We start from the raw sequence: 72,089 nt of genomic DNA on the forward strand, positions 1-72,089 counted from the left end.
CTTTCTATCCTGTTCCATTGATCTATCTTTCTGTTTATGTGCCAGTACTATACTGTATTGATTACTGTAGCTTTGTAGGATAGTCTGAATTCAGGGAGCCTGATTCCTCCAGCTCTATTTTTCATTCTCTAGATTGCTTTGGCTATTCAGGGTCTTTTGTGTTTCCATACAAATTGTGAAATTTTTTTGAGAAAAATGCCAGTTGTAGTTTAATTGGGATAGCATTGAATCTGCAGATTTCGTTGGGTAGTAGATTCATTTTCACAATGTATGATCTTTAATTTCTTTCATCAGTTCTTATAATTTTCTGCATACACTATTTATTCCTGGTTCAGTCTTCGCAGGTTGTGCATTTCTAGGAATTTGTCCATTTCTTCCAGGATGTACATTTTATTGACATAAAGTTGCTTGTAGTAATCTCTCATGATCCTTTGTATATCTGCAGTGTCCATTGTTATTTCTCCTTTTTCATTTCTAATTCTATTGATTTGAGTTTCCTCCCTTATTTTCTTGATGAGTCTGGATAATGGTTTATCAATTTTGTTTATCTTCTCAAAGAACCAGCTTTTAGTTTTATTGATCTTTTCTATCATTCCCTTCATTTCTTTTTCATTTATATCTGATCTGATCTTTATGATTTCTTTCCTTCTGCTACTTTGGGTTTTTTTTCCTCTTATTTCTCTAATTGCGTTAGGTACAAGATTAGGTTGCTTATTCGAGATGTGTCCTGTTTCTTAAGGTAGGATTATTCTTAAATTTACCAGTGCTTGATTTATGACCCAAGATATGATATATACTGGAGCATGTTCCATGAGCACTTGAGAAAAATATGTATTCTGTTGTTTTTGGATGGAATGTCCTATAAATATCAATTAAGTCCATCTTGTTTAATGTATCATTTAAAGCTTGTGTTTCCTTATTTATTTACATTTTGGATGATCTGTCCATTGGTGAAAGTGGGGTGTTAATGTCCCCTACTATGAATGTGTTACTGTTGATTTCCCCTTTTATGGGTGTTAGTATTTGCCTTATGTATTAATGTGCTCCCATGTTGGGTACATAAATATTTACATTTGTTATATCTTCTTCTTGGATCGATCCTTTGATCATTACGTAGTGTCCTTCTTTGTCTCTTCTAATATTCTTTATTTTAAAGTCTATTTTGTCTGATATGAGAATTGCTACTCCAGCTTTCTTTTGGTTTCCATTTGTATGGAGTATCTTTTTCCATGCCCTTACTTTCAGTCTGTATGTGTCTCTAGGTCTGAAGTGGGTCTCTTGTAGACAGCAAATATATGGGTCTTGTTTTTGTATCCATTCAGCCAATCTGTGTCTTTTGGTGGGAGCATTTAGTCCATTTACATTTAAGGTAATTATCGATATGTATGTTCCTATTCCCATTTTCTTAATTGTTTTGGGTTCGTTATTGTAGGTCTTTTCCTTCTCTTGTGTTTCTTGCCTAGAGAAGTTCCTTTAGCATTTGTTGTAAAGCTGCTTTGGTGGTGCTGAACTCTCTCAGCTTTTACTTGTCCGTAAAGGTTTTGATTTCTCCATCAAATCTGAATGAGTTCCTTCCTGGGTAGAGTAATCTTGGCTGTAGGTTTTTCTCCTTCATCACTTTAAATACGTCCTGCCAGTCCCTTCTTGCTTGCGGAGTTTCTGCTGAGAGATCAGCTGTTAACCTTATGGGGATTCCCTTGTGTGTTATTTGTTGTTTTTCCCTTGCTGCTTTTAATATGTTTTCTTTGTATTTAATTTTTGACAGTTTGATTATGTGTCTTGGCATGTTTCTCCTTGGATTATCCTGTATGGGACTCTCTGTGCTTCCTAGAATTGATTAACTATTTCGTTTCCCATATTAAGGAAGTTTTCAACTATAACCTCTTCAAGTATTTTCTCAGTCCGTTTCTTTTTCTCTTCCTGTTCTGGAACCCATATACTTTGAATGTTGGTGCGTTTAATGTTGTCCCAGAGGTCTCTGAGGCTGTCCTCAGTTCTTTTCATTCTTTTTTCTTTATTCTGCTCTGCAGTAGTTATTTCCAATATTTTATCGTCCAGGTCACTTATCCATTCTTTTGCCTCAGTTATTCTGATCTTGGTCCCATCTAGAGTATTTTTAATTTCATTTATTGTGTTGTTCATTGTTGCTTGTTTCATCTTTAGTTCTTCTAGGTCTTTATTAAATCTTTCTGCATTTTGTCCATTCTATTTCCAAGATTTTGGATCATTTTTACTATCATTACCCTGAATTCTTTTTCAGGTAGACTGCCTATTTCCTCTTCATTTGTTAGGTCTAGTGGGTGTTTATCTTGCTCCTCCATCTTCTGTGTGTTTTTCTGTTTTCTCATTTTGCTTATTTTATTGTGTTTGGAGTGTCCTTTTTGCAGGCTGCAAGTTCATAGTTCCCATTGTTTTTGATGTCTGTGCCCAGTGGCTGAAGTTGTTTCAGTGGGTTGTGTAGGCTTCCTGATGGAGGAGACTAGTGCCTGTGTTCTGGTGGATGAGGCCTGGATCTTGCCTTTCTGGTGGGCAGGTCCACGTCTGGTGGTGTGTTTTGAGCTGTCTGTGGACTTATTATGATTATAGGAAGCCTCTCTGCTAATGGGTGGGATTGTGTTCCTGTCTTGCTAGTTGTTTGGCATAGGGTGCCCAGCACTGTAGCTTGCTGGTCTTTGAGTGAAGCTGGAGATCTCTGGGAGTTTTTTGCCATTTGATGTTATGTGGAGCTGGGAGGTCTCTTGTGGACCAGTGTCCTGAAGTTGACTCTCCCACGTCAGAGACACAGCACTGACTCCTGGCTGCAGCACCAAAAGCCTTTCATCCACATGGCTCAGAATAAAAGGGGGAAAAATTAGAAAGAAAGAAAGAGAGAAAGAAAAAGGATAACATAAAATAAAATAAAGATAAATTAAAATAAAGTTATTAAAATAAAAAATAATTATTAGGAAAAAATATTAAAAAAAAAAAATACAGATAGAACCCTAGGACAAATGGTGAAAGTGATACTATACAGACAAAATCTCACACAGAAGTATACACATACACACTCACAAAAAGAAGAAAAGGGGAAAAAATAATAAATCTTGCTCTCAAAGTCCACCTCCTCAATTTGGGATGATTCGTTGTCTATTCAGGAATTCCACAGATGCAGGGTACAAGGGAGAGATTTCCCTTTCTCTTCTTTGTTCGCACAGCTCCCGGGGCTCAGCTTTGGATTTGGCCCCACCTTTGCATGTAGGTCGCTGGAGGGCATCTGTTCTTCGCTCAGCCAGGACGGGTTAAAGGAGCAGCTGACTTGGAGGCTCTGGTTCACTCAGGCCAGGGGGAGGGAGGGGTGCAGATGCTGGGTGAGCCTGTGGCGGCAGAGGCTGACGGGTCATTGTACCAGCCTGAGGCATGCTGTGCATTCTCCTGGGGAAGTTGTCCCTGGATCCCGGGACTCTGGCAGTGACAGGCTGCACAGGCCCCCCAGAAGGGAGGTGTGGATAGTGACCTGTGCTCACACACAGGCTTCTTGGTGGCGACAGCAACAGCCTTAGCATCTCATGCCCATCTCTGGGGTCCGCCCTGTTAGCTGCAGCTTGCGCCCGTCTCTGGAGCTCCTTTAACTGCACTCTTAATCCTCTCTCCTCACGCACCAGGAAACAAAGAGGGAAGAAAAAGTCTCTTGCCTCTTTGGCAGGTCCAGACTTTTTCCCTGACTCCCTCCCGGCTATCCGAGGTGCACTAACCCCCTTCAGGCTGTGTTCACGCCGCCAACCCCAGTCCTCTCCCTGGGCTCTGACCGAAGCCTGAGCCTCAGCTCCCAGCCCCGCCAATCCTGGCAGGTGAGCAGACAAGCCTCTTGGGCTGGTGAGTGCAGGTCTGCACCAATCCTCTGTGCAGGAATGTCTCCACGTTGCCCTCCTCACCCCTGTTGCTGTGCTCTCCTCCGTGGCTCTGAAGCTTCCCCCCTCCGCCACCCGCAGTCTCTGCCCGTGAAGGGGCTTCCTAGTGTGTGGAAACCTTTCCTCCCTCACAGCTCCCTCCCACTGGTGCAGGTCCTGTCCCTATCCCTTTGTCTCTGTTTATTCTTTTGCCCTACCTCGGTATGTGGGTATTTTCTTGCCTTTTGGGAAGTCTGAGGTCTTCTGCCAGCATTCAGTAGGTGTTCTGTAGGAGTTGTTCCACATGTAGATGTATTTCTCGTGTATCTGTGGGGAGGAAGGTGATCTCCACTTCTTACTCTTCCACCATCTTCCTCCTCTCCTCCCCCATAGATTTTTGATCATTGTTTTCATTTTCATTTGTGTCCAGGTATTTTTTTTCTCTTTGCTACTCAATGTCCCATTTGTTGTTTAGTAGCATACTGTTTAACCTCCATTTTTTGTAGTTTTATTGCAGTTTTTGTCTTGCAGTTGATTTCTAGTCTTATAGTGCTGTTGTTTCAATCTTCTCAAATTTATTGAGACTTGTTTTGTGGTCTAGCATGTGTTCTATGCTGGAGAATGTTCCATGTCCTTTTGAAAATAATGTGTATTCTGTTGCTTTTGGATGAAATATTCTCTATGCATCTGTTAAGTCCAAATGATCTTGTGTGTTGTTTAAGGCCAGTGTTTTCTTAATGTTTTTTTTGTTTGTTTATTTGTTTTGTTTTTGTTTTGTTTTGTTCTTAGTCTAGATGATCTGTCCATTGATGTAACTGGGGTGTTAACAATACTTACTATTATTGTGTTACTGTCAATTTCTCCCTTTATGTTTGTTAATATTTGCTCTATGTATTTAGGTACTCCTAAGTTGGGTGAATATTTTGTCTGATACAAGTACTGTAACCCCACACTTTCTTTTCATTTTCAATTGCATGGAATAGCTTTTTCCATCCTATTACTTTCAGTCTGTGTGTGTCTTTAAATCTAAAGTCTCTTTTAGGTAGCATACAGATATCTCTGAATAAATCATTTTCAAACTTTGTATTTTTTATATTTAAAATATATTTTAAGTGAAGTATCACAATTCTGGTTGGACTGAGGCACTTTAAAGTAGATGTCATTGTCTGAGCATGTGAGAACTTGGTCATGTTGTCAATAATGTTCTTACTACAGTTAATTAATGAGTTTGATTGACACCTTACACATTTGGTTTAATTACATTTAAAATATCTTGATTATACTATTAAGTCATATTTATTTTTAAATGATTGTGTATGCAAAAACACATAAAAGCAACAGCAGTGCATAAATGTTTTATTAGTGAATTTAATATTCATCATTGAAGAAATGACTACAGGCACCAACATGTGATGAATGGGTATCAGTGGTTTGGAAAAGTATATCTGAGACTAAAACGTACTCCATCAATTACTCTCTCTCAATTAGCCCAGAGAATCAAGAATACTGATAAGTCTGAGAAAAAAAGTGATTCACAAAGGATTTAGGTATTCCTTAGTCAATTTATTTCACTTATATTTTTCTTTTTATGTTCATTAGTGAAATATGACAAAAATGAATTTGTAAGTATATCTAAAGGAGCTTGTTTACTAAATATAAAATTTTCTAAGTGAAAGGAAAGCATCATCTGTGTAATTGGTGCCCCTTTTTAGGTGATACATGCAATAATGTTGCAACTTGCATGTATGGCATCTTAAACTGATGAAATCTGAAAATCTGAAATGTCTTTAGCACTCCTATATTTTTAGGTCCTTGTAATTTTGATTGAGATTCAGATTCCAAAGAGGGCACTGAGGAGCCTTACCTAAACCATATGATAATCCCTTGTCCTTGGGGAGGGTGATTGGTAATTCCAACAAGATTTAATCCAATGAAGATGAGTTGGATTCCCAAAGGAATATCAGAATTTTATTACAAAAAAAGAAAGGGTGCATAGGTATTGAGTAATCAAGACAATTGGGTAAAAAAATGTTCATTATTATTACTTATAACTAGGATATTCCTAGGATTTAAAAAGCTAAAACAATTTAAATTAATCAACAGATACGAGAATATTAATATCCCAGAATCTTCATCAACACTTGATATTACCACTTTTTTTCTCAATCTGATGGGAGAATAAGATATTTCACAGTTGCATTAATTTGCATTTCCTTGCTTCCTTTTTAAGGCAAGCATCCTTTATTTGTATTTTCTCTTTTGCAAATGGTTTGTTCAAAATTTTGCCTATTTTTCTGCTGTGTTTTTGTCTTTTCTTATAAACATTATGGAATATTCTGGCTATTTATTTTCTGTTATATGTTGTTGCATACTTTTTTTCAGTCAATGATTTTACTTTTAACTTTGTTTACATGGTGATTTTTCATACAGATAATTGTTATTTTTTTATTGTCAGACATATAGATCTCCTAACTCACAGAGCAAAGGCAGTTAAGCTCAGCAGAAATCAGTTAGTATAAATGGGTTCAGTGCAGCTAGAGAATGGAGGCAGAGTCTCCAATATGCTGAGGAGATATCTAACTGGGCAATCCAAAATAGCTACGGGTCAGGGACTTCACTCAGAGCTTCAACAGAGAGGTAGGTCCCACATAAGTCACTGGTCTTCAGCACCTACTTCCCTTCTGCCATGTTGCAAATAGCAAGATACAGAAGACATCTTTCACTGGGTCAGTCTTGATCCTTGAGGATCCCCAGATTCCAGGAATGTGTGAATTCTACCAAGCCTCTTGTATTAGGTTAAAGAATCCATGTGCACTCCCAACACACTTGTCCAACACTGACTTTATTCCATTATTTCCATGACCTCTTTGGAAAGAGAAGATCACAAGCATGTGGAACTTTAACCTTTAAGACATGAAGACTTTTTTTCTGTCTGGGCTAACTTCTACTTCAGCAGTAAAGTGATAATTATGTAAATGTAGTATTTACCCCAAGTAGTATTTACTGAGTATTCAAAAATGCTCAAGATGGAAAATGTGTATATAAAATTTTGCAATTTAGAAAATAAGACCAATAATCAATCAACCAAATATTTTGAGTAGATTTTTTTAATACACCCTGATTTTATTTTTTTGTGTTTTGTAATTGGTTTGTTTGTTTTACTCTATAAACAATACTAAGACAGATAAGAAAATTCTTAACTCCTGAAATATAACTAGGAAGACTATATTTTCAATTATACAACATAAAAATTAAATTGTGTCTTCAACTTTCATGCAACAAGATGGGAATTTGTTTGCAAGCACATATTTGGAAACACAAACTTGGAAAATGTGAAACCAAATACCTGAAATAATGCAGAAGAGGGAATCTTTCTGTGCTAAAATGTACAAAGCATAGCTGCTTGCAACATCAATCTCATCACAAGTTCTTGGAACATTTACAGAAAGCAATTCCAAGTTCACAGAAAAATGTGTTTTAAATGCTGATGAATAATGATATGTGTGTAGTACTGGAAACCACAAACACTATTATTTTTGAAAAGCAATTAATATAAATTATTGATATTTAATGGGTGTCAACAGAGTAACTCATTAATATAAATGCTTTTCCCAAGTTATAGGGAGAGGTGTTGATTATTTTTAGGCAGAGGAAATTAAGTAAATGCTAATATCTAAGGCCTTGACATTTTGCTTAGTAAGCAAGAGATATTTTAAACTAATCTATGAAATTGGGTGGCTGACTGCCATTATTAGCTCAGATCCTGAGTTGTTAAAGAACAAAGTCATCTTCCAAAGTAATGTACTGGATGTACTGGATTCAGTCACTATTTAAATTCCCAGAAATAGAAAAATTATGCCAATACATCTAAGAATGAACTTTTGATGTGTTCAATAAATATTTTTATAAGCTTTATAAAATGCCCAAAAACAAACCAAAAGTAATGAAAAATTTTTTGCATTTATTCTGAATTATAACTTTCATGATCCTTTGTTGTTAGATTAACCCTATATGCAACTCTATGGCTAATATTTTTATATTCAGATTTGAAGATTTTTTCAGATCCTTGTTAACCCTGGGATCAGAGCTCTTTCTACAGTGACATCATCAGTTGAAAGTCAACTTTAACGCCTACTTACAAGAAGTTATTTTTCATATTTTGTTCCAAATTCTTACAATAGTTAAATCACTGGATAATGCATAACATACCTTGATTATTTTGCAAAGGCAATTTTAAAAAAGTGATCTAGAGAAATAAAAGAGAGATAACACATTTTAGAGAAGCATTTTAAAAAGCTTTCTTCATGGGACAAAGCACTGTCCTTTAGAACATTCTGAGATAATGAAAATTTTCTGTATCTTCAAGGTTCAAAATGGTACCCACTAGCCATTGACCACTTGGAATGTGCCAATATAAGGAGAAACCGAATTTTAGGTTTTATTTAATTTTAACAAATTTAAACTTAAATACCCTCATGAGTAGTGACTACTATGTTGGACATGGCAGCTATAGGCTGTAGACTACCTACTCAACCAAAGGAATGATAACTATTTTTAATTATAAGAAAAGAGAAACAGTGAAACTAATTGAAGCAACTCAGCTCCTCTGGGTAGGAATGGATAGACAATGGATTAAGTCATCCCAAAATGGATAAACCAATTGATTGCTTTACTCTTACCTCTGAATGTTGTTTGGTGTCAACCATTCTGCCAGTGAATAATCAGGACTCATTATTTAATGTGATAAACTACTGATCCACAAAAGTGATTATATTCACTTAGTTTTGCAAACAAAATAATACATTATTCACCTTAGATAACAGGTGTTCGTTTATAAGTTTACCACCATCGATGTGGTAAATATGGACACACCTAGGCATGAGTCTGGCTTGGAGATGGGCTTCCCAGAAGTACTGTCAGACATTTTGCTTAATATTTTGCAAATTTTAAAAATATGAAATAAAAAAATTTGTATAATCTGTACTTTGTTATTACCCTTAAATATAGAAACGCCTGTACGTTTATTTAAAGATAAAATTTGCATGTTTAAAAAGTATCCAAGCTATTCAGTGTAAAAAAAAAAAACAAGTTTAAAAAAACAACAAACTATTCCATCACCTAGATATAATCATTGTTAAATTTAAGTGACCATAATCCAGACATTTGTCTATTCCTACATAAACATAGATACAGATATCTAGATTGAGAGACCAAAATAATGTTATTAAAATGGAACTGTACTTGCTTCTTTTATTTTAAAAATTATCAATGTCATTTTATTTTATTTATTTATTTATTTTAAATTTATTTATTTTATTTATTTATTTTTGGTTGCGTTGGGTCTTCGTTGCTGCGTGTGGGCTTTCTCTAGTTGCAGTGAGCGGGGGCTACTCTTCATTGCGGTGCGCGGGCTTCTCATTGCAGTGGTTTCTCTTGTTGTGGAGCACGGGCTCTAGGCGCGTGGGCTTCAGTAGTTGCAGCATGTGAGCTCAGTAGTTGTGGCTCACAGGCTTAGTTGCTCCAGGGCATGTGGGATCTTCCTGGACCAGGACTCGAACCCATATCCCCTGCATTGGCAGGCGGATTCTTAACCACTGTGCCACCAGGGAAGCCCAATGTCATTTTATTTTAATTTAAAAGAAAAAAGATGAATTGAAAATAAAAGAATTATTGAAGTTTGGGTAATTGTTTCTTCACCAAAAAAGATAGCATATCCTAAAATATCTTTCCAAATTAAATTTTAAATGTTCATGAAAACCTAAAGATGTTATATTATTTTTTGAACTAAATATCTCAGGTTCAGAGAGTAGTAACTGACTGCCTATTATGAAGATGAAGAAATGAACATTCAAATTCATCCTGCTACCACCTACCTCCTGTTCTTCCACATAGCTAAACATTTGTTATACTGTCTATGCTTCTTGTTTGTTTAGATAGTGTTTTGTTTTTTATTACATTATGAAGGTATTATATCACTTACACCCTATTCTGTGACTATTCGGCCTCCTAATAAGCCTTTCAAACTTTATTATGCCCAACACCCAGCTCGCCAGGAGCGTAAAACCTATTCTTCCACAGTCTTGTCCATCTTGGTTATCGACAGCTCTAGTCTTCTGGTTGCTCAGTACATGAAACCTGGGGTTGTTCTTGAGCCTCTTCTTCTTTCTTACCCCACATCCAGACCGTAAATAAATCCTGCCTGGCTCTACCTTCTAAGTATATTCAGAATCTGCCCATCTTCTCAGCACTTTCACCCCCACCACCCAGGTAAAAGACACCATCAATCTCACCAGGGTCTTTGCAACAGCGTCCTACCTGGTCTTCCTGCTTTGCCCTTGTGCCCCCTCAGTCACTTCTCAACACAGAGCGAGAATGATCCTTTTATAAAAACAATACAGTTATGTTAACCCTTTGAGGGAAACTCTTCAAAGTCTTAACAATGGCCAGCATGGCCCTGCACAATCTCACCCTGTTCCTCATTTCACTTCATCTCCTACAACCTCACTCCAGCCACACTGGCTTCCTCAAATATGCCAGGTAGCTGTGGACACTATTGGACATGGTCCTTGCTACATATTTCACACGTTTTTGTTGGATACATACTTAGGGATAGAATGAGTCATATGATATGTCTATGCTCAACTTCATCGACAATGCCAAATGGTTTTCCAGTGTGGTTTTACCAATTTACGCTTTCACCCATGATGTAGGAGAATTGCTCTCACTCCACATATTTGCCAAAAATTCCAATTGCCAGTCTTTTTATTTCTAGCCACCTGGTGGTTGTGTAGTAAACCCATTTGCAGGCTTACTCCTATATCTCCAATTACCAGTGAGGTTGGACATTGTTCTGATTTATCTGTTCTCAACTTGGCATCACTACCAAGATGTTCTCTTTGTTACAGAGGAGAAGCCAGAGATTGCATTTCCAAGAACTTCCTGTCTGATTCTGGATTAAAGTCTGACGTTGAGAGAATTTTAAGAAGGGAAGGAAAGGTCATATTTCCTAGAGAAGGTTGTAGTCAGACTGACAGACAGATATGAGATCTCAGCAGCTTCTGATGAGCTCTTGAGCACAGCTCACATTACTGATGCTGAGGAAGAGAAATGGGAGCTTCCCTGAGCTTTATTCCTCAGACTCTTTAAATGTCTATTTAAGCTTCTAATTTGCGATAATAAAACACTTCATACCCCAAATACATAATGTGGCTTCTGTTTTCCTATCCAGAGCTCTGATGGTATCAATACCCTTTCGCATATGTATTGGCTCTTGAGAGTTTTTTTGTGAAGGGCTTGTTCAAGCCTCCTGCCTTTTTTCCATGCTGAGTTGTCTTTTTCTTATTGATTGGTAGGAATATTTTATATTACTTTGGGGTTCAGTTATAGATGATGTAAATACTTCTCAAACTCTATAATCTGCTTTTTCACTCTCAAATGGTATATATATATATTTGTTTGTTTGTTTGTTTTTGTTTATTTGCGGTACGCGGGCCTCTCACTGTTGTGGCCTCTCCCGTTGTGGAGCACAGGCTCCAGACGCGCAGGCTCAGTGGCCATGGCTCACGGGCCCAGCTGCTCTGCGGCATGTGGGATCTTCCCGGACTGGGGCACGAACCCGTGTCCCCTGCATCGGCAGGCAGACTCTCAACCACTGCGCCACCAGGGAAGACCTCAAATGGTATATTTTGATAAGATTTGCTTAATTTTGAAGTAGTCAGTTTAAGAAACACATGAATGATGCTTTTTTGTTTTATTTTAAAAAACGATTTCCTACCAATGGTCATGAAGATATTCTCCTATTTTATTTTGTTTGTTTGTTTTCTTTTTAATTTTTGGCCACACCATGTGCCATGTGGGATCTTAGTGCCCCAACCAGGGATCAAACCCATGCCCCCTGAAATGGAAGTGCAATATCTTAACCACTGGACCGCAAGGGAAGTCCTTTTCCTATGTTATCTTTATTTTTCCTTTCACATCTTTAAAATCTAAAATCTATCTGGAAATAATTTTTTCAGTAAGACATGAGGAAGAGGTCATTTTTTCTCCCCACATAGCTATCCAATTGACTCAACACTTTATCAAGTAGACCATTTTTCTCCCATTTCTTGGAAGTGCTAACTTTTGCATAGATAAAATGTCTATATCTAATGTGGATTTCTTTCTGGGTTATTTAATCTGTCGCATTGGCTTATTTGTCTATTCTTCAGCCACACTCTCTGTATTACCTTTATAACAAACATCGATATGCATTAAAGCAAGCCTTTCTACCCTTTCTTTGCCTTCAAGATTATCTCAATTATTCTTGTTTTTTTTTGTATTTCTAAATAAATTTTAGAATAAGGTTGTCAATTTCCATTTTGAAAAACTGTGAATCTATTTGCTTTATTTGTTCTATTTTGGTTTGATTTAGTTTGGGGAGGGAAGGGGTGCAGTATTAAACCTATAGTCCCTGCCACCAGGGCTATCTGACACACAAATATATCACCCTTTCAATTTTAATTCCTAAAGTTACACTCCCTCTAGATAAAATCTATAATACTTAGATTATTAGACTATTATGCAAGACTTATTTTTTACTTCATTTCCAGCCACAACATATGCCAAGAATAAAGCTTGGGAACTACATGCTAGATTCATCCTCTTCCTTTAGGTATTAGCCTTGTTGTCATGTTTTTCCAGAAGACTCCTGAGTTCCTCAAACGAGGCTAAGGTTTCTCTTCTCTGGGTTATAGATAATTGTACAAACCTCTATGCTTACTGCCTGTATATTACTCTGTAGTCTTAAAATTATTTAGGCATTATCCAAATTGCCCTAATAAGAAGACAGAGATCCAATATAATCATCTTGAACACAAATACTTAGGGCAAATACCTCTACTTTAGAAATATAAATAGATGAATACACAGACAGATATTTAGAGATAGAGAGTTGGCATTTTAGTCTGGTATCATATTAGTTTACACTATTTTTCTATAAGTCACTTCTATATAATATTTCTGATGGTTATAAATACACAAGGACACAAAGCAGCATTAAAAATAGACTGGGGATTCTATAAGGAAATGGCTCCGCCATGGTGCCCTAGTGATTTTGCCTCCACATAATCCATGTGGCCAACTGTGACCATAGTCTAACCCAAGTTTTGATCCAGAGTCCCGTGATTCCTTTTGGAGCAACCAGAGGTAAGCCTTGTGAGAAACTGCCACAAGGTATTTTTTCATCCTGATCTTGTGAAAGACGGACACAGAGCTAATTCCTGGTCATCTCCCTAGTTTCAGCTGAGCACAGGACTTTCCACTGCACCTCATCTCTGTAGTACAGCTGCAGGCTTCTGTGTAAATTTACATAACTGCTTGCTGTGGTTTAGAAACTGATCCCCAATGACAGAGTGACCAATCACCTGTGTTGTCTGTCATCTGACATTTCTGGTTTAGATTCATAATGTGAAACTGAGAATTTGGGGACCTGGGAACATGTTGATCTCACTCTGCTTTGACATAAGTAGTAAACTGTCTAAATTTATTTGGGGCCATTGACTCTGTACTGGCCAAATCGATGGTAGGGTAACAAGGCAACCTGTGGCCTGTTACCACCATGATGCTGCTTTTGGAATGTTTGACCACGTGATAGAGTCTTCTTAAAATGCCACCTGGTTAACAAGTTGTGCTGCAAATTCTGCTAACTGCCAACAAAAATACTTATAAATATTCTGTTAAAGATTGAAAATCCATGATATCACTAAAACAGAATTTATAATCTACCTGTTGAAATAGAAGTAACAAAATAAAGCAATAGTGAAAGGATAGTGGCCTATGTGTATCAGGTTCACTTGCAGGAAAAATCATGCTTCTTATCTCCTTCACTGCATGATTTCTGTTTCACAGACATGAGATTTGGGCCAAGTTCTTTTCTACCTCAGGACATGTAGCAGGCTGTGTTCCTTCTGCCTGCTCACCATCCCAGCTCTCACCTAACAAGTACATATGTACTCATCACATGATTAACCCTTTTTCATATTTTAGTCCTCAACTCAAATGTCTTTTACCCAGAGAATCATTCTCTGAACCACTAATCTATTTAACACTCTGTTCTCTAATGGCATTGTATACTTTCCCTTTGTTATATTTACCACACTTTATAATAAAAAATAAAAGGAAACCTGAGAAATAGATCTTAATTATTCATGTTTACTTCCTACTAGAATGTGAGGTTCACGAACACAGAGATCATAGTTTTTTGGTTTATTATTATTACTTTGCTAAGGCTGTATTTCCACCACCTAGCTCAGTCCCTGGCATATAGAGAAGCTTAATTGATGGTGTGATAAACTAGAAAAAATGAACTTTTGACCCTCAATTTCTTGGGTACTAATTCTTTAATGCCATATTTCTCTCTCCCCCTTTTTTTTCCTGCTATATCTAGTCAGGGGCTTAAAATTCCAAGAGTATTTGATATAAAGCAGGTGGTGTGGTGGGGATTGAGTTGGGAGTTTGCTGGAAAAAGGCAATGTTATTGAAGGGAGATACGTAAGTAGGAAGGAATGATACTAGTGATGTCATGTTGCAACTCTGGAAACAGAGTCCCTACAAGAAAATTATATAGGTAGAGTAGACACTGGAAAAATGTGGAAATATTAACAGTGAAGGGGTAATTTTTAAATATATATTTTTGTTTTATGTCAAAGTAACAGGCTAAGAAATTCTAAGATGTTCCATATCTGCCCCTCAGATATAAATTAGACATTGATTTGGTGGTTTGGAGCTGCAGACATCCAGAAGCAATATATCTGACTAGTTGTGATCATCACTTAAGTGATAAGAGTTCATATCAATCAAATCAACAGAGCAAATCACCAACTCCAGTTTTCTGCCTGGGTCATGTTCTGTCATGATCTCTGTGAAGCCAAGGATGAGTTTTTGAAAAGCCATACATAATGACCATGCAAAATTATTGCAGAACAAGTGAAAAGGTCCAGTAGCATAAAGATTCAGAGGAATAACAATGTTTACTAAACCAGATGGAAATTTTAGGAAATTAATTAATTTTAGGAAATTTTCTTAATAAATTAAGAAAAAAAAGACCCAGACTCAGGACCAGAAAGAGTTATAAAAGCAGGTATAGATTCAAAGTTCACAGATAAGAGAATATAGATGTGATGGACATAAATGGGGTAGAGGGAAAAAAATTTAATTAACTAAAAAATGAAGTAATAATGAAAATCAATAGCTTGAAGACTGACTTTAGAAACTCCCCCAGGTTGGAGATGGAAAAGACCATTAAAAGTAGTAAGATATAACGTAAAGGAGAGATAATGGTGAGTGAACTCAAGTATTATAGTTATTCCTGAGGAGGCTACCACAACTATTAGAACATAACCCAGAATCCAACCTGCAAAATTTCTAAAAGCAATCTTCTTTCAAGGAAGGTAATATAATTTGTTCAAAGGAAAAATATTATCTTGAGATACATGGTTGGAAGGGAAAATATGTGTGGCACACAAGCTTCACCATAAAACATTACAACAATTATTTTTAGTAAACCGTTAAAATGGAGAACAGACTTATGTAGTGAATACCAGAGGTCCATGGAGAAAACAAAAAGAATGTGGACCTAACTAAACTTGGGTAACAGGATCCCGAATGGGGGGAATTTACTAATATGTGTGTATCAAACATGCCTTTTTTAAATCTTCTACCTATAAAATTTATATTAACATTCTCCCCCATTACCCATAAAAAAATTATTTTGTGAACAGGTTAAGTGTTTTAAATACCATAGACATAGTTTGGCAGAATTATTGAAATGGAAGCAGTCCAATGTAAGAAAAATAAATAATAAGAATAGGAAATGGAAAGTAATTTCATAAAAAGTTACAGAAATATTGTGGAATTTTTGTATCTTTAAATAAACATAATTTTAACTGTATTCTGAACACTTTTAAAGGAGATCTGATAAGAATTAATTCAGATAATTAATTACTGGCAGTTTGTTTAAGAATTTAAATAAATACATTGTAAAGAATAATTAAAGGATAGAATGATGAAGACAGCTGTCCTGTGAATAGCACAATGTCCAACACAAACAATAGTATGTTGCATCTAACTTTACCCACCAGATTTTAATGATGTGCCTCTTTTAATCTTTAGTTTTAATAATTTAATTTTATTAAATTATTATTTAATAATATAGGTTCATTTTTTTTATGTTTTAAAGGTAAGTCATGTCAGTTTATAGGTCATAAATCTTTAGGTTTTTTTCCCAGACAGAAAATTGGAAATTGTAGGTTAGCAACATGATCTCACCACCCAACAGAACATCTAACTACAATCATTTTGTTATACTCTGATCTAATAATTCTCCATATATTACTTCACTTGCTTGCAATCCTTGCACACATGTAATTTTATATCCTGATTTTTACACTGCAGCATTTACACTTACTTGTTCATGTAGCAACATAGTTTTCCTAATTATTTTAACAGTTACATACTATTCCATTTAATAGATGTATCATAATTTTATCACCCATTTTTCTTCATTTTAATTTTCAAGTTGTTCCTATTTTGGCAGCAATAGGAAACAAATCATGCATATCATTTTCATTTTATTAATTATTTCTTAGAATGGTTTTAACAAATGTTACTACTTTATTAAAATATAAATTATAGTCAATTTATATTGCCTAATTAAACTAAAGCCTGGTCTTCCCAATATGCATGTATGAAAGTACCAGTTTTGCTGCATGTTTTTATCACTTATAACATGATTAAAAATTATTTTTCTAATTTGAAAGACGATGTGTTCCATTATTTTTAAAAAAGATATTTGAAAATTAACAAAATTGAAATTTTTCCATATATTTGTTTATTAGTTTTATCAGCTGCAACATTTGATAACTAGGAGTAGAATATAACAAATAACCAACCTAAAAGTTAGCATCAACTTAGTGGAGGCAGAGAGGAGATAGATATTGGAGGTTGGAAACATGGTAACTCTTGTTAAGAAATGGCAAAGCATTTGTTCAAAATATCATCTACAGTACTTTGGAAGGCAGATCAAGTGCCAGCCAAGACTGTAGCATTAGGTAAATAACTAGTGAAAAAAGCAGAATGGCCTTATGTAATGGCTGCCAATTGATACTTCCAGTAAACAAATTAATCAAAAAATTTCTGCAATGAATTCACATTAGAGTGAACTAGTCTGCAAGCAGAGACAAAGGGAAATAAAGCTTTGTTAAGAAAGATACTGTCCCTGACCTATAGTCTAAATTGACTGAGAATCCAGGAATTTGAAATCTTAGTGCATGAAATAGCCAATAATATCTATACCCAAACTGAAGCCATCCTTAGAGACTAGTATCTACAAAACTTTGTGAGACTGCTGATAAAGATAAGATTAAGGGGATTGTCTTACTATTTTCACCTATTATTTCAGAGCTAGTGGGGTATGGGCAAAAGAAGAGAGATCAGAAACCAAAATACCATGGTCTATGTCTAAATGATGGTTACCCCATCCTAGTTCAGCTCCTATGACAAACTGCCATAGACTGGTAGGATTATAAACAACAGAAATTTATTTCTCACAGTTCTGGAAGATGGAAGTCCATAATCATGGTGCCTGCATGGTCACATTCTCGTGGGAGCCTTCTCTATGGTTGCAGACTGCAACTTTTCATTGTATCCTTACATAGCAAGAGCAGAGAGAGGAAGCAAGCACTCTCATAATGTTATAAGGGCACTAATATGACTCATGAGGGTTACACCCTCATGGCCTAATCTAATGTTAATTACTTCCCAAAGGCCTCACCTCATAATAGCATCACATTAGGGAGTAGGATTTCAACATATGAATTTTGGGGGGACACAAATATTTAGTGCATATCATTCTGTCCCTGGCCCCTCAAAATCCATGTCCTTCTCACATGTAAATATATTCATTCCATCCCAATGATCCCCAAACTCTTAACTCATTCTAACATTAACTCTAAAGTCCAAAGTTTCATATAAATATCATTTACATCAGAGTTGGGTGAGACTGGAGACACTATTCATCCTGAGACAGAATTCCTCTCCAGCTGAGAACCTGTGAAACCAAATAAGTTATACTTCCAAAATACAATGGTAAGACAGACATAGAATAGATATTCTCATTCCAAAAAGGAGAAACAGGAAAGAAGGAATGGGTGACAGGTCCCAAGCAAGTCCAAAACCTAGCAGAGCAAAATACATTAGACCTTAAGGCTTGAGAATAAACCTCTTTGGCTTGATGCTCTGCTTTCCAGGCCCACTGAGGTGGTAGTCCTGAAATAGTAGTTCTGCACCCACCAGAACTCTGCCAGGTGGCCCAGTCCCCAGGGCTTTGGGCAGAGGCCAACTGGCCTGTTGAAAGCAAGATGATGGTCAATCTCCTTTTTGAAACAAAGGGCACAGCCTGATGATCTCTGAATCACCTTCTGGATCATTCTTCCCTGTCCTGAAGAATAGTGCAAGTTCAGAGCTGAATAGCTCTATGATCCTGTCCTATAAAATCCAAGAAGTCCACAGCCTTCCTTCATTCTTTCTTATCTCCTTCCTCTTCAGTTCAAACTGGCAGTTTCCTGCTGGGGTGGCTGATTGAGTCTATGGTTCAGATATATACTCATCTTATTAACCAGATGCTGGCCACACCTTTACTGTTTTCTTCTGAACATGCTTTCTCATTTTTCACGATATGGATACTAAGAAGTTTCCAAATCTTTTAGCTATTATTTCGCTTTGCTAAAAAATTCCATCTTTAAGTCATTTCTCTCTTCTTGCATTTTACTATAAGCAGTCAGAAGCCAAGCTGCACCTTCAACACTTTGCTTAGAAATCTCTTCAGGCTAATATCCAATTTTATCACTTGCATGCTCTTCTTTCCACAAAAAAACTAGGACACACACACAACCAGCCAAGTTCTTTGCCACTTCACCTTTCCTCCAGTTTCCAATAATACATTCCTCATTTATGTCTGAGATCTCATTAAAATGACCTTTACTGTCCATATTTCTACCCACATTCTGTTAAGGATTTCTTATGCATTCTTTAAAAAAACTAAGGCTTTCTCTATGGCTCTCCTCTTTTCTTTCTGAGCTTTCACCAGAACTGCCTTTAAAGGCCCACTCAAAGCAATGTATGCTTTTTGTAGCAAGCACCTCAAAATTCTTCTAGCTCCTCAGATTTCAGGCCAAGATGGTATGAAGACCCTGAGCTCACCTCCTCTCACAGGCACACCAAAATTGCAACCATTTACAGAGCAACTATTGATGAAAAAGCCAGGAATCTAGCATAAAATATCTTCTACAACTAAAGATATGAAGAAGAAATCACAATGAGATGGGTAGGAGGGGCAGTCACAGTATAGTCAAGACCCATAACCCTGGGTGGGTGACCCACAAACAGGAGGATAATTACAATTGCAAAGGTTCTCCCCAAGGAGCAATGGGCCTGAGCCCCACTTTGGCTTCCCAGCCTGGGGGTCCTGTAGTAGAAAGATGAGCTCTCAGAACATTTAGCTTTGAAGGCCAGTGGGGCTTACTTTTGGGAGATCCAGAGGGTTGTGGAAAATAGAGACTGCCTTTTAAAGGGCACACACAAAGTTTTAGATGCTTCGGGACCCAGGGCAGAAGCAGTAATTTGAAAGGAGGTTCAGACCCACCTGCTGAACTTGGAGAGCCCCCCAGAGAAGCAGGAGGCAACTGGAGCTCACCCTGGGGACAAAGACACAGGTGGCAGCCATTTGGGGGAGCTCGTTCTACCACATGTACACTGGTGCTGGCAAATGTCATTTTGGAATCCTTCCTCTAGTTTACTAGCACTGGGACCTGGCCCCACCTGCCTTTAGTGACAAGTACTGGAACACTTTAGCTCAAGCAACTAGCCAGGAGGGAATACAATGTCACCAACCTGAAGGCAGGCTGCTGTAAGACCTCCTGATCCCACAGCCACCCCGGCACATGGCTGTATAAACCAGAGGAACCGGGACCCAAGCCCACATACCAGTGTATGAGTACTAGCCCTGGGACCCCAAGGTCCCTGCAGTCAGAGACCTCAGTACACAACTTTGCTCACAAGCAGGCTGACATTAGCCCCAGAACCCCTGAGCCCTGGCCCCAGCCCCCCCACCAGCAAGCCAGCACCAGCTTTGGGAAACCTTGGGACCTGCAGCCATCCATGTCAGAAAGTGACCGCTTGACAAGCAGGCTGACAGGATATCTGAGAACGTCAGCACTAAAACAACCCCAGGACCCTGCTCTGACCATAAGTGAGCCAGCACTAGCCCTGTAACCGACCAGGATTCCTCAGCCAGCCACTTTGTCACCCAGCCCCCACAACCAAGGGCCAGCAGCCTCTGCACAAGGCAAGGACTGCCAAACAACAAGTCCAGTGGCCGACCACACCGACCATAGAGCCTACAGTAGTCAGCCTGCCACAATAGAGGGTCACACACAGTTCACACAGGGGGTACCCCTGGAGCACATAGCTCTGGTGACCAGAGGGGAGTGGACTGCTAGGACTCACAGAATTTCTCCTACAAAAGGCCACTTCTTCAAAGTTGAGAAATATAACCAACTTACCAGATACATAGGAATTTAAAAAAGCAAATTAGGGCTTCCCTCGTGGCACAGTGGTTGAGAGTCCGCCTGCCGATGCAGGGGACACAGGTTCGTGCCCCGGTCCGGGAAGATCCCACATGCCATGGAGCGGTGGGGCCCGTGAGCCATGGCCGCTGAGTCTGCATGTCTGGAGCCTGTGCTCCGCAACGGGAGAGGCCACAACAGTGAGAGGCCCGAAAAAGCAAATTAGGCAAATTTTTGGTGACAGAGAAACATGTTCCAAATGAAGGAACAAGATAAGACCCCAGAATTAAGTGAAGAGGTGACAGGCAATCTACCTTAGAAAGAGTTCAAGATAACAATTTAAAGATGATCTAAAAACTCAGAGAAGAATGAATGAACAAAGTGACTAATTTAAGAAAGAGTCAGGAGAAGCCAACAGAGCTGAAGAAAATAATAACTGAAATAAAAAATACAGTAGAAGGAATCAGCAGTGGATTAGAATATACAGCAGAACTGAAAGGTGAGCTGGAAAATAGAGTAATGGAAATCACTGAAGCTGACGAGAAAAATAAAAGGAAATGAGGACAGTTTAAGAGACCTCTGTGACAACATCAAGCATAGTAATATCTGCATTATAGGGATACCAGAAGGAGAAAAAAGAGAGAAAGGGGCACATATTTAAAGATATAAAAGCTGAAACCTTCCCTAAGTTTCTTGGGAGAGGAAAAGATAGCTAGGTCTAGGGAGCGCAGAGAGTCCTAAACAGGATTAATCAAAGGGGACCAACCCAAGACACATTGTAGTTTAAATAGCAAAAATTAAACATAAAGAGAGAATACTAAAAGCAGCAAGGGAAAAGCTATATACAAGGACACCTGCATAAGGCTACTTTTCAGTGGAAACCCCGGACCAGAGGAGGTTACATAATATATCTAAGGTGATAATAGGGAAAAACAACCAAGAATACTCCACCCGGCAAGGCCTTTTTACAGATTTGATGGAAAAATCTAATGTTTAATAGACAGACAAAAGCTAAAAGAGTTTAGCACACAAACCAGATTTACCAGAAATATAAAAGGGAATTCTCTAAGCAAAAAAGAAAAGGCCACAACTAGAAACATAAAACTACAAAAGGAAAAGACTCATTGGTAAAGATAAATACATAGTAATCATAGTAAATTAACAACGTACAAAGCTAGCAGTAGGAAGGTAAAAAACAAAATAGTAAAATCATCTATTTCCAGGATAAGTAGTTAAAGGATGCACAAAACAAAAAGCTGTAAAACGTGACATGAAAAACAGTAATTGGGGCTTCCCTGGTGGCGCAGTGGTTGAGAGTTCACCTGCCGATGCAGGGGACGCGGGTTCGTGCCCCGGTCCGGGAAGATCCCGCATGCCGCAGAGCAGCTGGGCCCGTGAGCCATGGCCGCTGGGCCTGCGCATCCGGAGCCTGTGCTCCGCAATGGGGGAGGCCATAGCAGTGGGAGGCCTGCGTACTGCAAAAAAAAAAGAAACTATTAAAAAAAAAAAAAAAACAGTAATTGTGGTGGTGGTAGAAGTACAAATGCAGGGTTGCTAAAAAATTGTTTGAAATAAATATATCAGCAAATTATCATATACGTATGATATGTATATCATACATATCATATGTAAATACGAATATATATGTAAAACATAAATAAATATATAATGATACATATTATATATGTATAGATAATATATATTTATAATAATATAATAAATATATGTGAATAAAAATGGAATAAATATAATATAATACATATATACCATGATAATAATAAAATATATATAATGTATTATTACATAATAATATGTAGTAATAATGATAATTTAATAAATAAAAATTATATACCATATATAATATATATTATATCATATCACATCTTACTATGTTTTATATGATATATATCATATAACATTATATATAATATATATTATATCATATCACATCTTACTATGTTTTATATGATATATATCATATAACATTATATATAATATATATTATATCATATCACATCTTACTATGTTTTATATGATATATATCATATAACATTATATATAATATATATTATATCATATCACATCTTACTATGTTTTATATGATATATATCATATAACATTATATATAATATATATTATATCATATCACATCTTACTATGTTTTATATGATATATATCATATAACATTATATATAATATATATTATATCATATCACATCTTACTATGTTTTATATGATATATATCATATAACATTATATATAATATATATTATATCATATCACATCTTACTATGTTTTATATGATATATATCATATAACATTATATATAATATATATTATATCATATCACATCTTACTATGTTTTATATGATATATATCATATAACATTATATATAATATATATTATATCATATCACATCTTACTATGTTTTATATGATATATATCATATAACATTATATATAATATATATTATATCATATCACATCTTACTATGTTTTATATGATATATATCATATAACATTATATATAATATATATTATATCATATCACATCTTACTATGTTTTATATGATATATATCATATAACATTATATATAATATATATTATATCATATCACATCTTACTATGTTTTATATGATATATATCATATAACATTATATATAATATATATTATATCATATCACATCTTACTATGTTTTATATGATATATATCATATAACATTATATATAATATATATTATATCATATCACATCTTACTATGTTTTATATGATATATATCATATAACATTATATATAATATATATTATATCATATCACATCTTACTATGTTTTATATGATATATATCATATAACATTATATATAATATATATTATATCATATCACATCTTACTATGTTTTATATGATATATATCATATAACATTATATATAATATATATTATATCATATCACATCTTACTATGTTTTATATGATATATATCATATAACATTATATATAATATATATTATATCATATCACATCTTACTATGTTTTATATGATATATATCATATAACATTATATATAATATATATTATATCATATCACATCTTACTATGTTTTATATGATATATATCATATAACATTATATATAATATATATTATATCATATCACATCTTACTATGTTTTATATGATATATATCATATAACATTATATATAATATATATTATATCATATCACATCTTACTATGTTTTATATGATATATATCATATAACATTATATATAATATATATTATATCATATCACATCTTACTATGTTTTATATGATATATATCATATAACATTATATATAATATATATTATATCATATCACATCTTACTATGTTTTATATGATATATATCATATAACATTATATATAATATATATTATATCATATCACATCTTACTATGTTTTATATGATATATATCATATAACATTATATATAATATATATTATATCATATCACATCTTACTATGTTTTATATGATATATATCATATAACATTATATATAATATATATTATATCATATCACATCTTACTATGTTTTATATGATATATATCATATATTATATATATATATATACAAAGAGAGAGAAAGAGAGATTGCTATATACAAAATTCATGGTAATAAACACTTAAACTATACTAGATCCACACACAAAGAAAATTCAAGCTTGACATTAAATGTAGTCATCAAGTCATAAGAGAACAAGTGAAGAAAGGAACAAAAAAGAACTATCCAAACACCCCCAAACCTTTTTTTAAATGGCAATAAGTACATACTTATTAATAATCACTTTAAATGTAAATAGACTAAATGTGCCAATCATAAAACATAGATTGGCTAAATAAAAATGAAATCAAGACTCATATACATGTTGCCTACAAGAGACTCACTTCAGGTCTAAAGACACAAAGAGACTGAAAGTAAGAGAATGGAAAAAGATATTCCATCCAAATGAAAATCAACAGAAATCTGGGATAGCAAAACTTATATCAGAACATAATAGACTTCATACAATATTTGTTTTTCTCTTTCTGACTTACCTCACTCTGTATAACAGTCTCTAGGTCCACCACATCTCTACAAATGACCCAACTTTGTTCCTTTTTATGGCTAATACTCCATTGTATATAGGTACCACATCTTCATTATCCATTCATCTGTCATTGGGTTTTTAGGTTGCGTCCATGACCTTGCTATTGTAAGTAGTACTGCAATGACTACTGGGGTGCATGTGTCTTTTTGAATTATGGTTTTCTCTGGGTATTTGCCCAGCAGTGGGATTGCTGGGTCATATGGTAATTCTATTTTTAGCTTTTTAAGGAACTTCCATACTGTTCTCCATAGTGGCTGTATAAATTTACATTCCCACCAAGAGTACAAGAAGGTTCATTTTTTCCACACCCTCTCCAGCACTTATTGTTTGTAGGTTTTTTGATGATGGTCATTCTGACTGGTGTAAGGTGATCCCTCACTGTAGTTTTGATTTACATTTCTCTAATAATTAGTGATGTTGAGCAGTTTTTCATATGCCTCTTGGCCATCTGTATGTCTTCTTTGGGGAGATGTCTATTTAGGTCTTCTTCCCATTTTTTGAATAGGTTGTTTGTTTTTTTAATATTGACCCAAATGACCTGTTTATATATTTAGGAGATTAATCCTTTGTCCATTGATTCGTTTGCAAATATTTTCTCCCATTCTGAGGGTTGTCTTTTCACCTTGTTTATAGTTTCCTTTGCTGTGCAAAACCTTTGAAGTTTCATTAGGTCCCATTTGTTTATTTTTGTTTTTATTTCCATTACTCTAGGAGGTGGGTCAAAAAAGATCTTGCTGTGGGCTTCCCTGGTGGTATAGTGGTTGAGAGTCTGCCTGCCAATGCAGGGGACACGGTTTTGTGCCCCGGTCTGGGAAGATCCCATATGCCACGGAGCGGCTAGGCCTGTGAGCCATGGCCACTGAGCCTGCGTGCCCGGATCCTGTGCTCCACAATGGGAGAGGCCACAACAGTGAGAGGCCCACATGCCACACACACACACACAAAAAAGATCTTGCTGTGATTTATGTCAAAGAGTATTCTTCCTGTGTTTTCCTCTAACAGTTTTATAGTGTCCAGTCTTACATTTTGGTCTTTAATCCATTTTGAGTTTATTTTTGTGTCTGGTGTTAGGGAATGTTCTAATTTCATTCTTTTACATGCAGCTTTCCAGTTTTCCCAGCACGACTTACTGAAGAGACTGTCTTTTCTCCATTGTATATCCTTGCCTCCTTTGTCATAGGTTAGTCTCATCACGTTGTGGTTGGAAAAGATGCTTGATATGATTTTAATTTTCTTAAATTTACGAAAGCTTGATTTGTGACCCAAGGTGTGATCTATCCTGAAGAGTGTTCCGTGTGCACTTGAGAAGAAAGTGTAATCTGGTGTTTTCAGATGGAATGTCCTATAATGTCAATTAAACCTACTGGTCTATTGTGTCATTTAAAGCTTGCATTTCCGTATTAATTTTCTGTCTTTATGATCTTTCCATTGGTAAAATTGAGGTGTTAAAGTCCCCGAGTATTATTGTGCTAATGTCGGTTTCCTCTTTTATAGCTATTAGCATTTACCTTATGTACTGAGGTGTTCCTATGTTGGGTACATATATATTTATAATTGTTTTATCTTCTTCTTGGATTGATTCCTTGATCATTATGTAGGGTCCTTCCTTAGCTCTTCTAACATTCTTTATTTTAAAGTCTATTTTCGTCTGATATGAGTATTGCTACTCCAGCTTTCTTTTGATTTCCAATTTCATGGAATATCTTTTTCCATCCCCTCACTTTCAGTCTGTATGTGTCTCTAGGTCTGAAGTGAGTCTTTTGTAGACAGCATATATATGGGTTTTGTTTTTGTAGCCATACAGCAAGCCTGTGTCTTTTGGTTGGAGCATTTAATCCATTCACATTTAAGGTAATTAGCGATATGTATACTCCTATTACCATTTTCTTAATTGTTTGGGTTTGTTTTTGTATGTCCATCCTTCTCTGTGTTTCCCACTTAGAGAAGTTCCTTTAGCATTTGTTGTACAGCTGGTTTAGTGTTGCTGAATTCTCTTAGCTTTTGCCTGTCAGTAAAGCTTTTGATTTCTCCACTGAATCGGAATGAGATCCTTGCCAGGTAGAGTAATCATGGTTGTTGGTTCTTCCCTTTCCTCACTTTAAGTATATCATGCCACTCCCTTCTGGCTTGTAGTGTTTCTGCTCAGAGATCAGCTGTTAACCTTATGTGAGTTCCCTTGTATGCTATTTGTCATTTTTCTCTTGTGGCTTTTAATAATTTTTCTTTGTCTTTAATTTTTGTCAATTTGATTACTATGTGTCTCAACCTGTTTCTCCTTGGGTATATCTTACCTGGGACTCTGTGAGTTTCCTGGACTTGGGTGGCTATTTCCTTTACCATGTTAGGGAATTTTTCAACTGTAATATCTTCAAATATTTTCTCTGGTCCTTTCTCTCTCTCTTCTCCTTCAGGACCCTATAATGACAATGTTGGTGTGGTTAATGTTGTGCTAGAGGTCTCTTAGGCTGTTTTCATCTCTTTTCATTCTTTTTCTTTATTCTGTTCCATGGCAGTGAATTCCACCATTTTGTCTTCCAGGTTACTTATCCGTTCTTCTGCCTCAGTTATTCTGCTATTGATTCTTTCTAGTGTATTTTTCATTTCAATTATTGCATTGTTCACCTATGTTTGTCTGTTCTTTAATTCTTCTAAGTGTTTGTTCTTTAGTTCTTCTTGGTCTTTATTAAACATTTCTTGCATCTTGTTGATCTTTGCCTCCATCTTTTCTCCGAGGTCTTGGATCATCTTCCCTATTATTATTCTGAATTCTTTTTCTGGAGGTTGCCTATCTTCACTTGGTTTAGTTTTTTTTCCTGGGGTTTTATCTTGTTCCTTCATCTGGTACATAGCCCTCTGCTTTTTCATTTTGCCTATCTTTCTGTGAATGCAGTTTTCATTATACAGACTGTAGAATTGTTGTACTTCTTGCTTCTGCTGTCTGCCCTCTGGTGGACGAGGTTGTCTAAGAGGCTTGTGCAAGCTTCCTGATGGGAGGGACTGCTGGTGGGTAGAGCTGTGTGTTGCTCTGGTGGGCAGAGCTCAGTAAAACTTTAATCTGCTTGTCTGCTGATGGATGGGCCTGGGTTTCCTCCCTGTTGGCTGTTTGGTCTGAGGCGACCCAGCACTGGAGCCTAATGGGGCTAATGGCGGACTCTGGGAGGGCTCACACCAAGGAGTGTTTCCCAGAATTTCTGCTGTCAGTGTCCATGTCCCTGCAGTGAGCCACAGCCACTCCCCATCTCTGCAGGAGACCCTCTAACACTAGCAGGTAGGTCAGCTTCAGTCTCTCATGGGGTCACTCCCTCCCCAGGGTCCTAATGTGCACACTACTTTGTGCATGCCCTCCAAGAGTGGAGTCTCCACTTCCCCAAGTCCTGTGAAAGTCCTGCAGTCAAATCCCACCAGCCTTCAAAGTCTGATTCTCTAGGAATTCCTCTTCCTTTTGCTGGACCCCCAGGTTTGGAAGCCTGACGTGGGGCTCAGAACCTTCACTCCAGTGGGTGGACCTCTGTGGTATAAGTGTTCTCCAGTTTTTGGGTCACCCTCCCAGTGGCCATGGGATTTGATTTTATTGTTATTGTGCCCTTCCTACCATCTCATTGTGGCTTCTCCTCTGTCCTTGGATGTGGGGCATCTTTCTTGGTGAGTTCCAGTGTCTTCCTACTGATGATTGCTCAGCAGTTAATTGTGATTCCAGTGTTCTTGCAATAGGGAGTGAGCATACGTCCTTCTACTCTGCCATCTTGAACCAATCTCCCTAATAGATTTTAAAGAAAGACAAAGAAAAGAGACAAATAAAAACATAACAGAACGGTCAGGGATCAATCCAAGAACAAGATCTAACATTATAAATATATATTCACCCAATATAAGATCATCTAAATACCTAAAGCAAATATTAACAGACATAATGGGAAATTGACAATAACACAATAATAGTAGGGGACTTTAACACTCCACTTACAACAATGGACAGGTTGTTCAGACAGTAAATCAATAAGAAAACTCTGGCCTTGAATGACACACCAGACTAAATGAATGGATGTGCATATATATATGTGCATATGACATTCCATCCAAATGCAGTAGAATACACATTCTTTTCAAGTGCATATGGAACATTCTCCAGGATAGATCACATGCTGGGCAACAAAATAAGTCTCAGTAAATTTAGGAAAATTGAAATCATATCTAGGATATTTTCAGCCACAGTGCTATGAGACTAGAAATTAATTACAAGGAAAATACTGCAGAAAACCACAACCACATGGAGGCTTATCAGTATACTGTTAAACAACAAATGAAGAAATCAAAAAAGAAATTAAAAAATATCTGGAAACTATTGCAAATGTAAACATAATAATCCAAAATCTATGGAATGGACTGACAGAAAAACAAATACTGTATGTTTTCACTTATATGTGGAATCTGAAAAATAAAACAAAGGAATGAATACAACAAAACAGAAGCAGACTCACAGATGTAGAGAACAAACTAGTGGTTACCAGTGGGGAGAGGGGAGGGGGGAGGGGCAAGATTGGAGTAGGGGATTAAGAGGTACAAACTACTTTCTGTAAAATAAACAAGCTATAAGGATGCATTGCACAACACAGGGAATATAGCCAATATTTTATAATAACTTTAAATGGAGTATAATCTATAAAAATTTGAATCAGTATGCTATGCACATGAAACTAATATATTGTAAATCAACTCTGCCTCAGTTTTTTAAACAATAAGTCTTCCGACCCCTACTCATTACTCAGTTCCAAAGCTGCTTCCACATTTTTAGGTATTTGTTACAGCAGCATTCCCACATTTTGGTATCAATTTCTGGCTTAGTTCAGACTGCTATGACACAGCACAATAGACTGGGTGGTTTATAAACAATTGAAATTTATTTCTCACAGTTCTAGAGCATGGAAGTCCAAGATCAGGTTACTAGCATTTTCAATTTCTGGTGAGTGCCCTCTTCCTGGTTGCAGCCTGCCAACATCTTATTGTATCCTTACATGGCAAGAGCAGAGAGAGGAAGCAAGGTCTCACAGGACTCTTATAAAGGTGCTAATCCCACTCATGAGGGCTCTACCCTCATGACTTCATCTAATCCTAATCCCTTCCCAAAAGCCTCACCTTCTGATACCACCACATTGAGGGGTAGGGTTTCAACACACCAATTTGGGACAAAGTAAATCCATTACACCCTCACATGGAACTGTCCAGAATAAATTACGAATCCTTTTGAATAACATACAATACGTTACCTTGCCCTTGCCTACCAGTTTCAATCATTGCTGCTATCTTTCCATTTCCCACTATCCTACAAAACACAAGACACCTTCTATCTCCCAATGTGTCTCACTTTATGGAAAGCCCACTTACTTTTACAAATAGCTCACTGTGACCATCACTCCCTTTCTCCCCTTCCCCTGATTAAAGTTCTACCAAGCTTGGCATCCACAGTAGTATCTCTCACAGTGCCATAAATAGTGAAATAAAAATTCTATAAGTTTTAATTGATACAAATCACCAAAAAATGTACCTTCTTCTATTGATTCATAGTAGTAGAGGGGGCACCTTCATCTAAGTGGGACTGTTTCATCATACTTTTTCTGTTAAGTTACGACTGAATACATATTTTTATTTAGGTAATTTATAGCCAACCATGGCAAGAATAGAAGAGTAAGGGAAAACTCTCTCTGTCTCTGTCTCTGTCTCTCTCTCACAGACACACACACACACACAAATAATACTTTTCACCCATTATTACATGAAGCATGTTAACTAAATGTAAACCACATGCCCCAAGCTGTTCTACAACCAACAAATTATTGAAAAATCACTTGAAATAAAATCTGGTAAAAAAAAAACAACTGCCATATTGTTGCTAGCCCATGAATCCAATTTTTTCTTAATTTTCCTACATTTTTGTTATGCCAGGTATTGCCATGACAACATGTGTGAACCTCAGAAAGTCTCTTTTCCTCAGTGTAGCCCCACAGCAGTCAGGAAATGTTCTTGTATGAACGGCAGAGCATAAAAATCTCAGAATTACAAATTTTATCCCATTGCAGATATACATCCATTCCCTGTCTTAAAATGACATTGCTCCTTTTACAGAACAGCAAGCCAAATGTGAAGGTATTCACAAAGCAGTAGGCTGAAGAGAATGTGGAATGTTGAACAACTAATAAACAAGAATGTAAATGAAACTGGACGTTCTGCCTAGAAAAGAGATTCTATGTGGAAACAACAGTATTCAGTGCCAAATTTTAGACCTATTGAGAGGCCATTCAACTATGTTCTCTCTAAGCATAGGGCCAAAGAGGAAACAGGTGAATTTTCCATCAATACACAGTATGGAGGTAAAAGGTGTAAAGATTATAAATCTACTCTAGGAAAGACTGAACAAAAGGATGAAGAGTCAACCAATCATCCCTAATTTGACAAGTTGACATGCCAACATACTAATAGCTACCATCACCCATAGCAAGTCCTAGGAATCTCTTCATAGTTGAGCTCCATGTTTTATACTTTATTTAGGCTTATTAGAGGTTATATTTTTGTAGCACTATTAGATACCTCAAAGGCTAATACTGGTATCAAATGGCATGTATCTTATCTCAGATTACGTGATTGGACAAATCGCTTTCTTCTGGTCCCATCTTTAAATCAAAGCTAACCATTTCCCAAAGTCATAAGTATAAAACACTCTATAGGGCTTCCCTGGTGGCGCAGTGGTTAAGAATCCGCCTGACAATGCAGGGGACACAGGTTCGAGCCCTGGTTCGGGAAGATTCCACATGCCGCGGAGCAACTAAGCCTGTGTGCCACAACTACTGAGGTTGCACTCTAGAGCCCGCAAGCCACAACTACTGAGTCCACGTGCCACAACTACTGAAGCCCACGTGCCTAGAGCCCATGTTCCACAACAAGAGAAACCACTGCAATGAGAAGCTCGCGCACCACAATGAAGAGTAGCCCCCACTTGCCACAACTAGAGAAAGCCCTCACACAGCAACGAAGACCCAACGCAGCCAAAAATAAATAAATTAATTAAAAAAGAAACCACTCTGTAAATATCAGGTGTTATTATTTTTATAAATAACAAGGAAGAGTAAGTGCATTCCAAAGAAAATAATGCTCAGTTTGCAGATCCTAAATATGGCAATAGGAAGTAGCCAGGCCACATTTGGGAAACAAACAGTATACATCTCTGGTTGACCTGATAAATTCCACAAATATTTTTGAAGCTTCCACTAGTCTGTAACTATTAGTTCAGAATAACTACACCTTCCTTTGATTTTGATGGCTTGTCCAACTTATCTCTCCACAGGCAGTTAATTCTTTGCTAGGATTATTATCTGAAAATTAGAAGAAAAAAAACAAGCTTCTACCTGATTTTAGGTCTTATGACCACAGTTTCTCTCCATTCCAATTCATGTCAAAATTTCTCATATATAGTTTTCATGTACCTGCTGAAAATTCTACAAAAATTGAGTGTAAAAAGCTCACTATTTTAAGTCCATTCCCTACCAAGATTTCAAAGTCATTTATTATCTACCTTCACTCAAACAGTCTAATTTCATTTTCTGTCAAATTCTGGTCAGAGCAATTCCTTCCATTTCTGGAGGATGTTCTTAATCAGATCCACCTCTCCTCCAAAGCTTAGTGTCTTTCTCCTGAAATCTCTTCCTTGTCTTTCTGCATCTTCATTCTTTGGCCATTCATCAAGGGCAGGCGGCCTTGAATTCTCTGACAATGTTTGAAACCTATTTACTCCTATGAATTCATTTAGCCCCTTCCAATTATATCACACCCCTTAACACTTGATTATATTTTGTCATATATATTTCACATTTCAAGATGGCCCAATTAGATTATAAATACGCACAGGAAATTTTGCTTTTCCCATACATTGTACATGCCTCAAAAGGCAGGCTGATTGATGTATTAACTGATTAGAAGTGAATCTGGAAAGTGATTCACAGGTCTGAAAATACAACAAAACGGTTCCTATTTAACATTAAATTCATACACTTGCCCACTATCTCCCTTGACAAAAGACTATTGGACTTGGGACTGTACCTCAAAATTACAACGAATGTCCATGGAGATAAAGGAACCTTTTTTGAATCAAATTCGTAGGCTTAAGCCACCAGTACAAAGGAAAGAATGCTTTGTTTAGAATAATAAATTGTCTCTTTTGAGTTTCATGACAGGAAGTGCAATAAGTTTCCTCTAAGTGTTAAGATATGATTTAAATGTATTAGTGATCCATACTACTCTAAAATCAGAAATGTAGCTTTCTGAGATGGAAATTATCTGTTACAGTGTAAACTATACAGTCAGCATTATTTATATTTAGTATTTAGATTTTACAAGGAATGAAAAAATGTCATACCACAGCTAGAAAGGGTGTGCACATTGAATGCAACACTCATGAAAAGGTCTGTGTCTTGACAGTATTTTGGTTTATTTTTGGTGGTGGTGTGTTTTCATTGCTGTATGCGGACGTTCTCTAGTTGAGGTGAGTGGGGGCTACTCTTCATTGCAGTGCGCGGACTTCTCACTGCGGTGGCTTCTTTTGTTGCGGAGCACGGGCGCTAGGTGTGTGGGCTTCAGTAGTTGTGGCACACAGGCTTAGTTGCTCCTCGGCATGTGGGATCTTCCCGGACCAGGGCTCAAACCCATGTCCCCTGCATTGGCAGGCGGATTCTTAACCACTGTGCCACCAGGGAAGCCCTTGACGGTGTTTTTGACCAAAGCTGTTTCCATAGTTACAATACTATTACCCAGATCACGCACTGTGTGATAAGCCACTGTATTTTTTAATGTTACTTGGTTGCTAAAATATGAAATTCAATTTAAATGATTATTTAAAATTTATATGGAATATATGTCTAAAAATAAAGGGGACAAATCTTCTATGCTTTTTTCTGTTAATGAGGAAGACATTTTAAAGTTTCATATAATTTAGTCTTTTGGAGATAGATATGGCTAGATCTAGTCTCAGAAATTATCCCTTCTATACAGCTTGATTTGAGGGACTACATTTATTATTAGTATCTGATTTTACTATTAACCTATTAAGTAAAATAATACTGTGCTTCAAAAGAATGAATCCATTCTCTGGATATGCAGAGTACATACTACTTACTGCCTCTTTCCAAAAAAATTAGGCCTAGTTTTTATGGAGAAATTCAGGGAGAAGATGAATAGAGGCTTCAGCCATGGACAGGAGTGACACACTGTTCCTTCTGACAGTTTCCAGTTTTACAGCTCTAATCTGATCTATTATAAAGAGCTGTGGCCTGAAGTCAGACTAACAAATTTTATTATGTAACTGAAATATTGCATGCCTTGTGCCTTAAGTTGGGGGAATTCCTTCCTCAGATAAAATAATCTGAGTCTCAGTCGGGAGGAGTACAACAGTTTGGGCAAGAGCACATGACATGCAGAGGTCTGCAAAAGCGAAGGGATAGGTGTTGGGTGAAGGAAAGGACAAGATGGAAGAGCAGAGGGAAGAAGGGCTGGGAAGGCACGTTTTCCCTGAAGCCCCCACTCCCTGCAGGAGCTCCCCTGGGGAAGCCGGAAGATTCATCACATCCTGAAATAAATTCGACAGTGAGCTGTACCCTGGATTAGAGTTTCCTTGGTTATTTCCTCCTGCAAAGGACTTTTGTTACCATAGAGAAACGAAAGCACGTTTATATCCAGAAACTTCCAATACTCAAACCTCCGTTCACTTTATCTACTGACTACATATTTACAGATTAAATATGATGGGTGTGAATATCAGGAAGTGGTTGAAATAACAGCAGCAGTGTAATATAAGTTAACACTAACTTCATCTGATCCATCTGTCCATGCCAAGAACACCAAAGTAATTGCCATTTAACAATCCCTGCACCTGGGTTCTGTATTAAATTTCAGGTTGGTTTTTATACAAATTTCACCTTAATTTAATACCAAAACCCTGAAATGAAGTCACCCTAAATGCACCGGTGGACTCAGTCAAGTTAGATGCTTTGATATGATAGATACAGTTATATATTATAAAAAGAAGTTTAGAGCTATTATATTTCCATGTTTATTCTCCAGTTAGTCATATAAAATTTTAATGTTCACATAATTTTCCCAAAGGAAACTTGAATTTCTCTGCATGGCATTATGATAGTCATGGCACTATTAGAAAAATAATGGTAATTTTACCTCTGATTTATGGATTTGGGTGAGTCATTTATAAATATATATATATATATATATATTAATATATATGATATTAATTGAACAGGATGAAATCCAGAAGCAAATACTCCTCTTCCCATCTCTGCACAAAAGTTCTGAATTCTGATCTGCCAGAAACATTATTTATTAGCCCAGCAGATGCTTCAAGCTCTGAAATGCTCACAAGTCTGTCGGCACATTCTGCTTAAACCTTTGAATGTCCCTATCCACTTTTGCTCTTTTGCCCTGTTTCTCTCTCTCTCTCTCTCTCTCTCTCACACACACACACACACACCCCACAGCTTACACTTCCTTTCTCAGTTTGTGATGCACTTGCTTTTGTAAATTTGAATGCTCAAGGGAATTTGGGGACTGTTGATCATGTTTATTTTTTATTATTTCATAAAAAAAAAAAGTTTGAATCAACAAACTTCCCATCAACACTTTGTCTTTTCATAGAGCTAAATTTCCCCCTCTCAATTTCTTTTAACTCTAAGGGGAGAAGAAAGAAACTTTTAGCCAGTCCCTATGATGAGACAGGCACTGTTTTAGGTACTTGCTGTACTTATGAAATGTAATCCTCAAACTGCTCTGAAAGATTCACTCATTTTATTTCTATTTCTGTTCAAACATCACTCTATCAGGAAAGCCATATAAAGTCTTTATAAACCTACCTAAATAGAAATTCCTCTTATCATCTCAGTCCCCTTTTCCTAAGCTGTTTTTCTTCTTAGCATTTATTATCGTCTGACATACTATATAGATTTTGTTTGTTTTGTTTCCCCCCCGCTACATCATAAGCATCATGAGAGTGACCATTTTTCCTGCTTTCATTCTGATCTCTGTCCTCATTGCAACCTACACTTAATAGATGTAAATAAATATCTGTAGAATGAATGATTAGATAAGTGATTGAACTAGGGGTAAAGAACAAAGACAGTAATCTTAATGTCTGGGCTCAACTCTCCATAGAGTCAACGTAAGGTAGCTGTTAAAACGTGTAACCTTGGAGTCAGACTGCTTGGGTTGGAAGCCCAGCTTTAGCATTTACCTTACCATTCTTTGCTATGTGATCTTGGATGAGTTACTTCACTGCAACTGATTTCAACGTTCCTCATCTGAAAGATGGTGATCATAGTAGCAACCATCTCATACGGTTATGTGAGAATTGTATTAATGAACACAATATACTTAGAAAAGTATCCAGCATTCCACGTTAAAAGTTGTCATTAACTCAGTTCACAGATGAAGAAACAGGAGTTCAGAGAAGTCATAGTACATATTAGGTGAGAGGGTTTCAAACAGAGCTCCTGATGCCACAGATGACTTTTTTAACTATAGATAGTTATTTTTTCCTCTAAATTGGATTTTTTCTCCTCTTCTTCCTCTTTTTTCTTTATAATTTTAATAACATGATTATTAAAAGTAATAATTGGATTTTGAGGTATTACCCAAATGTAAGTTTTGTATGTCATAAATAAAGTGTTCTTCTCTCTTTAAGGAAATAATCATGGAAAAAGATAATAGGGTGAGAAAAATACACTTATATGTGTAAGAGGAATAATAACTCATAGTCTCATTTTTCTCTAAAATCTTTGAGTATAAATTTTCTACCTACAGAGATAGCTTTGACTTGTCATTTAAAAAATGCTTGACCATGAAGTGTTATGCTGTAACAGCACCACAAATATAGGTTCTTTTAAGTGTTAATAAGGCTACTTGATTGCTAATTTTAGTAATTTTGTCTTAGGTATTTCATATGATGAAAGATACTTTTGGCTTTGCAGATTTTAAAAAATATGTAGTAGCATCTACCTTTTATCCTATCATAACAGTCATTTCTCTGATACTCTGTAGTAGTTTTTTGTTTTGTTTTGTTTTGTTTTAACACACTTCTTTTCTCTTTTGTTCAGTGAATCCTTTCTTCATAAAGCAATTTACCGGGAATCCAATATAAAAGTAGAGTCACTCTAATTGAAATAAGATTGGGAATTGCAAAGCCCAGCTCACTCAATCCCTTCTCTACCTCAGCACAGAAATGCCCTAAAACACAGAGAAGACTCCAGGGTAAGATTGTCATTTCAAAAGAAATACTGTGAAGCAGAACGCATTTTCCAGACCCCACTTTGGCCTTTGGGAAACTAATCTAGATACTGCAATACCCAACTGGGCTTCAGGACAACAAGCCCCTGGCTAGGCTAGTTCATCCAGACCCCACCCTGGGTGCTGAATGACAGTCACCTCAGCTCAGGGGCTGTCTGCCTGCTTGGAAAATGATCACCTGTGAGATTATAATTAGGGACATTTCCCCGACAGGGAAGACATGAAAATTTCTTAGATGTTGCCTACAATAATGACTAAACATCCATTTTTCAGTTTCAATAGAATGGGAGTTTATTTAAAGCAGGTCAAGAAACTGATTATTATTTTTCACAGTGTTGTCTAAAATATATCTCAGCAACAAATAATTTAGAAGTATTCTTTTAATTTTGGAATTTTTTTCTAATAACTTTTATATGTACAAAAATTATTTCATGTGATTTGGGTGTATAATTGTGTTTTGGGTTTTTTTTCCCAAGGTGGGATATTAACTTGATGTGTTTGCCTAATAATATTTCCCAGTAGAACAGAGAGTCATCAAAAACTGATATTGAGTAAATGGTGATGGAATTGATTTCCTCTGACTGCACACCATATATGAGTGAATATTTTAAATTGCCTTGAGTGAATAGAGTCTCTTAAATATATTCAATTTCCAACCTGATATTTGGGCTATAGTATTAATTTGCTAGCAAATACTCTTTAAGAATAAAATACTCAAGTCTGTTAAAAACTTGTCCAGCTACAATCATATGGTGAATTATTACAAACTGTATTAAAGTTTTATTGTATTGACAAAGCTGAGATTTCAACAACACAAAAGACACTGTTTAGCTCATGCAGCTCAATAACAACAAAAAAAACCACAACCCAATCCAAAAATGGGCAGAAGACCTAAATAGACATTTCTCCAAAGAAGATATACAGATTGCCAACAAACACATGAAAGAATGCTCAACATCATTAATCATTAGAGAAATGAAAATCAAAATTACAATGAGATATTTCATACCGGTCAGAATGGCCATCATCAAAAAATCTAGAAACAATAAATGCTGGAGAAGGTGTGGAGAAAAGGGAACACTCTTGCACTGCTGGTGGGAATGTGAATTGGTACAGCCACTATGGAGAACAGTATGGAGGTTCCTTAAAAACTGCAAATAGAACTACCATATGACCCAGCAATCCCACTACTGGGCATATACCCTGAGAAAACCATAATTCAAAAAGAGTCATGTACCAAAATGTTCATTGCAGCTCTATTTACAATAGCCCAGAGATGGAAACAACCTAAGTGTCCTTCATCAGATGAATGGATAAAGAAGATGTGGCACATATATACAATGAACTATTACTCAGCTATAAAAAGAAAGGAAATTGAGCTATTTGTAATGAGGTGGATGTACCTAGAGTCTGTCATACAGAGTGAAGTAAGTCAGAAAGAGAAAGACAAATACTGTATGCTAACACATATATATGGAATCTAAGAAAAAAAAATGTCATGAAGAACCTAGGGGTAAGACTGGAATAAAGACACAGATCTACTAGAGAATGGACTTGAGGATATGGGGAGGGGGAAGTGTAAGCTGGGACAAAGTGAGAGAGAGGCATGGACATATATACACTACCAAACATAAAATAGATAGCTAGTGGGAAGCAGCCTCATAGCACAGGGAGATCAGCTGGGTGCTTTGTGACCACCTGGATGGGTGGGATAGGGAAGGCGGGAGGGAGGGGATGCAAGAGGGAGGACATATGGGCACATATGTATATGTATAACTGATTCACTTTGTTATAAAGCAGAAACTAACACACCATTGTAAAGCAATTATACCTCAATAATGATGTTAAAAAAAAAAAGACAATATGCTAAACAAAAGGACAAATACTGTCTAATTCCACTTATATGAAGTACCTAGAGTAGTTGAACTCATGGAGACAGAAAGTAGAAGAGTGGTTGCCAGAGGATTGCTAGGGAAGGAAATGGGGAGTTGTTGTTTAATGTGCATAGGATTTCAGATTTGCAAGAAGAAAAAGATCTGGAGATTGGTTGTACAACAGTGTGAATATATTTACCACTACTGGACTGTGCACTTAGAAATAGCTAAACTTTATATGTTTTTATTTTAACCACAATTTAATTTAAAATAAAAAATTTTTAAAACCTAAAAAAAAAAAAAGACACTGTTTAGCACTGATAACAATTTTAATTTTATAAAAATTGAGAAAAGACAAACACAATGGAATGTCTGCACATCCTTTTAGAGGTGTATAATTTTCTTTCTAAGCATATCTCATGTTCTAATAAAAGTCACAATCCTTTACTCAGCCCCACATGTAAGGGCTTAATAACTGTTTTTTGTTGATGAGGGGGTGGAGAATGATTAATAATGGGGAGAATTTAACTTAATAAATATTCTGTATACTTTGTATTAAGAAGAATTAAACTAGCTGTGATGTGATCACTAGTTTTGTGGACATCTGCAACTACAAGTTCACCAGGTGACCAATAGCTTCATTGCAGCCTCATAAAGATCACCCCTTGATTGGGATTAGAGCTGATAAATAGCTGTTTAAAAAAAGAAAGAAAGAAAAGCTCCATTTGCTGCTTGACTTCACTTCAGGTCCTTTTGTTACCACCTCATCCATCATAAAGCCTGGGTTGTCTCTTGTGATAGCAATTTCCCAAAGGGTTGTAATATGGCACACCATGTGGAATTTCCTTCTCTAGGTTTTTGAGGAATGTCTTTGGTCCGTCCCTCTTGTTTAGAGGTGCTCTATACCAGCTGTACCCTATTAGCTATTCTCTCAATAAAATATATTATTATATTAAAGTGGCGCTTAACATATATTGGATACTTAATATGCAAGGCATTTGCGCTAAGCATCTTAGGATCCCTAGCTTATCCCAATTATACAGATGTTGAAACTGAGAAAGATAAGGCCATTTTTCCATGGTTAATATTAGCTAATCAGTATCAAAAATGGAATTCCAATCTAGATCTGATTCTTACATCTTGACAATATATTGCCTCTAAATACCCAGCTTGTATTATTGTGTTAGTTCATTCATTCATTGGTTTAACAAACATTTATTAAGTACCAACAGTAAAGTGTTGGAATATAAAATGCATAGAACAGAGTGCCTGGCCTCTTAGGTTTCTCCACATGGTGAGAAATTTTAAAGCTTCTAAATAATAATATAAATAAATAAATAATTGTCAAATGGGTAGGGAGGAAAACACAATTCAATAATTGTGGAAGCCAAGGATGAAGTTCTCAAATGGGGGTGATATTGGAATTGACTCTTGACGAACAAATAGGTATTGGGATATAAAAAAGTAGGTTGAGGACTTCCCTGGTGGCACAGTGGTTGAGAGTCTGCCTGCCAATGCAGGGGACACAGGTTCGTGCCCCTGTTCAGGAAGATCCCACATACCGTGGAGCAGCTGGGCCCATGAGTCATGGCCGCTGAGCCTGTGCATCCGGAGCCTGTGCTCCGCAATGGGAGAGGCCACAACAGTGAGAGGCCTGCGTACCACAAAAAAAAAAAAAAATGTAGCTTGACTTTGAAGAAGAACATCAAGGCTAAAGCACAAAAGTGGCAAAACTTGAGAGATAGACAAAGTCATAACTTGTTTACATTCTAATAAAAATAAATATTCTAGATGTAGATATAGGGTAAACATGAGAGTATTTTAAGCATCTCTATGACTATAGGGTACGCTCTCTAAGGATTCTCATCTCGGCATTCAGCACTGATCTTAGCCTTTTAGTAGGTGCTCTGTAAATGTTTTCTGATCCACTTAATGGGTTACAAAAAAGGGATGTAAGGAAATTAAGTCAAAAATAATTTAAGGAAAAGCCCATGAAAGGGAAACAGACAGGTGACCTGGGTTGAGAAGAGCTTTAGCACAAATGTACTAATTATTGAAAATTTGAAGAAAGTGGAAATTTGAATATGTGAATGTCACAAAGCACTGTGGAGAGAGTAAGTGATCACACATAAAACTACATATGTAGTGAAAGGATAGGCAGTAAAGTGAAAAGAAAGTTAGAAATACTAAGGTTAAATGGAAGAGTGAATGGGTAAACCAATAATGAGAAAATGTTGCTGATTCTCCATATGATGAATTTCCAAATGATGACTCCCGGTGATAGATTTCTTAGAGAGGATAAGACTAGTATCTGGCTCTTCTGAATGATTTCCTGTTTTACTCCTCTTTAATAATAATGATAACTTATATTTGAATGGATTTTTATTTTGTAAAGTGCTTTCATACCCATAATCTCACTTAATTGTACAATAATTACGTGAGGCACTCAAGGCAGTTATTACTCCCATTTTACAAATGAAGAAGCAGAGGATAGGCTCAATCATTTGCCCAATGGTACTTTCCAGTCCATGTAGGAACCAGAGCAGACTTGCAGATCATGGCAGCTGGACCCTTATTTTGCAGATAAAGAACATCCTAAGGTACATGTCTGGACCAGCTCCAGGGTAAAGAGGTGGCAGCCAGGCCTGCCTATCTCATATCTCCCAGTCAAGTGCATTTCTAATTTATCCAAATTGTTTCTTTATTATTATCTATATCATAGGCTTTTAAATTGTCAGAAATTTTCATTTATCTTTGTGCTGCATTTTGAGATTGATAATATCCCTGTATTAAAAAATTGTACCTCATAACTCTGTCCCAAGGCAGTTTTATCTGCAGAAGCACTGACAGATAAGATTTTGTGAAGATTGTCTATCTAAGAAAGTGAGGTGATCCTGTTCTTTTTTGGTTCCTTAGCTGAATGAAGACAATGGGTAAGAATTTGCAAAAAAAAAAGTATATAATACGTCATTCTTCCTGGCATGACCCCAGTTTTGAGTCCCTTCCCTGTGGCTGCTAGTATCTGCCTTATTAAGGAGAAGGTGCAGAGGAAGGAATCAACATGCTCCCCAGATTTTATACAAACATATTTGAACCACCACCAACCCCAGTACCATCCAACCACACACAGAAATCTAAGATTAGAATTCCTTCTCTTTACTGGCTACCAGTATTTTACCTTTAAATATCTGAAGAAAGTCCTTGCTGATTATTCAGCAGAGATAATTCCATACCTAATAGTTTATTTTATTAAAAGGTTTATTTTATGAGTATTGCATGCAAGAAATATCCAAAAACAATGGGAAAAAATGCACTTCAAGTTTGTGGGGAAATATAGACTTCATAGAAGATAGAAAAACAAAAAAATTAAAAACCTTTCCTCAAAGGGCCTTTGTGATGGATAACAAGCTAATGTTTATATTCAATTAATGATGAGAATCTCTCTTACATTGCAAGCAAAAAGCTTTAATAATGTTGTCAGGTATTCCCGTATTACAAAGATTTAAAATTATAGGTTTAGGTCTGCACAATGGAATGTTTACTGCTCAGTTTGAAGAGTTCTCAAGTAATACTCTTCCAGTTAAGGTCAAACTCAAGATGCCTAGTTCAATTCAAACAACATGCTCTTAGATCAGTCAGAAAAGAGCAAAAATCCCTGCTTCTGCTTTGCTTAATTTTGTCTTTTAGGTCCAATAATTTCTAAATATTTTAAAGAGACAAATTATTGTAATGATTTCCCACCTAGCTGCTGGATTAAAGCAGGGATATTTGTAAATGTTAACACTATGACTATTGTGAGAAGAAATTATATTTATTATACTTGACTTGTTTGGCTTCTGTAACTCAATTTCAGTTTTCGATACAAAGATGTTAATGCACCACAGAGATTTACCACACCATCCTACTCCACAACTAGAGTCACCATAATGTTTCAGCCAGGATTTTATTTATTAAAGTTTGCCATAGAGAGATGCAGAAGTAAAATGATTTCTCAGTAAAATGCAGTTTGATTAGAATAACCCAAGAGAAAACTTTGGAGAGTAAATAGAGGCAGGAAAGGAGAGGAGAAAGTGGGAAGAGGGGGAGAGAGAAAGAATGGTAATATTTTCTCCCTACTTGATATACATCCTCGCTTATAAGTCCTTATTTTTCTCATTGATAAGGCAATTTATTAAGTGGTGAACATTTTTCGTCTACCTTATCACTTCCTTTAAGGGACCATCTTTTCTTTCTCTATATGTTCTTTGTGGAACTGTCAATTATCCTGTTCCACTCATCCCTAAAGACATGTATAAGACTATTTAACCCTCAGTTCTCTATTCCTCAGGATATAGTGATTAGTATAGGAGCAGGCATGTGACCTAGGCTAATCAGAGTCTTTCTGAAAACTAATAGAGAAAATCTCAACTCCCTTTGGACTATGAGATATAAGAATACAAGTTGGAGTCTGCCAGCATCCCTCTTTTTCATCCACGCAGAAAGAGGTTGCCTGAGGTTTAAGTTCACAGATAAACCTAGGGAATATTTTTCAAGTCTCTGGCTCTAACTATGTCTGGACTTCCCATTAACATGAGTCAGTATGCTCTTTCCTTTCCTCTTTTCTTTTATTTTTTAATTAGGTTAACTTTACCGAGTTTGTTACAACCTCCCAAATTTGACAAATACAGCCTTTATATGAATTTTCCTCAATTAATCCTCTCAAAACCTAATTTTACAGATGACAGGTTTGGTGAGGTTAAATAAACTATCCAAGTTCAAAAGTAGAAAATGTCACAGCTAGATTCAAATCCACATAGTCTGACTGGAGTTTCCTTGAACACACTTCCAGTGCCATTAAGAGTCTGGACCTTGTGGACCTGACATTCATGAGGGTCATATTTTTTCACTTTTCTTTGGTTTTTATTTTTCATTTATTCCATTATTTATTTTAATTAACATGACTTTATTTCTTTTTATTCTAATATATATTTCATATATGTTCAACTTTTTTCAACAATTTGTCCCCTGCCAGTAGAAAAAACTCACTGTTAGCAAATATGAGAGCATGTTGCATATATAACTTGATAATTTAGAATAATTTGCAGCAATGAAGAACAAATAAAACAATGGCTTATGATTCTCAATTTATATTATTGATATCGTGCACATTTTATAGTTCAACCTCATTTCTGGTATTTTTTCTAAGATGTTTAGGGAAGATGTTGAGAGAGAATTGCTAGGCAGCAAAAGATTGTCATGTCTCCTATACGTCCCTTCCTTCTGTCACTAAATCCAGCTTATTCTTTCTCTACTCCACCCATGAAGTCTCTTTTCCAACGTCATGGTCACTAAATCTTTGCATACATAAATCAAAAACTTCCTTTTCCTAGCCCTCTCTTATTCCTTCTTCCTTGGTCTCACCGTTCCATTTGCTGCTACCACAATTATATGCAATTAATTTTCTACCTGCCTGCTTGCTCTGTCACATGTGAAAAAAATTGTATTAATTAGGGACTTCCACTCTGCTCAGCCATGAATATGCAAAACTTATGACGTGATCTATTGCCTTAGAAGCAGTATGTTTAGTTGGGAAGACAGACATGTTAATAAAATTCTATAGAGAAGCCATTAGTCTTATGTAATGGGTATATACAACTTTCAAAGGAAGTCCAGATATCAGACCAACTAACACAAACAAGACCCAGTGAGAATTTTAGATCTCAGTCATCAGGGTCAGACAAGGCTGCAGAGACATAGTTGGAGAAAGAGAAGTTGTGTCAAACAGAGGCATGCCAAACAGATGACACAACAGGCACAGAGACATGAGCCATAAAGGAATTTGCTTAGGTCACAGAGACATTTTGGGGATGTCTACCCTATTTATAATTCATCCTTTATCAGCAACTCCCTTCCCTGACACTTCTCATCCATAGTAATTGGTCCTGTAGCAGCTATATTTATACTCTATGTCTGTAACTACACACTCCTGATTACAGTTCATTAGACCAGAGTGCTGCCTGATCCAAGTTGAATACATAAGCATGCCTCCCACCAGAACTTAGAATTTGGCTTAAAAGAGAAAGAGTGATTTTAAGCTATTAAATCTATACTTTGTGAGTTTCTCTAGTAGACCTGCTATGTGAACAAGAGAGGCAAAGAAAGATGTGAAGCTATGAAGAGAACACAGATTAGACTGGAACAGGGAAAGTCCTGATCTATTCATTCATACAACAAAATATACTACAGAATTATGATATGGGAGGCATGGTGAAGGTTCAGAGAGCAAAAGGGTAAGAAAAAAAATGCAGGCTCTGCTCTCATGAAACCAGAAGCCTAATGAAAAAATAGACAATAACCAAACAAGAAGACATCAGACAGTGATTAAGGCTGTAGTGCAATAAATCAAGGGAATGTGGAAAAGAATGTCTTGGGGACTAATTTGGAATGGAGGGTTTAGAGAAGATGTCTATGAGGAAGTTTCATCTAAACTAAGATTTAGTGACAAGAAAAACTCATGAAACTATGGGGAGGAACTTTCCAAGCTGAGAATATAGGAGAGAGTAAATTTAGCATGTTAAAGGCACAGAAAGAAGGTCAGTGTGATTGGAGCTTAGAGACTGAAGTCAAGAACATTAACAGTGAGATAGAGAAGAAATGGGGACCAGAGGAGGTAGGATTTTTTTTTGCCAGGTTAAGGATTTGGAATTCTATTTTAAATTCAATAATAACCCATTAAAGCATAGAAAGTAGGCCAATGACATGCTTTGATTTAAGTGCTAAAAAATCACTTTAACTTGCAAAGTGTATTTTAGTAAGGAAAGAGGAAAGCAAGGAAGTCAGGTCACAGACAACCTGAAATAGCTCAAGTTAAAGAAAATGGAAGCTCTTACCACCAAGCTAGTGCTACTGTAGATGTAAGAAAGGGTGCATAGGGAGATAGAGAAAAGGCTTGTTAATAGAGTGGAGATAGAAGATGGAGAAAAAGGAGAAAGCAAGAATAATTTCTTGGCTTTCGGATTAAGCATTTAAGTAGATGAAGATGCAATTTTCTCAGATGGGTATGACTGTGAGAAAAACAAATTTGGAGTTTAGTGGGGTGAATTAAGAGTTCTGTTTTGACCATTCTGAATTTGAGTTGCCTATAAGACATCAAGGTGGATAGGTCAAATGGGCAATTAGATATTTGAGTCTGCAGTCTAGAACAGTCTGCGGTAAAGATATAAATTGAGTGTTACTCATCAAATAGATAGTATTTAAAGTCCTGAGCTGGAGGATATCACCTAGACAAAAAGTATAGATAGAAGGAAAACCTCTAGCCAGTTATAGATTAGGACAAGGAGAAAAGTCTTCAAAGAAAACTGAGAAATTTTCCAGTGTGGTAGAATGAAAACACTGGAGTGTGATATTTCAGAATCCAAGAGAAGAAAGGGTTTCAGGAAGGATGGAGTATTTCCCTATGCTGAATAGTCTGGGAAGTTGAGTAAGATGAGGATGTGAGTATAACCCCTGAGTCTGGAAATGCTGAAGACTCTGATTTGTTGACAGTATCAGTGTCAGGATAGTGATGGGGAGAGAGGCTGTACTGGAGCAAGTTGAGGAGAGAATCATAAATGATTTAGTGGAGGAGTTGAATTGACACAACTCTTTCAAGTTTCTCTTGTGAAGGAGGCCAGAAATATTCAATAGGCTGGAGGAACTAAAGGAGTAAATTCCCATAATATGACTGCACTGTTGAGACAGTGGTAGGGGATGGGACCAGGGAGTGAGTGAAGGAGTGACCTTTGTTTGAGTGGGAGCATCTCATCTATTGTAACGGGGGAACAAGCACAGAGTGCTGGTATCCAGGCCAGGAAAGTGGTAGAGTTGGGGCTATGAATGTGTGGGAGTTCCTGCCTCATTCTGTTTTCTCCATAAGGACATTAGCTAAGAGTATGAAAAGAAGGTAGTTTGAAATAACTGTTTTAGAGAACTGGAGACCAAACCTTCTAGGGTAGAATGTAGGATTCCTGACCAAAGTTGAGTGCTAACTTGAGATCTGTGGTCATGAATATAAGGTGAGACCAACTGGTTCAGTTGTCCAGCAATACTTATTTGCTCAAGTATTAATAGCTGGGATTTATCAGAGGTAGAGCTTTCTCACCCAGGAATTAAATGAAGGAGAGAGATGCACGATAGTTATGGGTTTTTTCAAGAAAGTGATTTTAATTATTGGACATGAAATCAATGGTGTATAACCATAGCAATGAGAATTAGAGGGGTATGGTTGATATAAGAAAAAGAAGTAAAGAATTAAAAGTCTCAATAAGGACAAAGAATTAGTGGAGTAGAAGAACTAGAATAAGCAAGTTAAATGGGTAGGAGGTGCAAGGTAGATTCTAGAGATTGAAAGAGAAATTCTGGCGGCATTTGAGTTTTTGAAAATTAGAAATGTCAAGGGTAAAACTGTGGGTGTTGGTAAATGAGATAAGTTAAAGAAAAAAAGTGAAAATGAGGCCAAAGAATTAAGAAGCCAAGGGATTAGATAGATATCTAAACAGATACTGAGTCAGCAAGAACTACCCCAGAGTAAATGTGGTGGAAATGAAAGGGAGCAAGGGCTCAAGTCATCTTGAACGAAAGGGGAGTGGCTGGAGGTTGGCAGGTGAAACTCCAAAGGAGGGTAAATTTGATAAAATTTGTTGGCATAAACTTCAAAAACCCTGTGTATTTGAAAGGGAAGGATGAAGGCATTTTGGAAGCAGCATGGGGCAGGGTAAGTAAGATTCAGGCCTTCCTCTTCTCTGAGCTCCGAGGTATATGGAGAGAAAACACATCCTCTCCACTCTTGAGTTCTGCCTGGAGTACAGCATCAGTAGGAGATGGCCAGTTTCAGTTAGGAAAAGAAAGTTCAGAAAAGAAGTTACTGAAAAAGAGGAGTTGGCTACTAATCTGCCACATGCTCCAAAAGGCACAACAGAAGGTACTGGAGGGTGGAAGCTGGTGACAGACTGGGTCACATTAGCCTCTGCAGTGTTGTCTTGTAATCCATGTAGGGATAGGATTTAACGAAAGACCCAGCCCACATACGGGCATGCATATATGTAACTAAAAGCAGTTTCACAAAACAACACTTTCCTATTTAGTATGTGTGGAACACTCTGACCAGTTGCAATCAGTTATAAATGAAAACAATGCCATTTTGGAGCCACTAACTCACTTTCACAAGTGGCTGATCGCCTGTACCTACCCAGGGTTTGAAAACACTGCATTGGGTCCTGCTTTTCCTTCAAGCTCTCTGAAAGTTTTCCCTGTGGTTTTCTAAAGTGGTTCAGTTATTCTCTATCTTCTTTCCTTGCTTATTTGCTTTGTGATGCTTCTAATTTTCCCGTTTATCTTTCTAGTTATTATTGCCCACATTCTCTAAAAAAGTAAACTCTGGGGGACAGGGGCCTGTCTGTCTTGTCTGTCTTTTCACCACCAGCACAGTACCTAGTACATAACACGCTCCACATAAATACTGAATGGATGAATTCTTGAGAATACCAATTGTACATGTTCTGGACTACAAAATATCTAAGTTGTCTCTAGCACTACGTTCTAGACCTCAGCTATGTTCACTAAATAAATATCCTCTAGAAGGTGCCTAAAAAGTTTTTCTTCATCCTTTTGCTTAGCCTATACATCAAACAATAAAGAAGAAAACTTAGCTAGGTATTGACCTTCTGTCCCTCCATATTCACTTTCTTGCCCTTTTCACTTTGTTCTGTGACCCTCTGTTGATTGCATGTCCTGTGGCTTCCGGCTCTGGCCTGTAAATGTCCCAACAGGAGATCCAGAAGTAGAGGAGCGGGAGGCCAGGTGTTTCTTCACCAGACTCTCTGACTCTCTCCCTCCATGGACGCAGGTTGCAATGGCTGTGTTCCTTCCTGTGCCCCTTCTCCTTGTCCCTTGAGGCCTGGACGTGACAACTGTCCTCTCCCCACCCCAGATACAAACAAGCCACAAAACCTTGTTTCATTCTCTTACCTCTGTCCAAGGCCTTCTAAATGCTTTCTTCTTTAAACTCTCCCCACTCATCTCATTTGAGTGTACCATTTGTCTCCTGCCTGGACCCTGGTTGAAACAGAAATATATTCTATTTAAAATGTGACAGAACCATCCTAGGTGCCTCTGGGTTTAAAAGTCATGCCAAGGGCATTTCTGAACAAGTCTATAGAGGCCTAGGAAGATACATTCTGCACACCCCACATCTAAACTCATAGAATTAAGAGGGTGTTTTGTAGCTACAGGCAAACATTCCATTATAACCACAGTAGTGTCATTCCTTCAATCGAAAAACATTTACCAACCACCTACTATGTGCTGGCTATTGACACAACAACAAATAGGTCACAGTGCCTGCTGCCAAGGAACTCAAAATGTTCTTGTGGAAATCCTAACCTATGCTTGGTATTCAAAGCAAAGGGTTGAGGGTAAGTGTTGAGGGCAATATTATGAAATATAAAAATATTCAATGTGAAAGCTCAGGAGAGAGCAACTAAATATATCAATATTATAACATCTCAATTTGATAATTAGATATTTAATATTTTGACAGATAAGAAGTAAAAATACTAACTCTTTTTCTAACTAACACTTAGGTGTTATTTGATACAGAATTTTAAAAATCAGGAAGAATGTATGCACATGTATATTTCTTCCTTTGAGAGACAAAAGAGTAAAACACAGTTATAAAGCAGAAAGGAGTTACTTAGCTAATTTGAGACTAATTTTTTTAGGTTAGGTAAGAGGCTATCTTCAGTGTAACATTCAAATATGAAGCAGTTGCACTTCTGTATTAAGATCTGTTACACAAAGAGATTTTTATTAGGGTCCATTGAATTTATTTTGTTGTGTGCACGTCATTTTGGTCTCAAACACTTAGCTGTAATAGACATTTTCATCTCACCTCAAGGGGATACTGAGAATGACTCATGAATTGGGTTTTGAGATAAAAAGGTATTAGTGGAAGTTTCCAAAATAAACCTTAGATTCAGTCCTTAGCAACCACCTTACTTTTCATTATGAGTAAAGAAGTATAGATTGGTAATTTAGTGCTCTCTAACACATGTTAAAAGGCTTCTCCATATTTCTTTTCTGTAAAGTGAGGAGCCATTATTGATCCTTTGATACTTGTTCATAAATTTTTAACATAAATGAATTGGCAAAATCAAAAAAGTACTCATGAAAATTAGTTAATATTCAATATCATGAAAAAAAGCAAAAGCCTTTAAAAGTCACATTCAGATGACAGTGATGTTGGGTTTATTGAATTTCTGTTGAAACTTTACAAAACCTTTTCTTTCCCTTATTTTTTTCTGGAAGTTAGAAAGACATACCAATTAAAATAAAATAGGAAGCTTGAAGTTGATTGTACAATATCTCATGGGGGCTGAAATGCTTGGTATGAGATGTGTGTGAATTGTTTACCCCCAAAGATATGCTGAAGGTATCTGTGAATGTGACCTTATTTGGATACATGGGGTCTTTGCAGATGTCATCAAGTTAAGATGAGGTCATCCTGGATTAGTCTGAGTCCTAAATCCAATGACTAGTTACTTTATAAGAAAAGATAAGTTTGGACACAGACACACACAGATTTCTATCATTTTAAGCCACGCAGCTTTTGGTATTTTGCTATGGCTGCCTTTGGAAACTAACACAGTATATAAGGTTTTCACAAGTGATCAGATGTTTCTTATTCATAGATAAAAGCCAAATACACACATTAAGTTAAAACAAGAAAGCAGAATGTAAATAATTATGAGAAAACCATAAATAAAACATGAAATCAGAGTAGCTATAGTAAAGACTTTGGAAGTTCCAAGACAAAACCTTTATTTCACATTCAGCAAAGACTTAAGCCTAGAATGATAAGAAACACACAATTCATCTTAAAAGTTTATTATTATATATATAATAAAGATATATATATGTACTTCCTTGAAATCAACATACCATCAGAGACAACACTCAGAAGTAACTAGTGTATTGGCATCTCATTCATATTTCTGACATGTGAGGTATACGGTACTAATTACGTTTTCCCTGATGTTTGCCAAACTTGAATAAAGATTGGTATGAACTCACAGAATGTATATATCAACTGAAAAAAAAATGCACAACAAGAGAGTTGTGAGTTAAGTTTTATCTGGGGCCAAATAAGGACTATAGCCCAGGAGACAGCCTCTCAGAGAGCTCTGAGAACTGCTCTGAAGGGGTAGGGGGGAAGCCAGTATATATGTGATTTTAGTGAAGGGAGATACGTGCAATCAAGCACACATATTGGCAGAAGGTTGCTGCTAGTCACGAGGAGCAGATGTCTCTGTTAATGATTTCAGTGCCTTTTTAGATATGAGGAGATATAAGAAAGTGGACTCATAAAGACTCCTGAAAATATCTAACTAACTGAAGGCCTATTCTGCCAGTTTTTCCCAGAGCACAGACTGCCTCATTTCTGACCTCCACCCTGAACTCCTATCGGGGTGCGTTGAAGGTCAGCAACTTCTATGGCTAGTGACCTAATCCTTGTAGAGGCAGATGGCAAGTGACAATATTTAGTTAGCATGTAGAAAATGTTTTTGGCTTGAAAAATACACAAATATTTTATGACATACCGCAATGTACTCTGCCCAAACCAGCACCTTATCTATGTAGCACAAATCTTTTGTAGCAACATTACAATTGCAACTGTATCAATTGGACAATAAAAACATGGAAATTAACTGATGTTAATCGTGTAGTAGTCACTAATGTGCTACATTTGCATTAATAAATGCAAAATATACATTTTATAAAGGACAAATTTTGTGTTATGTTTTTATTTTCATTGCACTGTATAATATTGTAAGATTATTGTATGTCCTAATTTGCATTATAATTTTTTACTACATAAAAGGATCAATATAGCAACTTTGTATAAAAATAGTTTATTAGGTTTTTTTGTAAAAAAATAACAGTGGGACTACCATTGCCAATTGTATATGAAATATGAATTTTACTCCCTATGGATAATTTATTTTATAAACATTCCATATTTGTCTAATAAAAGACATAAGTGATACTGTCAAATGATACTGATAAATGTTATTCTAATTCTGTTTCATACCAGCATTTTAAACTTTGGGCATTTTTAATATTGGAAAAACTTACCACTGTTGACTAAAGCTTGTTGCATTTGTAACAACATCTTTTGCCTTCTATCTCTCCCCACTCTTGTTCTTTCTCCCTGTCAGTGCCAAATTCAAACATTTTGTAGCATGAAAATAAGAAAGTGAGTTACCTATGTACTAGAAAGCGATAGGGCTAGAATCTGAACCTACATCTAAGGTCAGATTTAGGTTTTATGGGCCTAAAGCTTCTACAATATGTGGCGGTAGTTGCTATTTAAGCAAAAGTAAACAATATTATGAATACAAAATGCCTGCCTGGGGCAAGCAAGAGGTCCTGAAGCTTAAACTCATTTTGTCAGCTCTTGTCTGGGAATCTCTGACTTTAGGCATTTTCTTCCAGGTATTAGACACCTAATACAAGTTAGTTAAAGAAAAAATTTAAATACAATTAATTATTTTTTAAATCGCTCAAAATTCAACCACCCAAAGTTAACTACTGTTAACTACAAATATTTATATATCCTTCCAGAGATCTTTCCATACATATGCATTTATAAGTCTGCTTTTTTCCACTTAATATATTATTGATATTAAAAATGTAAACCAGATCACAACAGTCCCTGTTCATAACCATCTAATGGCTTCCATATATATTTGTATTACTTTTGTTTGTATCAAAATGACATGAGCTCTTAATTTAAAAAAGAAAACACTGCTAGAAAGCTTAAAGCTGATAACAAGAACTCCTTGTCACACTATCATCAAATTCCACATCTTAAATGCAACCCCTTTAAATTCTTTAGCTATTTTTTGTGGTTTCTCTAAAATATAAATAAGATATTTGTACAGACACCATTTAAGATATTATCTACTGAACTTCTAACATGGAATATATGAATTTAGTATTTTTATAATCCCTTTCACCAATTTTTTCTCCTCTCACTTTCCAAGCTATTTTGGTCAACTCAATATTCAGGATACACCTTATGATGATTTTGTTAATGTTATTCATTGTAGAGCCAAGAGATATATATTTTCTTCTTGTGCAACTGCACCTTTTCTTATGGAGTTAATAATTGTCTTTGTTATTCCCTTATTACTACAGATCAAAAATATTTGAAAAAAATTCCAGAAATTTTCAAAAAACAAAACTTGAATTTGCTGCACACAAGCAACTATTTACATAGCATTTACATTATATTTACAACTATTTACATAACATTTGCACTGTATTAGGTATTATAAGTAATCTAGAGATGAATTGAGGTATAGGGGAGAATGTATTATATCCAAATACTATGCCATTTTATATAAAGTACTTGAACATCTGTGGATTTTGGTATATGAGAGAGGTTCTGGAACCAATTTTCTGAGGATCGCAAGGGAAGACTGTATTCCTTCTGGAGTTCCAAACACACTGCTGCCCTCTTGACCTGCAACACAGCTGCTTCCCTGACATCTCTCAGGGCTTCTCTCATAGGCTGATCCCAATGTTTTCTTTATCTCATTATCTAACTTCAAGGTGGTTCTTTCTTATTTCTGCTCTCATAACAAGGCTCTTGCTTGTTTCTGCATATCCCCTTTCTGAAAATCCTTGTCTATCTTTTCAAAGTATTTAAGTGTGGGGCACTAAAATGCTAATTGAAAGTTCTGTGTGCATGGGGGTAAACCTTATCAGTTGATAGTTTCTCAGAGAGCGACTGAGTATTTCAATGTTTGGAGAGTGAGGGGGAAAGCAGGTTTAGTGGTGTGTATGCTTGTCTGTATTCTTCTTGAAGCCTCACAATTATTTGTTTACTTTTACACAATTTCCTTGTTTCAGTACAAGAGCTGAGCTTCCCAATTAAGTACTGCAAGTGAATTTCACATGTTCCATGAAATATTGATTTCCTAAGTCTTTAAATGGTAAGTTGGAGCCTGGGTACGGTCATCGTGAAGTAATCATGTTTCCCATTAGGGTCAACAGCCTTGTTTACACCTGTTGCCCCAGTGTAATTAAATAGCACCCCCTTGTACACTTAAATATGTCCTGGTTTGGATGATAAATTATAATTTGGTGTTTTTCCTAACAATTTACATTTTTAATCAAAAATTTCATGAAGTCATTTTAATAAAAAAAACTGATACAAAAATAGTCATTCAGAGTGACAACATCATTATTAAAAATTAAGATATTTTCCATGAAATCTTTATACAAATTTAATATTTCCCAAACACTTTGTTTTCCTTATGATTATTAAATACAAGTAAAGATATTGATTGTTTCACCAAACTCATGTAGATGTTTGCCAGCCACTCCGAGGGCCATATACATTTGTATTTTATATCTTTAGCAAGATATATTAAAGGTATGAGAAGCACTTTCTAGCATCACTCGGTTTGTTAGCATCCTCATAACAAATTTCAACTTTTCCCATTTTTATCCCTCAACTCACCCTGCTTCCTGGTACCTCCAATTCTAGAGCCTTTCCAGGGTTCTGTGGTGTTAATCAATTTGCTTTTCATTGACATTTGTACTCAACTTTCTTCTCCCTGGAAACAATTCCATCCTTTTAAATTTTAAAAATGTGCTCACATCTTTATATCACCATTTCACTGTACCTTTCTCTCTGTATTGTGTGTTTATACATTTTTATTACTTCATCTTAATTTTAGTGAAGTCTTTTATGAGAAAATAAAAGAGGTTGGGCTTCCCTGGTGGCGCAGGGGTTGAGAGTCTGCCTGCCGATGCAGGGGACACGGGTTCGTGCCCCAGTCCGGGAAGATCCCACATGCCGCAGAGCGGCTGGGCCCATGAGCCATGGTTGCTGAACCTGCGCTCCGCAACGGGAAAGGCCACAACAGTGAGAGGCCCGTGTACTGCAAAAGAAAAAAGAAGAAGAAAAAGAAAAGAAGTAAACATATATATTCATTGTGTGGTGCTTGACTGGATGGTCAATCCATTTTAAGTGTCTGTACTTTCCATGCAAAAAATATCATAGCACTTGAGATTATTATTTGAAATCATACAGCCTGTTTGGCATTCCAGCTTCTTCTCTTTTTGGGTGATTCTAGGAAGGTTGCTTCAAATCTCTAAACCTCAGTCTCCTCATCTCTAAATATTAATTCTCTCTTCTTAAGAATGTCATGAGAATTAAATAGTATAATGTATGTAACATACTTAGCACAGCACTTGATAGCATAATAGGAACTTAACATGTGTAAGAATGCTAGTGGCTTTGCACTGCTTCATACTATATTTTATACCAGATTAGTTGCTATTTTCCTTATGTTCTTTTGGGCATATTATACTGTTTAACTCAGACACCTAGTTAACGCAGCTGACAATTTAAAATACACAACTAATTTTATGATTAAAATCTCAGGTAGCATATAGAATTATTTTTTGGTTAACTAAAACACTGCTTTCTTTCTATCTGTAAGCTTGATGCCAAAGAGAGAAAATGAAAAAAAATAATATAAGAATATATGAAAGAGAACATAAGCAAAAGAACTGAGAGTAAGAGTGAGAGAGTATACCAAATAATCTATGTCAGTGGTTCTCAAATTTTAGTTGAATTTGTTCAACTTACATAAAATATACTAGCTTATACAAACAATATATTTTCCTGTTCCAACTCCAATAAATTATGATTAGGTAGTTCTGTGGGAGCACCCAGGAAGGCACACAGTTAATAAGCACCGTATATGGGCAGCAGGTGGCTAGTGGACTATATTTTGAGACACAATAATCTTCCAAGAGCAAGGTATGAAAACTGAGGACAAAACACTACTGGCCTTTTATTACATAATGATGTAGTGCATATACTCCAAGTTGTGGATTAGAGAACATGGCCCCATAATACAAACACTGAAAGATAAAGATATATGAAAAAATCATATAGCAGTCCAAAATAAATTTAACACAATTGTATACTAACACCTCTCAGAAATAGCATCACAACCTCATAAAATCATTTGGGAAACTTGGACTCAATAAAAAGAAACAAATAAGTAGAATGGTAAACACTTTCAACTTTCAATTTGTGCCAATAACTGATTTAGAAACTTAAGTGAGTTAGTCCTCACGACAACCCTAAGAGGTAGGTGCTTTTAATAGTCTAAAGATGAGGAAACTGAGGCACAAATATTTATGCAATTAATTAGCTTGAGGACACACACAACTATTAAGTGGCAAATGCAGGCACTCTGTCTCCAGAGATATGTTCATGATGACATTATAACTAGCAAAAGGAATCAGGTACACTGACTCCAACTCTAATATTTAGTCTTGACCATTATATAGCTTTATGTATTTTACTGAAATTAAAGTTTAGTTTTCCTTTAAATATCTTGTATTTTTTTTTTCTGTTTCTTTCCGAACATTTCAAGTTTGCATATTTGAGTTCACGACGAACATCAAGGAACAAGTTGAACAGAGGTTAACAAGGTGGAATGGATAAAGTTTGCTGCTTACGTAGATATTACAGCAAGACAAACCCATGATATCCTAAGCTTTTTTTTTTTTTTTTTTTTTTTGGATTACGTAGATATTACAGCAAGACAAACCCATGATATCCTAAGCTTTTTTTTTTTTTTTTTTGCGGTATGTGGCCTCTCACTGTTGTGGCCTCTCCCGTTGCGGAGCACAGGCTCCAGACGCGCAGGCTCAGCGACCATGGCTCACGGGCCCTGCCGCTCCGCGGCATTTGGGATCTTCCCGGACCGGGGCACGAACCCGTGTCCCCTGCATCGTCAGGTGGACTCTCAACCACTGCGCCACCAGGGAAGCCCCCTAAGCTCTTTTTAACATTAATGGGTTGTTCTGTTCTCACAAATTGGATTAGACTTCCATCACACTACTTCATAGTATGAAAAAACACCATCAGAATCTGCATTGTTATCCTATATAATGCTGAAGGGCCAGTTTACTGTGTTCACGTTTAGCACTCTACTTTGTAATGGGAGAAAAAACGTTTTTATTTTTTGAAAATGTTTATCTCTATTATGATATACCAAAATAGTCACCAAAGCAATGATATCCGCAATGGTCATCTTTGTTTTAGAAAGAATAGGAGTGCTATCTGAATGCTTCCAGAATGTTCTATATAATATGCAAACTCTCTTTTTATTCCACTATCCAACTTTTCCAAAGATTGATGATACTTTTTATTTCAACAAATCCACTCATTCTGATCTTTGTTTCCTTTTCTAAAATGATACCAATGACTTACTGTTTGCTGATCCAATGTTACTTCCTATCTTGCTTAAGATGCCTTGATAGTGTTAACTACTTACTACTTTTGGCACCTAAGGTGAATGATTTTTCTGCAGCTCTCAAAATTTATTGTTATATTTTACACAGAACTCCATCCTGGGTTCTTTGTTCCTGCCTCTGTGTCCTGTTAATCAAGTTTGTGTTGATAATTTCACAATTATCAATTATGTTCATAATTGTGTTCATAATTTCAATTGCCATTTAAGTGCTAATGGCTACAAAATGCATGACTACTTATATACTTTTTCATTGCATTGAACTTTTGTGTCCTAAACAGTTGGTGGGATACACAGCTGCATTTTTATATGCTTGTTTACCTAAGTTTTTATGTGCTCATTTAGAAAGTCAGCTTGTAGGGACAAAATGGACCACTGAAATGCCTTCCATTCACACATCCTCTTGAAGTTAACCTTCCATGCAATGTTATTTTCCGATAATTCCAGCTCACAAAGTTCTGCTTATCCTTAGATCGCCTATAACACTTCATTTTCAGCCATTGAGCTTTTGCTTTTTGTTCATTTTCTTTACCCAATCATATTGTAAATTCATGGGGAACAGAGATTATATCCTCTACCATTATATCTCCTCCAGTGTCTTTTATGGGCCCTGTGTAGGAACTCATTAAATACTCACTGAAAGCTTTTTAATCATATTGGTGAGATTTTTAACCCATACTTTGGAGTCAACTCTAACATCATTTAATACATATCCTTTCTTAGTAAAAAAATTACTAACTAAGACTTTTTATCTGGTTACTGGCCTTTAATTATGCTAACTGCCACTATTAAGTTGCATAACTGATCCAAAGAAAATACTGATTGTTGGTAATTTTCTGACTTGTGATTGATGAAATATTATTGAGTAACATTAGTCATATTCTTTGTCAGACTTGGTATTTGGCAGCTATACCATCAATTAGCATTACGCTGATAACCTCTATTTATATAGCAAGTAATTTGTTTTCCCATATGAGCTGGGAGAAGGGGAGAGGAAATGATAGTTGCTCATTGCCACAAGTAATCTGCAGTAAGAACAATAAATTAAAAAATAGTTTTTAAGCTTTTGTAAAAATCTCTTAAAATCTATGTTGTTAAGTACATGCAGCCATGCACGCATGGTCATCTTGGTAGGATTTCTGTTTACCATTAAGTATTAGTTTATTTTTATTGCCCACTTTTAATCCAGCACTTTGATGCTTCATTTCTTACCTAGATTTTTGGATAAATCAAGTAATCCAAGTCTCCATACCGAGGTTCCACAAGCATTCACAATGCCAAACCAAAGAGTTGTTAACTTAGCTTATTTTTTCCCCTTTTCTGAAATGCATTTTAATGAAGCAAACTCAGATCTCAATGCTTTTACTCCACATTCCAAAAAAGGCGATAGGTATTTATTTAATGTCTACTATGTGCCAACCAATGTGGTAGGCATTTCTCATAAATTTATAAATGAGAAAATAATAAGCCCTGAATAACTTAGACCAAAATAAAGCATAGCTCTTTAGGTGCCAGTCTGGCTTTTAATCTTCAGTCTTTCTCACTCCCAAGTCCAGTTTCCAACGATTGCTCTACCACTAACACAGACACAATCTTCCTGCTATACAATTCTGGAATAAAAATTGATATTTATATTCTAGGGAATGCATTAAATAATAATTTTTATGATCTTGAACTAGTACAAGGCCATATTCTGTAATGTTGATTGACTAATATTACATTGGCATGGAGTTAACTTAAAAAGTCTCAGAGGGAAAAATTAATTTTCAGTGTGTTAAGTACCTTAAAATTAACACACAACCAATAAAAAGAATCATCTAGTTTGGAATTAGACAATCAAAATCATCTGCACTAGTAGTATGATCTTAGTTCCTATTTTCCCTTAAAAAGAAGAATTTTAGAGAGTTTTCCACCAATCCAGCCTCTTTTTTATATTTACCAAGACTATCAGTTGGTGTGGGGAAATATAAATTCAAGATGGATTTCTAAAAAAAGTAAAAACAAAACTAAAAAAATAAAAACAAAACAATTCATTCTAAGCTCCATATATATATATATATATGGATGGAAACTAAAACTCTACTTTGGGTAAGTTGTAAACACCAACAGTTTATTTTTGTTTTTTGCTTTTTTTTTTTTTTGCAGTACGCAGGCCTCTCACTGTTGTGGCCTCTCCCGTTGCGGAGCACAGGCTCTGGACATGCAGGCTCAGCAGCCATGGCTCACAGGCCCAGCCGCTCTGCGGCACATGGGATCTTCCCGGACGGGGGCATGAACTCGTGTCCCCTGCATCAGCAGGCGGACCCTCAACACCTGTGCCACCAGGGAAGCCCAACACCAACAGTTTTTATCTAAGGAGTCATTATTTTTCAGATTTCTAAACTAAGTGAAAAGAAAATAAGGAATTAATGGCTTAAAATCAGATTTACAAAATCTAACACGCTGCTCTAACTGATTTAATGCTTTCTACATACAAGTTAACACATTTTAAAGATAAAGTTAGGCATTATTCCCACTAGCCTTCACTTCTTCATGCACTGTAGCCAATCAGTAAATATCGACCAACCATTCTAAGACCCATCCCTATCAGTAGCCCCTGCCTGCCATGCCTATAGACTCATATGTATTTTTATTGGTAATCTAGATATACATCCAACACATGATGAGGTATATTCAGGCACACATGAATGCACAGAATATAAGTGCAGACTCTAAAGAGCAACGAGTATAAAGTGCAATGGAAACCAAGGCATTCCATGTAATTTGGAAAGCAAAAAACTGCATTTTTCTAAATTACATCTGTGTTTAAATTCTAAATAATAATAGTTCTAAGAGTTATTTGAGAGTGGCAGTGAAAAACCACACCCAAACAGTAATATTTAAGAATGATGTGGAGACTTTTTCTGCATTTATTTCTAAATGAGCCCTTTATACAAGTACACCTATTTCTTTCTTAATAATTTTAATTTGTTCCCGAAAGCTCTTCTGCTAGGTGAAAAATTAGTAAATGAAAAAACGTTTTCACTAATTCTAGTGGGAAAAATTATTAGATATTTCATTCCACCCAAAATACCCCAAACAGCTTTCATAGATAGAATTATGTATCAGTTAACTGAAAACAAATTTGTATCATAAAATATTGAAAATAAATATATTTTGTACATAAAAAGAAAGATAATAGAGGTTTGTTGTATTTGAAAAAGAAAAGAACATTAGTGGATTAAGGTTGGTGAAATTAGTGGAAGGGTACAAAGAAGTCATTCTCTGGAAGACTGTGGAAATCAGGTGATCACCTCCTGAGCAGGTCTTCAATATTAGAGTCACAAGTGTTTGATGATAACCATAGAGTAAACAGGCCCTTTGAAACACATGAAAATAGCATGCAGTCAAATAAACTGAAGGGTTTAGAGGATGCTATCTTTTTATCTTGCTTATTGGTATACATTTGCAAAGAAAAACATTTTAGTTTCATCCAATTATGACATTCAATCCAAATTTGTTCCAAATACAGGCACTGACTAGAAACTCTGTTTCATGTTAAATGATGAAAATAACATATTATAACATATTTAGTGTGTGTTTGAGTGAAAAGAAAAAAGTATATATGGAATTATTGTCTAAAAAGTTTTTTCAAGCATGATTGGACAAAAAATGATTAACTGAACAGCCCTTATGTGGAATAAGTATATATAACTTACAGAGAAAACATACAACAATCCAGATGAGAGGTGATAGGGCTCATATCAGACTGACAACTATGGCAATGTTGAGAAACAGCTGATTATGAGTGTATTTTGATGTTATACCCAGTATTTCTGAAGAAGTTAAAATGGAGTATGAGAGAGAGAAATCAAGGATAGCTACATGTTTTTTAGCCTGAGCAACTGGAAGGATAATACTGAATGTTGGGAGTAGGGCAGATTCAGGTGAGAAAATAAGGAACTCTGATATGAGTTTGAAATGTTCATTAGATACCCAATTGGAGATGCTGAAGATTGAGGAAGAGGCTTAGCCTGGAGATACAGATCCGGTAGTCTTTGGAAGGTAGATGCTATTTAAAGGTATGAGACTGAGCCCTGGGGTACTCAACCAATGAAGTCAGGGAGAAGAGAAGGAACCAAAAGAGGAGATTGGGAAGCTGTGACTAGCATGACAGAAAGACAATTTGGTGAGTGCATGATCCTGGAGGGAACCAAGACAACAAGGGAAAAAAAAAGAGGAAGTGACCTACAGTGTCAAATGCTGATGATAAGTCAACAAATAGGAGGAATTAGAATTAATCTTTGAATTTACCAACATGGGAGTCATAGATGACCCTTAAAGTAGCAGTTCCTATGGAGATTAATAAAGTCTTATTTATTTATCTTTTTATTAATTTATTTGTGGTAGGTTCAAATTGTTCTTCTGGAGTATAACGAGTTAGGTTAATTATTTCAAATAGAATAAGCAAGATCCTTATTCAAAATAACTTGAGATATTGAATTTTACTGCTTTAGCACCAATATTTAACTACAAATCCTTTTCCCTATTTCAACTAATTATTATTCATCTCCTCTATAAATTATCCACTTTTTAACATACAAAATTAAATTAGTTACAACATGTAAATAATGTTAGATCATAAATTTATTAAAATATTTCACTTAGTTCTTTGTTGTGATTAAATTTAAAATAATTTGTATTTAATCTTACTCTGAAAATACATTTTTAAATTATTTAGTAAAGAAATAAAAACCTCTGCTTACAAGGCTAGATTTCTCATTGTATAATTCCTTCCATTAGACGCAAACACATATTCCTCTGCAATTTTCTTCATTCTACTATTCTACGTCTGAGAAACATTTAAAATTCTACCTTCTGCTGTGTGATATATCATGGACCCTGGGTTGATTTTCTTTTTTTAAGAAACACTGTTGCTTCCTTCTTTAAAATATTTTTACAATTTTTTAATGTGCACTGTTTACTTTTTAGAGCTATGTAGCTGACAAAAATAATACAATCGATTTGTAAAGAATCAATGGGTTATATACGAATTTGAAAATAGAAATAATCTTCTGATAAGGATAATGAGGTATATGGCAATCTTGATGCAATTATATGATGTTCTAGAGCATGTAAAGATCCTATAGGTGGTAAATATTAGGCCTTGGGAGCCAGACAGTCTCTGCTGCCATTGTAGTGTGAAAGCACAGACAATACAAACACAAATGAGTGGAACTTTATTCCAATAAAACTGTATTTACAAAATTGGTGGCAGGTCAAATTTGACCTAAGGCCATAATTTGCCAAAACTTATCTAGAAAACCAGATTTTCAGCTGTGCTATGACCTCCACATTAGACTGAGCGATTTTAGTGACACGTGCTCTTTTAACATTAATAGGTTTGAAATTGGAAGAACACAGGAAGTATATTCAACATTATCCTCGAAGTGCATGTGGTAGATTATCTTCATGAGTGTAAAACTATCTCATTAAAAGCTATTTTGGACTCTGAAAAACTAAACTAATTTGGATGTAATTCAAGAAATGTTTGCCTATAAATAATTCTGTAGGGAGCAAAATTAAAACTGCATTTCACTATGAATCAGATAAGTTTAGGTTCACATCCTCATAGATTAATATCTTTCATTTTAAATGTTAAAATACTTGCGATTTTGTTCAATTCAGGGAATTGAAAGGGAAGGAAAGGTGGCATGCAGAATTTTGAAGTTGCTGAGATATGATTTATTCAGGGATGTTTGTGAGGTTGATTAAAAACATAATTTTAAAACGGCATTTTAGAAATGGAGTAGGGAGTATCTGTTTAAAAATAAATTATTCTACTAAAATGTAGGAATTACTGACTCATTTTAAAAAGTAAAGGGAATGAGTGCATTCAGATATTTGAAAAATGATACAAAACCTATAGGTCTTGGGGAGAGATAAAAAGTTTAGTGCTGGAGTTGGGACATAAAGCAAAGGAATATATCCTCAAATAGTTAGTAATGATATTTTGTTTTTATTATTATCATTTATAGAAATTTGAGTGCAATTTAATGCCAACACAGAAAGAGTGTGCTATTGACCAATGCGCACATCAAAATAATCTGTTTGAGAAAAAAGAGGTAGTGAGGTTTCCCTCCAATATGTTCTCTGTTGTAAATCTGCTTCAGACAGGGTTATTACATTAGGCTTTAAGCTCAAGCTGAACACTGCCAGCTATAATATATATAGAACAATTAAATTTGAGAGATATTATGTGTCAATGGACAAAAAAGGCCACACAATTAAAACCATTCTGGTGGATTATTTTCTGAATACTAAATAATTTAAAGTATGTTTATCCATAAAGGCATAAAATGCATATTTTAATGACTATTTAACCAATTTTTCTCTTTGATAAGTTCCATAATTCATTCAGACATTGAAAACAAACTAAAGAACATTAATTTTGGAAATTGCATACCAGTAGAACAATACCTACGGAAATTTAGATGCCAAAGTTCACCAGACAGCAGCCTAAGTTTGTATGCAAATGAGAACAGAATTTTTCAGAAACACAGAGTTAACTTTCTTTTGGAATTTGTTCGATTTAATTAAATAAAGTAGAATTAGTAATATCTAGCAAAGGATGTTAACTTGAAGTTTAACAATAGGTATTTTGTTGTGATTGATATTTTATTGCATGTTATTTTTCATTTTAGATCATGTATATTAATTTAATATTTAGATAATTTCCTTGCAATTTTCACAAGACTGCTGCTAACTTTATTAGCAGCTGTTCTAGAGAAATATGCCTGTTGGGCGTCCAACTGTTTACAGGAAGTAATGCAGTAAGTGCTTAGCTGACAAGAAGTCAATGTTAGTGTTTATCAGATTAATGGAAGGCAGTTAGAATAGGTGGTAGAAAAACACATTATCAGAGGTTAGTGAAAAGATGAAAGACTATGGAAAAGGTAGGATTCCAACCTCACCTGACTACATCACTGAGCTTTCAGGGATTATGCCAAATAAGTGGAGGCATCAGAGTTGAGGATAGGGTGAAGAACAGACAAGGAATAGATTTTAAAACCGCTATCGATGACCCAAATCCTGCCTACATATCCATGTTATTTAAAAGTAGATGGGAGGGCTTCCCTGGTGGCACAGTGGTTGAGAGTCTGCCTGCCGATGCAGGGGACATAGGTTCGTGCCCCGGTCTGGGAGGATCCCACATTCCGCGGAGCGGCTGGGCCCGTGAGCCATGGCTGCTGAGCCTGGGCATCCCCACAATGGGAGAGGCCACAATGGTGAGAGGCCTGCGTACCGCAAAAAAAAAAAAAAAAAAAAAAAACAGAAAAGTAGATGGGAAACCAATTTCTTTACTAAATCTTTGCTTATGAATTTTCTTCATTCATTCAACAAATATATGTAGAATATCTACCATGTGCCAGACATTGTTTTAGACATCAGAGTTACAACAGCGAACAAAGTTAGATAAAAATCTCCACTGTCATGCAGGCTTTTATAGAATAGGTTAAATAATGAAAATGCATATTTTATGAAACAAAAGACTTTTTAGAGGTCAAGATTCTCACAGGCTAGAACACAGGTATTTTATTAAATAGAAAGCTATGCCCCTTCTTTACTTCCTAACTGAAGCTGTGTTTATACACAGAGTCTAATAATCGTTGGTAGGAGGATTGCAGGTGACTTGTTTCTGAATTAAACCCAATGGTCCAGTTTATTGTTCTGGCTGAAATGTTCCATCTCACTGAGTTGACTTAACTTTTTTACATAGCACTGATACTAAAGAGAGACCAAGAGGTTTCTGGTCAAACATACTTGACTAAGTGGGTTTTTTTGTTGGTTTTTATTTTTAATATTAGGGTGGGGGAAAAGTGTTTTAATAGTCTAATTGCCATTTATATAAAAATAGGCTTTGTGAAAAAATAAGGTCAATAGGTATTATAAAGTTTAAAAATATAGCTATTTTGTGTACAACCTCAACTTTGAGAAGATATTTAAGAAGCAAAAAGGCAATGGTTCTTGGTGCCAACCTTTTTAAAACTAAGGAGGGGGAAAGCTAAATAGTTTAAATATGGAAAAAAAGCATCAATCAAATTCTAAAATTAGATGACCACGGTTCAAATTCCAGCGTGACTTTGGACAATGCATTTAAAGGTCTGGCACTCAGTTTTCTCATCTGTATAACAGTGATAATAATAACTGTCCTTCCTTGTACAGTTGAGGTTAGAGAAGATCAATGACATATTGGATGTAAATGTGCTTTGTAAAAACTCAAATCTTATAGAAATTAGAAGAATCATTGTTACTAATCTATAAAATACTATTGAGAATAATGTAATGAGACCAGTTTTAATTTATTCATTTTGAGTCAGATATTAAATGTATTGATTCCTTTAACTTTTATCACTTCCTCATTTCTTATGTCTAATGTGACTCCTGTCTAAACAGAAGAGAAAAATAAATATTATAAAATAAGGTAAAATTGACGTTTCTCTCTCAAACACAGTTTTTGGTTTTTAACTTTTTTCTATTTTGCTTTTAAGAAGACATGCTGGATTACCCTGATTTTTAGGAACACATCTTGTGCCTAGGTCAAGCAGTAGCACTTACTATGATTCTCTTCACAAATTCTTTTTTGCTTAAATTGAAGTATAGTTGATTTACAATATTGGTTACGTTTCAAGTATGTAGGATGGTGATTCAGCATTTTACAGATTATATTCCATTATAGGTTTTTAGAAGATATTGGGTATAATTCCCTGTTATATAAGAAATCCTTTTGGCTTATCTATTTTATGTATAGTGGTTGGTATCTGTTAATCCCACAGCCCTGATTTGTCCCTCCCACCTCCCTTTTAGTAACCATAAGTTTGTCTTCTACTAATATAGTATTATTGTCAATTTCTCTATTTACATTTTTTAGTATTTACTTTATGTATTTAAGTGCTCCTGTACTGGGTGCATATGTGTTAACAAGTGTAATAACCTCTTCTTGTATTGATTCCTTTATCAGTATACAATGTTACTCTTTGTCTTTTGTTATAGCCTTTATTTAAAGTCTATATTGTCTGATATGAGTATTGCTACCCCAGCTTTCTCATCATTTCCATTTGCACAAAATATCTTATTCCATTTCTTCACTTTCAGTTTGTGTCTTTTGCCTTGAAGTGAGTGTCTTGTAGGCAGCATATTGAAGAGTCTTGTTTTTTTTTTATCCAATTAGCCACCTGTGTCTTTTGATCAGAGCATTTAGTCCATCAATATTTAAAGTAATTTTTGATAGGTATGTACTTATTGCCATTCTTCCTTGTTTTCCAGTTGTTTTTTTAGTTCTTCTTTGTGCATTTCTTCTTTTTGTTTTTCCTGTTGTAGCTTGATGATTTGCTTTTGTGGTATGCTTGAGTTTCTTTCTTTTTGGTTTTTACGAATCCATATTAGGTTTTTGATTTGTGGTTACCATGGGGTTCATGTATGCTGACTGATAATTATATCTACTTGTTTTAAACTGATAATTATTTAAGCTTATACACATTCTAAAGATCTACATTTTATATTTCCCTCCCCAACATTTTGGGTTTTTGATGTACTATTTTACATCTTCAAGCTTACCCTTTTACTCTTTATTGTAGTTATAGTCACTTTTATAATATGGTGTTGTTTTTTAATCTACATATTGTGTTACTTAAGTGATCATCAATCCTTACTATATATTTGCCTTTCCTGTTGCTACTTTTGACAATATTGATTCTTCCAATCCAAAAACATGGTAAACCTTTCCATCTGTTTAAGTTGTCTTCAATTTCTTTCATCAGTGTCTCATAGTTCTCAGAGTACAGGTCTTTTGTTTCCTTAGGTATGTTTATTTCTAGGTTTGTCATATATAGTCTTTGTTATGTTGAGATATTTTCCCTCTATGCTCACTTTCTGGAGAATTTTTTCATGAATGGTGCTGAATTTTGTCAAAAGCCTTTTCTACATCTTTTGAGATGATCATATGGTTTTTATTCTTCAATCTGTTGATGTGGTGTATCACACTGATTGATTTGTGGATATTGAAAAATGCTTGCATCCTGGGATAAATCCTACTTGATCATGGTGTATGATCCTTTTAATGTGTTGCTGGATTCAGATTGCTATTTTGTTGAAGATTTTGAGTCTATTTTCATTAGTGATTTTGGCCTGTAATTTTCTTTTTTGTGGTATCATTGTCTGGTTTTGCTATCAGGGTGATGGCAGCCTCATAAAATGAGTTTGGGAGTGTTCTTTCCTCTGCAATTTTTTGGAATAATTTCAGAAGGATAGGTGTGAACTCTTCTGTAAATGTTTGATAGAATTCACCTGTGAAGCCATCTGGTCCAGGACTTTTGTTTGTTGGGAGTTTTTAAATCATAGTTTCAATTCCAGTACTTGTGATTGATCTGTTCATATTTTCTATTTCTTCCTGGTTCAGACTTGGGAGATTGTACTTTGCTAAGAATTTGTCCTTTTCTTCCAGGTTGTCCATTTTTTTTTATTGGCCTATAGTTACTTCTAGTAGTCTCTTAAGATCCTTTGTATTTCTGTGGTGTATATTGTAACTTCTTTTTCATTTCTAATTTTATTGATTTGAGCCCTCTCCCTTATTTTCCTGATGAGTCTGGCTAAGGGTTTATCCATTTTCTTTACCTTTTCAAAGAACCAGTTTTAGTTTCATTGATCTTTTCTATTGTTTGCTTCGTTTCTGTCTCTATTTCTATTTATTTCTGCTCTGATATTTATGATCTCTTTCCTTCTACTAACTTTGGGTTTTCTTTGTTCTTCTTTCTCTAGTTGCTTTAGGTGTAAGGTCAGTTTGTTCATTTGTGATTTTTCTTGTTTCCTGAGGTAAGACTGTACTGATATAAACTTCCCTCTTAGAAATGCTTTTGTTACTGAGTCCGAGCTCACTTTGCTCACTGCATGACAGGCCAGTGAATTGGAAGATGAGGTGTTGAGGCAAGGAATATGACTTTATTCGGAAAGCCGGCAGACCAAGAAGATGGCAGACTAGTGTCTCCAAAAAACCATCTTATTGGGGTTTGGATCCCAGTTTCTTTTATACAACAGAGAGGGGGAGGAGATGAGGAAGTAAAGTAAAAAGGCCATAAGATTTTCAAATATCCCCTGGAATGGCCAGCCTCTGGGAGGGGATGTGTTAATTTCTTCTTTCTTGCAGCCATCCACACGTGGACAGGATCAGGATGTTTCCCTGAACAAAGGCACTTTGGTTTAATATTCAGGCAGAGGGGCAGTGTTCCCTGAGGCAAGTCATTGTGCATAGACAGTATCCTTTTAATGAATAAAAGCAACAGGAAGCAAAGGTTAAAATAAAAGAAACAGATCCAACATGTAGTCAGATTTAGCTCTTCCCTGTTAAAATTCCCCACTGTCAATGTCCATTCCACAATCTTGTGGAAAAAGGGGTGACAACTGTTCTAATTGCTTTGTCAGATGGATCTTTCTGCGAGTGTCCACCATCTGTGCCAGTGTTCCAAACGTTGTTTCTTTTGTTCCTCTCTGGAAAGTGTCTCCTTTACACCTGTAGACTTAAAAAAAAATCACAACCTAAAAGATGAGAGTTATAATTTATTTGGCGGGAATTTTGAGGGCTTCAAGCCCAGGAGACAGCATCTCAAGTTAAGGAGTTTAGTGCTTTTCTATGTATGGAAGGTTGCAAGAGTCTGGGCTCACTGAAATCATTCCCTTGATATGCACTTCAGCTATCTGGGACCTGTATCCTGTATTCTCATATCCTGAGTTTCCCCAGGGCTCACCATAGGGAGTAGCTGCCATCTGATGGCTGCTAGATGGCAGATATTCTTCTCCTTCTTGAGTTTCCTCAGGGCTTTCCTCACGTTGGAACGCTATAATCTCTGATGACTGATATGTAGGAAATATTTCATTTCTCAGATCCTCTCCTCTTGGTCAGAAATTTGACCAATATTTGGGAGACATTTCATGATCAAATTTTGTCCCATGGTTCTAGGAGGCTTATCCCAGATTAGTTGAAAATTCTTGATATGCCACTCCAGGTGTTAGTTTTTGGATTAGGCCCTCTTGACAATTAAAAATTCTCTGTATCCTCTATCTAATTATAGTCCAGGAGATATTTTCTCTTGTTGCTTCTTCCCATATCTAGAATCAGACTATTACAATTATTTTATGTTATAAAAGTGATCTATTTTCTCAAGATGTTTAGCCAGAGAAGTTTTGTTGGAGGCCTGGTTACACATCAGGTATTGTAAGAGACAACAATCTTATAGAATAGACAGGATATAAGTAATGTATCTAGTAATATTGACAAAGACATAGTGCAGCAGGGAGACACAAACAGCTTGGAAACAAAGAACAAATTAAAACAATGATGAGTATAACTAGTTATAATCCAGTTGCAATAACGAGTGACCAAAGGTACCATAACTGATGTAATGAGCCATCTGCAGTTTTACTATACTGGCCATGCATACTTAGACATGCATGGCTTAATCTTCCAGGCATGCATATGCTACTGGCAGGATCAACCAGGAAGAGAGAAAAAGATAAATGTTTCAATTCTGCTTACAAAGGTATAATTTACCAAATTACTGTAAGTCATAATTAGTTTAAGGGGAGGGTTTTCCTTACACCTGGAAAATCCAGATTTAAACCAGTCATTTTTCAGATAGAAACCATAAAAATTATAACCATATTCACCTTTTCACTCAGTCCTATGTAATTAATTCTTTTTGTTAATAGCTTTATGAAGCCATCAGGTTTCCCATTAGAATTTTTCAATTTCTTACCCCATTCAACATTATGGTCTGAAAGTCAGAAACTTATATTTAGCCAAAAGTCCTTTCTATAAATCTTCTTGAAGAGGAAGCATTTTTGAAAAAGCATCAGAGTGAAACCATAACTTGTCTATAATGACAAAACACTTAAGAAGGCACATTTAAATATGATTACAATACAATTGACAAAGTAACTTGGTTACTGCTGTGACATACAACATTTTCAGATAATAACTAGAATTATGACTGATAACATTTTGCCAGGACATATCAAATTTTAGGAACTCCATATAATCCCTCGAATACCTATATCATTTGCCATACTATATAACCTAAGAAGATTTATTACTTATTTGACAACATTTCCCATGTAATTCAATATATCAAGTCAACCTAATTAGTTAATATCTCTCTTTGGGGTGTTTCAGGGGACCTTTGAATCATCCCAACGTTAGCTAGAGGTCAAAGGAACTTCATTAAAATTTGATTTGGGAAGATTTGTACAAAAAAAAAAAATCAAAATATCAAAAAAAAAATCAAAATATCAAAACTCAGTCAGATAGGATAACAGATCACTGTGAAACAACAGTTATTCACTTAGCCAAAGTAACAATAAAAGATTTCAAAGGCAAATACAGAATAGATCACTTAAAAAGTAAAGAAACTTAAAATCTGTTATCAAAGGCAGATCAACATCTTAAGAAAACTTGTCTTCTTAACAGAGAGAAAAGCCAAATTCAAGTTTTGTATTGGCTTACTTTTAAAATTCACTTGATTAAACTTAGTCAATCCTGACCATGCACAAAACTCTTTTCTTGGGATCCACTTTCCATAAACCTTCCATCACATAATTTACCTTAGCACAGTTCTAACTTTCAAGTTGTCGAATATCTGGAGAGATTAATTTTAGGTAGACATTCCTAAAATATAATTATTTTTAAAAGTTCACTTAAAGCTCTTATCTCATTTGCATTTTCTTTCCTTAAAATTTTCTTCACATCAAGTTACTTTCCTTGCTGACAAATTTGCAACAGATACAATAAGATTTTATTTAGCTTATGCTAAACCTAGGCACAATAAAAATATTATACTTAATGTTGATGACTTTAAAGACATGTCTAGGTTAAACAATCATCGACAGGAAGACATTGGAACTCACCAAGAAAGATACCCCACATCCAAAGACAAAGGAGAAGCTTCAATGAGATGGCAGGAGGGGGCAATCACAATAAAATCAAATCCCATAACCGTTAGATGGGTGACTCACAAACTGGAGAACACTTATACCACAGAAGTCCACACACTGGAGTAAAGGTTCTGAGCCCCACATCAGGCTTCCCAAACTGGGGGGTCTGTAACAGGAGGAGGAATTCCTAGAGAATCATACTTTGAAGGCTAGTGGGATTTGATTGTGGTACTTCAACAGGACTGGGAGTACTGTGGTACTTTGACAGAAACAGTGATTCCACCCTTGGAGGGCACACACAAAGTAGTGTGCACACTAGGACTCGGGGGAAGGAGCAGTGACCCCAGAAGAGACTGAACCAGACCTACCTGCTAGTGTTGGATGGTCTCCTGCCAAGGCGGGGGGTGGCTGTGGCTCACCACAGAGACAAGGACACTGGCAGCAGAAGTTCTGGGAAGTATTCTTTGGTGTGAGCCTTCCCAGAGTCCACCATTAGCCCCACCAAGGAGAGTGTGGGCTCTGGTGTTGGGTCACCTCAGGCCAAACAACCAACAGGGAGGGAACTCAGACCCATCCATCAGCAGACAAGCAGATTGAAGTTTTACTGAGCTCTGTCTGCCAGAGCAACACTCAGCTCTACCACCACTGGTCCCTCCCATCAGGAAGCTTGCAAAAGCCTCTTAGACAGCCTCATCCACCAGAGGGCAGATAGAAGAAGCAAGAAGAACTACAAACTTGCAGCCTGTAGAATGAAAACCACGTTCACAGGAAGATAGACAAAATGAAAAGGCAGAGGACTATGTACCAGATGAAGGAACAAGATAAAACCCCAGGAAAACAACTAAATGAAGTAGAGATAGGCAAACTTCCAGAAAAATAATTCAGAATAATGATAGGCAAGATGATCCAGGACCTCAGAAAAAGAATGGAGGCAAAGATGGAGAAGATGCAAGAAATGTTTAACAAAGAC

Source organism: Neophocaena asiaeorientalis, unplaced genomic scaffold (assembly GCF_003031525.2).
Source record: "Neophocaena asiaeorientalis asiaeorientalis breed wild unplaced genomic scaffold, Neophocaena_asiaeorientalis_V1.1 scaffold340, whole genome shotgun sequence".
Classification (NCBI taxonomy): domain Eukaryota; kingdom Metazoa; phylum Chordata; class Mammalia; order Artiodactyla; family Phocoenidae; genus Neophocaena; species Neophocaena asiaeorientalis.